Source organism: Carassius carassius, chromosome 5 (genome assembly GCF_963082965.1).
Source record: "Carassius carassius chromosome 5, fCarCar2.1, whole genome shotgun sequence".
In the NCBI taxonomy this organism is placed as follows: Eukaryota; Metazoa; Chordata; class Actinopteri; order Cypriniformes; family Cyprinidae; genus Carassius; species Carassius carassius.
Window position 1 is genome coordinate 5,306,191 of NC_081759.1, and position 60,948 is coordinate 5,367,138.

General features: G+C 37.2%; 1 protein-coding gene across 1 annotated transcript; it reads right to left on the bottom strand.

Moving 5' to 3' along the window:
* Positions 1–29,894: 29,894 nt before the first annotated feature.
* On the bottom strand, positions 29,895–60,660 carry LOC132140676 (proline dehydrogenase 1, mitochondrial-like). Its single transcript, XM_059549554.1, has 14 exons — positions 60,269–60,660; positions 59,476–59,684; positions 45,517–45,551; positions 45,283–45,429; positions 44,444–44,508; positions 44,221–44,337; positions 42,535–42,608; positions 42,150–42,231; positions 40,905–40,997; positions 39,514–39,660; positions 34,590–34,765; positions 32,524–32,622; positions 31,443–31,531; positions 29,895–30,298 (listed from the first exon to the last, which is right to left on the bottom strand). Exons 1-14 carry the CDS (start codon positions 60,554–60,556, stop codon positions 30,108–30,110), a joined length of 1,812 nt encoding a protein of 603 aa, XP_059405537.1. The 5' UTR covers positions 60,557–60,660; the 3' UTR covers positions 29,895–30,107.
* Between the last annotated feature and the right edge of the window lie 288 nt (positions 60,661–60,948).

The window sequence follows — 60,948 nt, forward strand, 5'->3', positions numbered from 1 at the left end:
TAAATTAAACCTACAAGTAATCCAAAGTAGAACTTCTGTTGTTTCAACTAAAAGTTGTCATAGGTTTAATGCTGCTGATGTTGAAGTCGTGTGACACTGGGTTATTTCATTCAAGCCTATAGTATGTTTAGCTTGTACTTCTGATTATTTTATTTTGACTCCTGAACTTGTGTTCATATGTCAACAAAAGAGAATAATTTTTTGGTCACAATGTTCAATTTTCAGCAATAATCCAAAAGCCATTGGAAAAAATCCTATTAAGCTTTTGACTAGGGAACCAGGATGGCTTACAGAAATACAGCATAAATGCAGCACTCTATTTACCATTGCTCCTCTTCAGAGTGTCATGACGGCTGCCACCCATCATGCTCTCCAGTAAGTGCTCTGTGAATATGTGAGGATCATTAGTTCCAAAGACAATTCAGCAACAGGTGTGCTCGAGTAAAAAGAGTGACCTTGAATTTACATTTGAAAGATTCTGGCAATACTATTGAAAACAACTTAAGAAGGTTTTAAGCCGGACTCTTGAGATTCTCATTTCCTTGTGATGACACAGTGCTGCGTTTAGGAGTCATCCAACTCCTTTTTCAGTTAAAGAAACCCAGGTGTGTGAAATTTAAATGACCTAGATATCAGTGATATCACACATGCATTAAACAGGAAATAAAATATAATAAAATATAATTCAATATTATAACATTTTTTTAAATTATTGTTATAAAATACAGATATGAAAATTAATATTAAGTAGACTTTTTATCATTTAGGTGTATTTATTGTACATTTATTGTAATTATTTTTTTATTTATTTATATTTTTCAATTTATTTATTATTTTAAATATATAATTATGAGACCGAATGTTAGTATTTCATTCTTGATAAACTTAAAATGTTTGTTTAATGAGTTTTCCTACAGTAGCTTTAATAACAGAGCAATGGCTGAGCTTTATGACTGCATTTAACACTACAATTTATGGAAAAATCAAGAAAATGAAGTCATATTGGTTCCCTCTCATTTCTGTGATCAACAAAGCAACTGCCAAAAGTGGAACAAGATCAACTCATCAAGGAGCCAACAACAGGTTCATTTGACAACTAGATCAGGGAACAAGCTAGAGAAAAAAAAAATATTCCCCAAATATATGGCATTTGTTCTACTAAACAAAAAAAAGTATATAATGTATGCAACATACCTGTTAATGCAGTGTTTAATTAAGCTAAACTACTTGATATTTACTGACAATGAGTGCATGTCATCGTGACTTCAGCCACAAAAGAGTCTTTCTTAAGCATTTTCACGACTTTCTCTGCCAACACTGGAAATGTAAGTCTTGTTCAGTCATGTAAAGAATGTTTTAGATATGAACTACAGATTGTCACATGCTCATTCCGACACATGAAGCGCAACAGAACATGCTAATATTATTATGTCAGTGTTTTCTCAGTAGTATTAGAGATATGACAGAAGATGCACCAAAACATGATTAGAAAATATCAAAGGATCTTGTTACACCATCTTAACATGAAGGAACACAAATAGATTTATTTTGGGGCCAAAGCATATCAGAAAACAATTTAAAATTAAGTGTTGTCACAGCATTTCCTTTGCCAGACAAATTGAACGGGGAATTGGGCCAACACATTGGGATATCCCATTTGCACAGGCGGATTATTAGAGCCGTGTGCGAAGGCAAACATCACTAGTACTTTTGCTCATAATTAAATAGTGTTGTCACCGTACCAAATTACAGTATTATTTAACACTCCTTTTAATTATATAAAAAGTTTAGTACTATTGCAAATGATTATTATATTTTTAAAAGTTTCATATTAAAGCAAATTATTAATTATGAGTTGAATTGCATGTAGACATCAAGATAATTAAACGTTACTTGATTTATTCAAGGCAAGTAAACACCGAAAAAAAATATAAAAACTTATTACAAGCAACATAACAAAGAGTTCTTTAAGTTTTATGTATTATGGATGCCACCACTCAAAGGTTTGGGGTTTTTGTAAGAAGTTTCTTATGCTCAAAAGGCTATTTAAAACATTAAAAGGGTAAATATTGTGAATTATTATTAAGTTAAAATAATTGTTGTCTTTTTTTATATACTTTAAAGTATAATTTATTCCTGTGATGCAAAGGTGAATTTTCAGCATCATTACACCAGTCTTCAGTGTCACACGATCCTTCAGAAATCATTCTAATATGCCGATTTGCTACCCAAGACAATTTTAATCACTTTAATGCATCCTTGCCAAAACCTGATGTGTGTGTGTGTGTGTGTGTGTGTGTGTGTGTGTGTGTGTGTATATGTATATATATATAGTATACAGTACAGACCAAAAGTTTGGACACTCATTCAAAGAGTTTTCTTTATTTTCATGACTATGAAAATTGTAGATTCACACTGAAGGCATCAAAACTATGAGTTAACACATGCGGAATTATATACATAACAAAAAAGTGTGAAACAACTGAAAATTTTCTAGGTCATTTTCTAGGTTCTTCAAAGTAGCCACCTTTTGCTTTGATTACTGCTTTGCACACTCTTGGCATTCTTTTGATGAGCTTCAAGAGGTAGTCACCTGAAATGGTCTTCCAACAGTCTTGAAGGAGTTCCCCGAGAGATGCTTAGCACTTGTTGGCCCTTTTGCCCTCTGTCTGCGGTCCAGCTCACCCCTAAACCATCTCGATTGGGTTCAGGTCCGGTGACTGTGGAGGCCAGGTCATCTGGCGCAGCACCCCATCACTCTCCTTCTTGCTCAAATAGCCCTTGATACCTTCAGTGTGACTCTACAATTTTCATAGTCATGAAAATAAAGAAAACTCTTTGAATGAGAAAGTGTGTCCAAACTTTTGGTCTGTACTGTATATATATATATATATATATATATATATATATATATATATATATATATATATTGCATTGACAGTACATCATTGTGGTCTGGGCTGTTTGTCAATGATGTCAGACCTATTTGTTTACAGCATTGTTTACACAAACTTCCAAGTAATAGAAGCATAAGGAGAAAAGTACAGCTAATTCGGCTTTTGTCGAAATACAGCAGAAGGAAGTCAACCTGGGAGGAAATTGGACTGATGAAAAGTGCATGACATTTTTTCTTTATGATTCATTTCCATGTGCAGCATCTGTTCCTTCCATCTACTATTCCCACTTGTGTGTGTGTGTGTGTGTGTGTGTGTGTGTGTGTGTGTGTGTGTGTGTGTGTGTGTGTGTGTGTGCGTGCATGTTTAACACCACCTGGTTTTAGCACATGTAAATAAATTCACACGCTTATTCTTTCCAACTTTTATTCACATCACTTTTACACCTCCAACTGCTGGTGTGTCCTAACAGAGATAATTTTAGCACTGCAACCAATGACAGGAAGAGAGGAAGAAGAAGAAAAAGACCTGCCAAGCTATGTTTACATAACTTTGTTAAGAATTCGAACGTTTCCGGTTGCCAAATCCTTCTCAACTTTACTGCTGTGCATGCTAACAGATGGAATTATGTGCTCTATTATGCCAGCTCTCTCTCTTTCGTCTTATATTTGTGCGCGAGAGGAAGTTTCTTTCAGAAATCTTTTGAAAAAGGAGCCCACACATGCAATTGCATGACTGAATAACTCTCCTCTGTTTTTAAAGTTTTACTGCCAGCAATCCGATGCGTCTCTCCTCCCCCAGTCAACAGCATCTGTGTTCTTACCCCATCAATAACTTTGCCAATGCTGTGAAATATGATTACAAACACAGAGACTTTGTTGACACTCTCAGCAATTTTTTGCAGTTCCTGCAGCTTTCCTCTAATTTTGTCTGTTCGCTCATCGCTCCTCCTGTTCTGAGAGGAAGGAGAGAGAGAGATGTCCTGAAATAAAAAGTTCCTCCCACCCTCAGGCTTCAGGCCCTTGATAGTGTCTCCGTGTACTTTGCTAAACACTTGTGTTTAACAGTTAAAAGCAACCAAAAGGTCTAGGTTTGTGGAACACATTTTAAGAGCTGCCAAACCGACCACACGGAAGTGCCCACTTAAAACACAGAGCCGTCCAAAAACGCCCAAATATAAACTGCACATAAGAATGTGCAATTCATAATGTACGATTGAGAGAGGAACAGTCTTATACCACTTACATCTTGGAGTGAATCAATCTTAAAGTTTCCCATAAATAAAACAAAATATTTTTTTAATGAAAAAATAACATCTAATAAAATAATTAAATAAAACAAAGATTATTGGATCACCTATTGCAAGAAAATAATATTTCAGACGTTCTACTTCTAAATTTCACATTTAATGTAATGTGTTACTTTTGTTTTTGCTTTTAAGTTTGTTTTTGCCACTAGAAAAAAATTTAATTAAATTTCTACAATTTTTTTTTTAAAATACACACACACACACACACACACACACACACACACATATATATATATATATATATATATATATATATATATATATATATGTGTGTGTGTGTGTGTGTGTTTTGTAGAAATTGGTTAACATAGTAACTTGCTGTTTCTTTGTATTTAGTTGTGAAATTTAATAGCAATTTCTGAGTGAAAATGATGATGATGAAATTATAAAAATAGCAATATAGTTTGTATTTATTTATTTATTTGGCAACAGTAAATAAGAAAGTTAAATTACAACAATTTAAAGGTGTGTATACACTGGGGAGAATACTGCAAATATAATCACTTCCAAAGGGTTAGAAAATGATGCTGCAAGATACGCTGATGTAAACTTCTGGAAAACAAAATAGCTACATTCCCTACTTGATTTCAAACTGATTCCAGTCTGTCTTGCACTTTCTTACACTTTCCCAGTTATCTATCTTTATTTATTTATGTATTTATTTGTCTGTAAGCACCCCAACCAGTTTCATTTTAAAGTAAGACTAGCAATGTGAAACATGTTTATGTTTGTTATTTTTTATTTTTATTTTTTTTTACTCCTGAGAACATTTCTGCATTTGTATTAACAAATACTGCAACAGTTAAAACTACCCAATGTCCACTAATGACATATTATTAACGTGACATTTTAATAACTTGCATTTCATAACCCTATATGTCAAAATAGTCCATCTTTTTATTAAAGACGATTTCTTGACTTCTGGGTGAGTTTTCTTGCAGTACTCCCGACGACAGATAAACAAACTTAGTTTGTACAGGATTACAGACAGGAGGGACAACCATATTTACAGTAACAGCATTCTGAACATTACCTGATATTAAATAAACGTGATGTTTAAAGCTAAAATGTATAATATCAGACAAATCCTTAATTTTCTATTAATAGTAAGCAGGAAAATGGTACTTCTGTACAAAAAATTAAATACATAAATAAATAAAAATTAAAATAAGCTAAAATATATGTAATAAAACACATTAATCAAATTATTGAAATATTTTTTTAAGTTGCTATTGATGCTGAAGGGCCAGATCGCTACAGTTAGATCTCCTGAGTGACAGTTATTAGCTGCTGCTGTACTTTTCCATTTGTCCGTCACATATTCTCAGTATCGATCAGCTGCCCACTGTCAGACGCTGGAGGCGTTTTTGTCAATTCATCAATGACATGTACTGATCGAAGAGACAGGGCGTCCATCGCTATTCTGCCGTCTCTGAGCAGCAGTCCAACTGGGCTTTTTCTCGTGCTGTGTTCAGCAGGAGAGGTCACACAGGGCTTGTGGGATATGTTAAAACATGAACCATCTTCAATGTTAACACACTCCAGCAGGTCAGCAGCGTCTGCTCTAATGAACTAAAACAGCATGATTTCATGTTCATTAGAGCTAGTTTGGTTTTAGTCTAGAGATGGTGGAAATATGAACACGCTGTTCACCAGCAAAATCTAGCAAGTCTGTTTGCTTCAACTACTTTTGTCTTGCTGATGAAGCTGATATTGAAAAAGCCTTGCTGATTAAGTTGCACAACCAACCTTTGACTTTTCAGCAGAGTGGATGCTCTGCCGTTGTTCATCAAACCACCAAAAATATCACTCCTCTAATATTTGCAACTTGTTTCAGAGGATTCTGGGAAGCCTCGGATAAGACATCTGTAATTCCATAAGCCTTAGTTTGTTTTATCCATCTTTGGAAGTCTTTGCCAGCTGTGGCTTTCATGCCTATTATAGTAACGTACAGAAATGTTACTAAAATTAACTGAAATAAAATGAAACTAAAATAAATAAATTCAGCCAACATTTTTTCTTGATGCACTAACAATTAAAACAATAAAAAAAGTAAATTAAAATAAAATAAATAAATCAATAATAATAATTATATTATTATATATATATATATATATATATATATATATATATATATATATATATATATATATATATATATGTATAATATATATATGTATTATAACAAAAAGGCAACAAAATTGCTAAGACTTTATATAAACGTCATAAAATGGCATATATATATATATATATATATTTTTTTTTTTTTTTTTTTTTTTTTTTTTTCTTAATGAATTAAAAACATTAATAGAACTATAACAGTATATCAATGATATTAAAATAACACTGGTTACACTATTGGACCATGGACATTTTTTGGTTGTAGATGTATTTGTATTAAAGTAAATTAGTATTGCATGTTATTGCATGTGACTTCTGTTGCACATGAACGTGCTTGCTGTCTGTCTTGTTTGCATACTAAATTTGACCATGCATGCATAAAATGATCACAGAGGCTTGCATAATAGAGGTTATGTAATTCATAAAGTACAGTAATGTAAAACAGTGACATATTTCAATATACTTCAATACTCTGGGTCACTAAAACACGTCATAACATACATATATCCAAAACTTTTTGCAGAGTCATCTAAACATTTGCAAAGCAACATTTTATTGGAAACTTTTTGGTGCAACACAAGCAATTTATTTTAACAAACACCCAGAATTTATGAATCCAAGAAACAGTTGAATGTGCCAGCGAACTCATACAGCGCAAACAACCATCTGTAGCTGTTGTTTCATATAGGAGAAAAATGAATTGCAGTCTTCTTTAATTAAGCATCAGTCTGCAAATTTTGCAGTCTGCTGTTGTGGCTTGTTACTGTCTAGAAAAGTAGGACCAAATCATATATACAAGTTCGTAAACAACAAATTTTTCTAGCTGTGCAAACTCAATTTGATGCCTTTGAACTTTGAAGTGTATGGATTTGTATCAAAATGTAATCTTTAATTTAACGTTAATCTTTAACAACTCTATAATAAACATTGCTGCAAAGTCTTCCTTAGAAGAGATAAGCATAAACTACATCTTATTTTAAACTACTACTATTATACATATCTTCACAACACAACAACTGTTGAAATCTTTATATTTAGCAACCTAAATATCTCAAAGTTCACCTAATAGTTGAATCCGCAGCCTTAATTTAATAGTGCACTAGAAAGATTCATCCTTTTCCAGAGTCTGCGCCTTTTCTCTTCAAAAGTTATGAGCGATAAAAATATATTTGTGCACAATTAAACAATTAAAGTTTTAATTATTATTATTATTATTATTATTATTATTATTACAACTACTACTACTAGAATACTTGTAATCCCCTCACAAAAATTGCTCATCATTGCAGGCATTATTGTTTTTGCAGTTGTCAGTAGTTTGTTGTTTTCGTTCCATCTTCACCATTTCTTTTCCAACTGTGAAAACAACAACCCAGGTCAGTTTTGCCACCTTGTGGACAATGTAATTAGAGCAAAAAAAAATAATGCATGTACATTATGAACGAACTGTGTTGATGACAAAATTTTTTGCAATATTTTTGAGTTTATTACGTGTAAAAAAAACACATAGCAAGTACAACAGAATGGGTTCTGTTCTCAACATCTGCACTGAAAGCAAGATAGAGATGCAGTGAGACAAAAAGATACAGACAGAAAGACTCAAATCAATAACTGATATAAAAAATTATATATATATATATATGTGTGTGTGTGTGTGTGTGTGTGTGTGTATTTGAAATGTTGCTTTAAAATAAAAATATGTATAAAAATAATAAAAATACTGAACAAAATTAAATGACAAAAGCATATTAAATTAGTCACACTTAAAGTACAATTAAAATAAAAATAAAAAATATATAAAAGTCAAAATACTAATACTTTAATAGCAAATTAATAATAAATAGTAATGTACCACAAATTGTTGCTTGACTATGCTATATCAGAAACTGTACCATATTCAGTGCATGGTAGTGTACATTCAAAGTTGTATTTGTCAAATAAATTCATAACTCATAGCTACAGTAGTTGTGGGCTGTGAAATTGACTATAAATGTGCCACTGCTGCTAGATTTAGCAGTAAACTTTAGCTGGCATCCCTTTGACTTCTCTGGGGCATTTATGATTCAGCAGCATGGACTGGATCTGCTCAGATCGTGTGTCAGATGACCCATAGCAGAGAACAACAAGTCCCTGGATATGCCAAAGATTGTGAAGTTCATGGGACAGAATCTAAAATATATTCAAGAGGTTTGTTTGTGGCATACGCATATACAGTATGTGACCCTGGACCACAAAACCAGTCATAAGGTTCTTTATTTTTACTGAGATTTATACACCAGAATAAATAAAGCTGAACAATTAAGCTTTCCATTGATGTATGGTTTGTTAGGATAGGGCATTATTTGGCTGAGATACAACTATTTGAAAATCTGGAATCTGAGGGTGCAAAAAAAAAATCTAAATATTGAGAAAAATCACCTTTAAAGTTGTCCAAATGAAGTTCAAAGCAATGCATATTACTAATCAAAAATTAAGTTGTGATATATTTATGGTAGGAAATTCACTAACTATATTAATAGAACATAAAAGAAAAACCGATAATTCTGACCCTTACAATGTTTTTTTGGCCATTGCTACAAATATACTCAAGAGACTTAAGACTGGTTTTGTGGTCCAAGTTCACAAATGAACATTATAATGTATAACAGTGATTTAGGATTCAGACAGAATACTTTCACAAATTCCAGCAGAGCCACCCTATTATAACTTTTGATATGAATTTAATTAAAGAAGTTAGACTGTCAAATTGTTACATAACCTTTAAATTAAATTGACTTAAAGGAATACTCTAGATTTAAGAAATAGTTCATCCAAAAAAAATTAAATTTTTATTTAATGTATGGTGAATTTGTTTCTTCATTGTAACAGATTGGGAGAAAGTTTGCACTAAATCACTTGTTCACCAATGGATGCCCTGTAGTGAATGGGTGCCATCAGAATGAGGGTCCCAACAGCTAATAAAAACATCCCAATAATCCACAAGTACTCCACATGGCTAAATCTTTAACATCTTACATCTTCTGACGTGAAACACTACATGTTTGTAATAAACAAATCCATTTAAATGGATGTCATGCCTCATAGACTCCCATTATAAGTGCATTACTGCAAATATCTTTTTTGTTTGTTTTCACAAACTGATGGATAAGCTGAAATTATCTTCTGTGGCAGATAAAGCTTCACTTGTAATAAACCTGGAATAGCCTTTTAACTTCGATTCAGGCAGAGAAATGTAATGTGTAGCTACAAGTCACCATTTTCACTTGTAAACAACTGAAATTATCTTATCTGTGTTAAACATCTGTGCATCTGAATAGTCAAAGGGAGAAGAGAGAGACAGGCTGACAGATGAGAAGAGAGTTAAGGTGAGGTACATATGCATCACATCATCCTCACATTGATACACACTTTATTTATGAAAGACTTTTACACTGAGCCTAAACTTGAACGTTCCCGTTATAATCACACTTTTGCAGTGAAGACGGTTTTGTTGATTATAACCAAAGTTTTCTAGTCTGGACACGTATTTTGCTCGCAGTGCAGACAGGATGTTACTCTGTGCACATAGAGCTATTCAGACGTGACGTCAGTTTGTAGGCCAACACAGAAGGCTAGTTCAACACGCTTTCCCTCAGGAAATTCTAATGGGTTTTTAGAGTAGTGGTTTTGAATTTGTGAGTAAAATAAAGTTTATGGTTAACATGACTTTGAAAGACTTTCCCGTTTTATTCTAGAACATCAATTACACACAGTCCTCAAGATGTGGTTCTCGAAACCACGGTGTACTTTAAAACAGAAGTTCCTAACAAGTAGCTTGTGCCATATGCATATACTTGATCCATTTATCCATTTGTTACATCTTGTTACATTATATACTTATATATACTGATTAATTGACCTCTCCTGCTAAATCATGAAAGAACTGTGATTAACCACATTATTTATAAAGCTGAGTTAAATTTCTCTAACCACACCCAGGCCTGATTACTGCCAGACCTGTTAAATCAAGAAATGACTTAAATAGAACCTGAGAAGACTTAAAAGGAGACTGGGCAAAAGTGGAATGCATGGAAGGGTGCCAAGGCAAAGGCCATTGCTGACCAAAAAGAACACAAAGGCTCATCTTGATTATCAAGACTTTTGGGCAAATATTCTGTGGAGTGATGTGACAGAAGTTGAACTTTTTGGAAGGTGTGTGTCCCGTTACATCTGGCGTATTTCATAAAAAGAACATCATACCAACAGTCAAACATGGTGGTGGTAGTGTGATGGCCTGGGGCTGCTTTACAGCTTCAGGACCTGGATGACTTGCCATAATTAATGGAACCATGAATTCTGCACTCTATCAGAAAATCCTGAAGGAAAATGTCCGGCCATCAGTTAGATACCTCAAGCTCAGGCACACTTGGGTTATGCAGCAGGACAACGATCCCAAACACAACAGCAAGTCCACCTCTGAATAGCTCAAGAAAAACAAAATTAAGGTTTTGGAGTGGCCAAGACAAAGTTCGGATTCAAATCCGATTGAGATGCTGTGGCATGACCATCCAATGTGACTGAATTAAAACAATTCTGTAAAGAAGAGTGGGCCAAAATTCCTCCACAGTGATGTGAAAGACTCATTACCAATTATCGCAAACACTTGATTGCAGATGTTGCAGCAAAGGGTGGCAACAACCAGTTATTTTGTCGGGGAAGTCGTGGCCTGGTGGTTAGAGAATCGGACTCCCAATCGAAGGGTTGTGGGTTCGAGTCCCAGGCTGGCAGGAATTGTGGGTGGGGGGAGTGCATGTACAGTTCTCTCACCACCCTCAATACCGCGACTGAGGTGCCCTTGAGCAAGGCACCGAACCCCCAACTGCTCCCCGGGCGCCGCAGCATAAAAAATGGCTGCCCACTGCTCTGGGTGTGTGTTCACAGTGTGTGTGTGTGTTCACTGCTCTGTGTGTGTGCACTTCGGATGGGTTAAATGCAGAGCACAAATTCTGAGTATGGGTCACCATACTTGGCCGAATGTCACTTCACTTATTAGAATTAGGGGCAATTACTTTTTCACACAGGCCCAGGCAGGTTTGGACAGCTTTTTTCCCTTAAAGGAAGATAGAATGCCGTTTCATGCATTTAGAGTTGTTTACACTGTTAAAGAGTTCTTTCTCATGCTAAGCATGGAAAAAGTAAAAAAAAAAAATATATATATATATATAGTGGCTCTTGATGACATAGATGAGGGTGGAACTCCTTATATGGGCATTTCTCCCGGAAAAAAGCACCCACGCATGCATCGACCAGAGCGAGAGTGTGCTTACCAACGAGCTTCATCGAGCAGCAGTGCTGCACGGGACTCACTCAGTTTCCAAAGAAGTGTGTTTTTGGTTGTAAGGGAAATATAATTTTGTTCAGCTTCCTAAAGAACCCAGCATATGAAGGATGCAGGACTATTCTATAGGTTCTCAAGATGAGATTGGGTGAAACTGTGTGTGTTATTCTCCCTTTAATAAATGAAATCATCATATCAAAACTGCATTTTGTTTTTACTCGGGTTGTCTTTGTGTAATATTAAAATTAGTTTGATAATCTGAATCATAAATAAAACATTTAAAATAGAGGAAGGGGGCAAAAACTTTTTTCACACAACTGTGTATATATATTAGAGGTGGGCATAGATTATTTTTTTTAATCTAGATTAATCTCACTGTGATCTTGAAATTAATCTAGATTAAAATGTCTCATTTGAATTCTGCCGACGGCATTCAGAATATGTGAGTTACCTAAATAAAATTGACAAACAGTAAGTCTTTAGAAGGGATTTATCAAGCTTGATGGGGCATTAGAAAAGGGGCTCATCTCCTGTTTCCAAAATGCATCACAAAGTGCTTGAAAAAGCTATAAATTAATTCCACATTGCACAAGGTGCAAACAACCTTACGCCTGTTTCACACATACTCCGTCTGCAGTGCGTATGCGTCGCATATTTTTTTACGTACCCATGTTAACCGATTCCAGTTGCGTTCCAGGAGCGTTGCGTCTGCAGCAGTGCAGCGATCGTTTACATACCGAGTAGCGAACTGCAAACGCGTCCTGTGTGAAAGCACATCGAGTCCGGGCTGCACCACATACGTATATGCACATGGACTGCATACGCACTGCAGATGGAGTATGTGTGAAACAGGCATGAGCAGGGCCGTAGCTGGGGTCAGCGGGGACCCGGTGAAGGTTGTACCAGTGGGCCCTGTTTGAAATTGTTTAATTTGTATGTTCGTTTATTTTTATTTATTTGTGCTATTTACACAATGTTTAAGTTTTTTTTCAAGTTTGTAGGTGTCAAGGTACAGAAACCAAATAATTAAATGTAAAATAGCACTGGATAGTCTTCAATGTAAAAATGAAATATACAATCAAACCTACATTTATTCAGACACCTTCAACATTTCTCACATTATTACAGTTTTGCTATATATATATCAAAAAATATATCTGGTGTCTGAATCATTTTTGGTTTGACTGTTAAAACTAAGTAATTCAGTCAAGAGCAGTGAGTGATTTTCATTTTCATTTTCTTGGATTAACATTACAGCAGCCAGTAGCTAAATTAGGCGCGGTCACTTTAAGAGACGATGAACGCATCCAAAATAACACACATCCCATTTTTTACCTCAACTGTTTACGTTCACTTAAGAAATAACTGAAAGTTTTTTCGAGCATAATTTCCAAGGTGGATATTTTGACATATTTTGTATGTATTTGTCGGCACAAGAGCAAAAATAAGCAAATTCGATGTTCAAGTGTTTTGAGACGCCTTTCTCTACGTGAGCCCTGAACACCAGAACACCGCGAGTACTGAATTGGGCTCTTTCACATCTTTTTGTTTGTTCAAACTGCGATTTGTATTTGTTCGTTCAGGTGCAGTAGGGACTTTGAGGAGAACTTCGCAGAAGAGAGCTCAGTTCTGTGTCGCTGTCTGTGATACGCGGCTCTCTCTCTCTCCGCACCGAACACAGCGCGCGAGTAACCAGCTATTCTGTTCAGCTTTTCCGCGTCTTGTGTTTGGATGCTTTAATGTTTAAATCGATAAGCGGTAAGGCTTAAAAACACGTGAAAAAGATAAGCTTTCGTGACGATGCGCAGCAGTGGCCCGTCAACTGTCCTGAGCATCTTTTTAGGCTGGCCTCAGCCAGTCGGTTATATAAAATATCAAGGTGAAAGTCATCATAGCTTGCTTAGTATAGACCCAGCTCCCAACCCAACTTTGAGAATAGATTAACGGCGATTTTTTTTTTTTTTATCGCCCGATAAGAGTCTCACGTTAAAGCAGCACGTTAATGCCGATAACAGCCCACCACTAATATATATATATATATATATATATATATATATATATAAATTTCATTTTATTTTTTCCACAGGCAACAACCAGCAATGTAAAAAAATAAAATAAATAAAAATAAATAAACTACAACCAACAATGAAGTTATTGTGATCAGGCTTTAAAAGGCATATTTACAGGCTTTAAAAGGCAGCTTTATTACATTATGTCACTCAAATAAAGATGGGTATTAGTAATCCTTTCATATATTCTATATTTATCTATTTATCCAGTGTTTCTGTCTAAGCACAGTCTTTATTTACTAATAAAGACAATTAGTTCAATTCATTCTGTATGAGCCAATGAAGGATTAAGCCTACATCTGTTCCATTAAACAGCATAAAATGCACTCCATAATATTATCTTTATAACGTTTTCTCAGAAAGCATGATCAGTTAAATGAGAAAACACTCAGCACATGCACAAATGAGAGATGGAGCTGCAGCACAATGACAGGTCACCAAGAGCTTTTGTACTCCATATGTTCTGACAAAAATATAAACAGAGATTCCACGGTCATGGAAAACCTGGATATAGAAATCCTGGAAGACCTGGAAATGTATTAATAAAATCTTGAAAAAAGAGAACATGGAATTTTTTAGCTAGCCTACTGTAGCAGTGAGATTACAATTTAATAGAACTGTTTTCTATTTTAATATATTATAAAATGCTATTTATTCATGTGACGCAAAGCTGAATTTTCAGCATCATTACTCCAGTCTTCAGTGTGATCTTCAGAAATAAGTCTAATATGCAAATTATTTTTTGGACTTGCTCTTATCAATAAATAAGTTCACAGATTGGTCTGCATAGAATTATTTTATTATCATTATTATTTATTTATTTTATTTTTCTGTATTTAGACAAATTCACAAATGTGAAAGTTTGGTTGGTTGTGCGCTCCCCTCCTATCCAATAATAGGATTACTGAAATAAACCCTAGCATTCGTCTGGTCATGTGATCTCAACATGCCGGTTCCCACGTGTCGACGGGCCCCGTCAGATAATATAGTCATGTTCAAAAGCACTATTTATTTATGAATACAACTTTGTAATGAGAGGAAACCCGACTTAAGCCTATGTACTATATATACATCTGATCGGACAGATTTTGGATTTGTTGGGGATCAAGGCTGTAAGTAAAGCGCGTGGGTTAATACAAAGCGCTATCCCGCTGACGTGTCGCAGCTCCAGGTGTTTCTCCGATTCATGTTCGACGCATCAAATGCTCTGTTTGTTTTTGCAGGCATCATGTTTCAGATTGTTTTGCTGGGTTTACGGCGCGTGAAATGCAGGAGTGCCACCTAATGGCAGCCAAAAGTAGAGCGCACTGCTTCTGTCACCTCTTTATTGTGTGTGTGTGTGTGTGTGGGCTCGGCTATATGAATCACTCTCTCAGCCGGTGAGGGGGTGATGTGTGTACTGACATAGAAAGCAGATGTTCGCTGCTTTTGAAAGACACACAAAGTGCTCAGAGAGAGAGAGAGAAAGATGGGTGAAGAGAGAGGGTGACGAATCAATGAAGATGTTGTAAAAACAGTAGAACCTTTTTATGATGAATTTCCGTTAAGCCGCAGGTGAAAATGAGAAAGTATGCCACTGATAAACAGTCTCTTTACATCTGCACAGACTCATCACAACCCCGAATGGATGAAAAGAAAAACAGAAACAAAACGAGAGGGGCAAATAGGAAGATATCATAGGAAATTCAGTGCAATTTCCATGACCTCATTCAAGTTAAAACAGGACAGAGATAAAATAAATACTCGCACCACTATATACACTTTTAGGCAATATACAGCTTAATTATAAAACAGAAACGTCTTGTCCTGGGTGCAGTTTTTCATCTTTGCTCATGGGGATTCATACAGCATGTGAATTCAGAATGATCATATTTATAGGCTGAGTGCACATAAACGCCCCTATAAAGTCATAATTACCAGTGAGAAACTCTTTACATTCCTTAAAGGCATGAAATGGAAGTTCCAATCATCTTTCTTGGGATTATTTTGAATAAACTTACTGTGCACTTTAGTTTGTACACATTTTGTGTGCTGTTAATGAAAATCAGTGACCGATAAAATATTACCCGTTTATGTTGACAAAGAGGTGTGCAATGATATCACACCATTCTTTTTGATAGAATAACAATGCTAAAATATAAAGAAAACCACCAATTACACACCAAATGTGCATGCTTTGCTCTTCAATATGTTGCATTAAGACTAAAAAAAGCTTAATTTCTATGTCAGGAATAAAGAACAGGGCGAATTATCCAGTGAAACGCATCACATTATAGTAGTTCTGTTATTGTTAGCTAAAACTAACACTATTAAGAATCATGGCGTCACGGTTGGTAAACCGTGATCTCTGGGTTTTTGCACTTTGTGGTGAAGTCTGTGTGTTTCGCGTTGGCACTGATTAGTTGTGGGCATCTCCGTTAATTGTCATCAGCAGCAGCTGTCACTCATTACACACTCACTATATATTGGCTTGTCTCACGTCTTGTGTTTGTGAGAACGTTGTTTAATGTCGCTTCCTCTGTCTGTTGGCTTCTGTGTTGTATGCGTTTGGATGTCCGTGTTTTCCCCGGAACCTCATCCACTCTCCGCACTTTCACTCAGCAACAAAGACTTACCTTCGGCTCTATTCCCCGCAGTTCCTGTGCCATCCTCTCCTGCTGCCTTCTCACCGTCATCACCCGGATTCCTCACCGCCATCTTGGATTGTCGTCTTCCCAGCATCGTCTTTGTACTCCTGTTTGTTTATTTACTTTTATTAAATTGTTAAACTCGCAATTGTTTCCAGTCCTTCATTCACCCAGCCGTCACAGAACGTTCTCTGTCCAACGCACTGTCCAAGCGCTGGTGGCACAGGTGTCCGAGCTCACCCAGCAGATCCATCAGCTCCCCTCTCCCACTGCGCCCATCGCACCGCCTGCGCCGCTCGTCCCCCGGGAGACCCCCCAGGATCACTTCCGGCCAGAGCCGCGACTTCCGGCGCCAGAAAACTATTCCGGTGAGCCAGCTTTTTGCAGAAACTTTTCTGAATAAATGTTCTATGCACTTCGCCACAGATGAATCCAAAGTGGCATTTACGCTCACGCTACTGTGAGCGTAAATGGGTAGAGCTCGGCTGTCCCAGAGGGAGAGGGAATGGCGGAGGTCCCAAGGACTATGTTTATACTGTGGAGGCTCGGAACACAACATCTCCTCATGCCCGGTAAAAGAGTCAGCCCGGTAGTAAACTTGAGGCTACTATCGGGTGGGATCTCCGCTGGGAAGTCCTCATCAACATCATCGACCCTCCTTCCGGTGAAACTGCAGTGGAAGAATCACTCTCACGACTGTCACGCCCTTCTGGACTCCGGAGCCGAAGGTAACTTCATCGATTTATTCCTCGCACATCACCTGAACATTCCTGTCCTGCCTGTGTCTCTCCCCATCCAGGTCACCGCACTCAACGGCCAGGAACTGCCTCACGTCACACATCACACAGAACCCATCACACTACTCACTTCTGGAAATATCAAGAAACTATATCCTTTTTTCTCATGGACTCCCCTGTTGCTCCCATTGTGTTAGGTCACCCCTGGTTAACTAAACATAATCCATGAGTGGAGTGGGGTTCCAACACAGTCACATTGTGGAGTGAAAGTTGTCATGAGTCTTGTCTGCTTTCTGCTTGTCCTGTTGTCCTTGTTTCTGTCTTTCAGAAGGAGAACATGGTATTGCCAAACGTGCCCGCAGAGTATCTGGACCTGAAGGAAGTGTTCAGTAAGTCCCGTGCTGCTTCTCTTCCTCCGCATCGTCCCTACGACTGTGCCATAGATTTAGTGCCAGGTAAGTCTCCACCTAAGGGCAAGTTATACTCTCTTTCTATTCCTGAGAGGGAGGCCATGGAGAAGTACATTTCTGATTCCTTAGCATCTGGGTTCATCCGTCCTTCCTCTTCTCCAGCGGGGGCGGGATTCTTTTTTGTGGGTAAGAACGATGGTTCTCTGCGACCTTGCATTGATTACCCAGAGCTGAATAACATCACGATAAAGAACACCTATCCATTACCACTCATGTCTTCAGCTTTCGAGAGGTTGCAGGGAGCATCTGTATTCACAAAATTGGATTTACGTAATGCTTATCATTTGGTCCGCATCAAGAAGGGGGATGAATGGAAAACGGCCTTTAATACCCCAAGGGGGCACTTTGAATACTTGGTCATGCCGTTCGGGCTCTCCAACTCGCCCGGGGTTTTCCAAGCACTCGTTAATGACGTGTTGAGAGATATGGTAGATCAGTTTATATATGTTTACCTGGATGACATACTGATTTTTTCTTCATCTCTCCAGGAACACGTTCAACACGTCAGACGAGTGCTCCAGAGGTTACTTGAGAATGGCCTTTGTCAAGGCGGAGAAATGCATATTCCATGCACAGTCTGTCCCCTTCCTAGGGTATATCGTCTCGTCCGAGGGAATACGTATGGACCCTGACAAGATTAAGGCTGTGATAGATTGGCCATCTCCAGATTCCCGTAAGGCCCTACAGCGGTTTCTGTGGTTCGCCAATTTCTATCAGCGTTTCATTCGCAATTTCAGCCAACTAGCCTCACCTCTGACAGCCTTGACCTCTCCCAGTACTCCGTTCAGGTGGTCGGACGCAGCTGAGGCTGCTTTCACTAACCTCAAGAGTCGCTTCGTTTCGGCTCCCATCCTTGTGACCCCTGATCCCCCCGGCAGTTTGTGGTGGAGGTCGACGCGTCAGAAGTGGGGGTAGGAGCAGTGTTGTCCCAACGTGCGGTTTCGGAGGATAAGGTACATCCGTGCGCATTTTTTTTTTTTCATCGATTATCTCCTGCTGAACGTAATTATGACATTGGTAACAGAGAGTTGTTGGCCGTCAAATTAGTGTTAGAGGAGTGGTGTCACTGGCTGGAAGGCTCAGGGGTACCTTTCATTGTTTGGACCGATCATAAGAATTTAGAGTACATTAGAACTGCCAAAAGACTCAATTCCAGGCAGGCTCGGTGGGCACTTTTTTTCGGTCGTTTTGAGTTTACTTTATCGTACCGCCCGGGTTCCAAAAATGTCAAACCCGATTCTTTATCACGTCTTTTTGATCCCTCCGCCCGCCCGGTGACTCCCGAGTGTATTTTACCTGAGAAAGTAGTGGTCTCAGCACTCATATGGGAGGTCGAGTCGAAGGTCAAGACGGCCTTACAAGGGGTAATGCCTCCGTCCAGTTGTCAACCGAAACCGTTTATTTGTGCCGGAGGAGTTAAGGTCCGAGGTCGTCCAGTGGGGTCATTGTTCTAATGCGGCTTGTCACACACATAAGTCGAACTAATGGGTTGGTTAAACAACGATTCTGGTGGCCACATATGGCTTGTGACGTCCGCGATTTTGTTTTGGCTTGCTCAGTTTGCACCAGTGGTAAGTCATCTAACCGGCCTCCTGATGGGCTTCTTCAACCGCTGTCTGTCCTTTTGAGACCCTGGTCCCACATCGCTCTATATTTTGTTACCGCCCTCCTGCCCTCTAATGGCATGGTGGTCATTTTGACTGTAGTGGACCGGTTCTCGAAGGCGGCACATTTCATTCCCTTGCCCAAATTACAGACAGCCAAGGAGACAGCGGTCACTGTCCTAGATCACGTCTTTCGGCTTCATGGCCTCCCGGTAGACGTGGTTTCTGACAGGGGATCTCAATTTATATCCAAATTTTGGAAAGAGTTTTGTAAATTGCTAGGAGCGGCAGTTAGCTTGTCTTCGGGTTATCATCCCCAAAGTAACTGACAATCTGAGCGAGCCAACCAAGATTTAGAGAGGACGTTGCGATGTTTGGTCTCCAAGAATCCTTCTTACTGGAGTCAACAACTCTCTATGGTGGAGCTGAAGTCGCGGTCCCATCTGCTCATGCGTTTGTCCAGAGGTGCCACCACACCTGGACCAGAGCCCGCGAGATTCTGCTCCGGATGAGGGAGCGCACTAAGGCTAAGACCGATCGCCACCGGTCAAAGCCTCCCGTTTATGTCGTGGGTCAAAAGGTGTGGCTTTCTACTAGTAACATTCCTCTGCGTTCCGTTTCTAATAAATTAGCTCCCAAATTTATTGGCCCGTTTACTATCACCAAAATCATTAGTCCGGTGACAGTCCGCCTCAAACTACCTCCAGCGTACAGGAGAATACACCCCGCCTTTCATGTGTCCAAAATTAAACCCGTGTTTTATGCACGTATTAATCCGCCTACTCCAGTTCCCCCGCCGCCGCGTCTCGTAGATGGGGAACCGACTTATTCGGTAAATCGTATTCTGGACTCGAGACTGAGGGGACGAGGATTCCAGTACCTGGTGGACTGGGAAGGTTACGGTCTGGAGGAGAGGAGTTGGGTACCTGCTAGGGACATATTGGATCACTCCCTTATTGATGACTACAGTCAGCAGGTAGGCCCTTCTGGGAACTCCAAGAGGAGTTCTTAGGGGGGGGGGGTACTGTCACGGTTGGTAAACCTTGATCTCTGGGTTTTTGTACTTTGTGGTGAAGTCTGTGTGTTTCGCGTCGGCACTGATTAGTTGTGGGCGTCTCCGTTAATTGTCATCAGCAGCAGCTGTCACTCATTACACACTCACTATATATTGGCTTGTCTCACGTCTTGTGTTTGTGAGAACATTGTTTAATGTCGCTTCCTCTGTCTGTTGGCTTCAGTGTTCTATGCGTTTGGATGTCCGCGTTTTCCCTGGAACCTCATCCACTCTCCGCATTTTCACTCAGCAACAAAGACTTACCTTCGGCTCTATTCCCCGCAGTTCCTGTGCCATCCTCTCCTGCTGCCTTCTCACCGCCATCACCCGGATTCCTCACCACCTCACCGCCATCTTGGATTGTCGTCTTCCCAGCATCGTCTTTGTACTCCTGTTTGTTTATTTACTTTTATTAAATTGTTAAACTCGCTATTGTTTCCAGTCCTTCATTCACCCAGCCGTCACACATGGTAACACTTTACTATAAGATCCATTAGTTAATGTAATAACTAACATTAAAAAACACTAAACAATACATTATTACAGTATTAGTATGGTACTGCAATACAATATGAATAAATGCATCATAATTGTGATTTCCAAACTTGTAACTCAGATCATCCATCCATTAAGACTTAAACACAGCTTTTTGAGCCAATAAATTGAGCCATACGGTAAATGCCATATGACTTATTCCTGAGGTAGAGGACGATAACTGATTGGCTGATGGCACCACAACTTCACTAGTGAACGATGGAAGTGGATGAATTTACTAAATCTTACGGTGTATGGAATGGAATTGCAAAATAATGGTTACCTGAACACTCCTTCTGCCATTGGTTGGATAACCAGGTAGTCCCATGCCAAACTCACACCACTCACTTTAGCTTTGGATGAGCCAAAGTTGTTGTATTGGGCTGGTTGAGATGTAGTCAGAGCAAAGGTTGTATCTTGTGCTTTTTAGTCCTGACTGTATAATATTGTTTACTAGTATTATATTGATTCATTTATAGACATCTGATAGGAGCAGATCCAATTTGCTCACAAATTTAACATGTTGTTTAATGACAAATTGCATCCAAACAAATGGTCTGCACCTCAGGAATCATGAAGCGACACCATTACTGTGCTTATTAATAATGGAGTCAATGGTCAGATCATTCATTTATATTTGACCTCGACTGATTCTCAGCATCTATCCTCTCCAATTAACTCAAGAGAACATCCACACTGCCTTTTATGTTCCAGGGCTTCCATGAAAAACAATGCAGTGCACTCGCATTATACACTCACTCACAGAAACACACATCCACATGTGCTCTTCCTCACGCTTTCTTGTTATCCTTCTTCTTCAGGGAGCTGAATCCATCACGTTCAACGTGAAAGAGGGCACCTATCAAATTATGGAGACGAATGTCCTGTTTGAAATGCATTATACATGCAGAAAGAAAGAAAGACTGTGTGTGAGAGCGAGAAGAAATAAAGACAGAGAAAGGAAAGACATACTGTCCTTCATGAAAACATACACCTTTGTTTCAGTATTACAGGAATCCCTCCATGTGCCTGCTGGTGAAATCATATTAAGAGAAAACTTCAAGGCCCCTGTCAAAGCACAAAAAGGTAATTAATTCTGCAGTTAAAGCTCAAATGCAGTTTCAAACTCTTCCTTCCGTAGAGAGTATGGAATAGTTCATATATGCTATATAGTACGTGAAAAACAGTATGGCAAAAGAATAGTATGTCTGAATTCATACGGTGTACCGAAAATCGCATCCTTCGTCCCTGGAAAACATTGAAACCTATAGTGAACCTTGGTGAACCTTGGCACTGAAGTTATTTGTAGTATTTATGTAGTTGTTTGTTATGTGTGCTACGAGACCATTTGTTGCAATGCATTTACCAAATATAAAATTAAACAATTTCAAAATTCAACATTCTTGTTCAAAAAACTTTTGATAAATTATGTGGTACATCACAATGTTTTAGACAAGTAAACAATTTCCAAGTTGCATTAATTGTATTTAGTGTAAATATTTACATACTGTAAGTTATACATGCTATCAAATGAAACACTTTTAATGCCATTTTGTTTTTCAAATCAGTAGTTTAACTGACATGCAGTCTGATTGTGATCATGTTTCTATATGCTGAGACATTCTTGAATTAAATTTCACATCATCATCAAACAATCAATATTGTCATATGTGTAAAAGCAGCATTGGACATCTGCACAAAGTATTGATTCAAACCAACATGGAGGCTTTGATCACGATCAATAACATTCCCCCCCAGCCCTCGAGATTTGAATAAACAGATTACAGAACAGAAGTGAAGAAATATTGCCTCAGATATGGTGTGTGCACAAAAAACAAACAATTGTATCTCACTTTCCCTCTTCATACTGTGTGCATCTGTACTCTGTAATCTACATATAAAGTGAGTCCCATATTTATTGCTTTACTTTTTTTTCTGTGAAAACATGATTTTGCTCATTCTGATTTCAGGAGCTTGTGTTTTATTTTTATTGTTTTTGAGTTCATAAATTACAGTGTAATGGACTGTGTTTAAAGGCCTAAAGTGTATTTTCTATTTGTATTCCATGAATAATTCATTGAAAAAAGGTTTTGATTCCACACAACTAATTATATGTAATATTACATAATACGCACTGACGCTGTGGGCTAAGTATGGAAAGCTTAAAATAAACCTTATTTTTTAGACCGTGAGGTAACATCAGTGGCCTTTTGACCCGTGATTTGACAAACACAACCAGTGAAAATGGGAATTAACCTCATCATTTCACTTGACAAATGAAAGAAAAACATTACTTAAGGCTGTGATTCAAGCCTTTATAGATAGTTAAAAAGGAAGATGCAAACATGTTATGATTTAAGAATGTTATACTGCTTCAACATTATATAATGTCTAAAAGGTTTATCAAAATATGATAACATAACATCATCCCTAAATCTCCAAACAGTCTCATCTTATCTATGCTGACACCACATCTTTGTGTTGTCAGCAGTTTTGTTTGAAACTGCCTGACCAGTATTAACCCTTGTGAAAAACAAATATACTTTACCATACTTACCACAGAAATAATATACTTTAAAATAATATACTGAAGTGTAAATTGAATGTAATGTTTTCAGAAACATTACGTCATTTACAATTGTGAAAATGTATTATATATATATATATATATATATATATATATATATATATATATATATATATATATATATTAAATGCAATCAGCATTTATGCAATATGCAATTACATAACTTTTGTTTGAAATTCTATTATATGCTTAAAAGAAATTAACTAGTACTTAGTACTGCTGAATGAACTGAAAAGCATTAACGTTAAAATTAAAATATACTTTAATGTCATTAAACTTTCATGTATTTAAATACATCAATAATTACACATTTGTAATGACAATGTTGCAATTTAAATGCAATTACGAATAGCACAGCAGTTAAAACTATAATAAATTTCTTTATATGTGCTTAGTATGTCAAAATACAGTAAATGTACTTCTTTAAAAAACACAAAAGACTTTAAAGTAAAACATTTATTTTAACAACATTACAAAGTGAATATTTTAAAAGTTCAGTTTAAGGGGTCATATGATGCTTTTTTTAAGTCATCATTTTGTGTATTTGGTGTAACAGAATATAAAAAAACCCTTATATTTTCAAATACTGTATATTATTGCAAGTGCTCTATGGACCGCCTCTCTTAAATGTGTAATTTTTTACAAAGCACCTCCTTCCAACCAGGGGGGCAGGGTTTCATATTTTATTGAAGCACCCCTGGGTGCCGCCATTGGCTAGCGGACCCCCACCTGCTGTTAGCATTCCATTGACTCTGATTCATTTTGGCGTCACTTTGACAGCGAAAAACTTTACTTCTGAGGCGTTTAGAGACTCCATTTGTCCATTCATTATTTCTAAAGAAACACGAAAATGTATAAAAGGTCCCATTACCTTGTATCTTTCGTTGTGGCCCCGTAGAAGCAGTTTTTGTAAAAATAGGCTAACGATTGCGTCATAACCTGCGACTCTCTGTTGCACAGTAGAGAAATTACCGTATGCACAGGAGGAGAAGCTCGCAGGCAATCTTTTACTGTCTATGAGGCTATCGGAGGGATGTGGAGCCATGAAGTCAAAGGAGAAGCCCATAGGAAGTCCATAAAAGACACGGGACAAAATTATTCAACAACGTCTGCAAGATTCGGTGGGTGATTCAGATTACTCTTAGTACAGTGATTAGAAGACTTAAAATTGTCAGACAGGTTGCTCACGTGACATCTATGTCATCAAGCTCAGTTTGAGTCTGCGCAGTATGCTCGACCCCCAGGAAGTGTGAGACTTCACTTGTCTCCGTTGAATCCAATGGGGTCGCTGTGTCCATTTCTTTTACTGTCTATGCTTCCAACAAGCGCAGTCTGCTCTGATAGGCCAACTGACCCAGTGCATTGTGATTGGCCGAACACCGCAAGCACTTGTCAGAAATGTAACGACCCCCTCCATAAATCGTCAGCTTCATCTTTCAAAATAAATATAAAAGACAGTTAATAATGTCCTTAGTTTTATCATCAGTTCAAGCCCGAAAGGGGAACAGAGTGGTGTGACAGACACAGTGATGTGTGTTTACAGTACACAAGCCACGGAAGGTTAAGACAGCTGACTCCACTGTGTGGCCCTGTGACTCTCTCTCTCTCACAGCGCGCGCATACACTCACACACACGCGACACGCAAAACCCTGTATTTGAACATTCAATAGCAAATACTTAAACGAACAAAACATACTTACAGTAGATTATTCAGAAGCGCCAGATTGTCATAGCAAAGTCAGAATAACCTTCTCTCCTATAGGTTTGCGAAACCGTCATCCATAAAAATCTGTAGTTTTCTGTTGTACTGTAGACTAATCTTAAAGCTTCCTAAATGCATGTACTATTGGAAGGCCAAAATAAGTGATTTTGCTTTCGTCTAGATACACACAGCATCTCCCTGACATGACTGCTTCAACACTAACTGTGGTTACTGAAACAACACCTTGTTTCTTTGCGTAAACATTTGGGCGGCATTAAGCAAATATTTCCACATAGTGATGTAGACGTGGGGGCATGTTAGAACGAGCCATTTTAGGGGGGTGTGGCATAGTCTTAACTTTGATAAATAATATCTCTTTGGATTTGAGACTTTAGTCTTTGCAACTTTACAGATCTTCTCTATGCAACAAGAGCTTCTAACACTCCAAGGAGAAAGGAAATTTTTAAATTGCATCATAAGACCCCTTTAAGTGTGTTTGAAACACTGTAATGAAAATGGGCTTTAAGTACACTTGTATGTCAAGACTAATTTGAAATACACTAGATGTAATACAATTAGAAATCTAAAACAGGATGCAGAAGACAAACAAATCCATGTATTCCATATCCCAGATTGCTGTGGTAAAGAATGTCTCTCACACAATCGCTCACTATAAGCCTGTTCACAGAAATTATGCATTCACATTAACATCAAATGATTTGAACTGGAAATTTGGTCATCATCCACCCACACTAATGTCACTCTAAATCAGTAGTATGGCTTTCCCTTAGAACAGAAATGTCCACACAATGAAAATGCAGTTAAATTAAACTAAATTATTGGGACATGCCACATATCATAAAATGTTGTAGCCTGTTGAAGTTACAATATACCTTTGTAACATATTGCATGCATATACAATTGAAAGCATCTAGCTAAATTCATTATATTTGAAACTCATTTCTCCTATTATTATTTTTTTTTTCAGGTGAATACATTTAATACTAGTGGGAAGCGACAAGCTATAAGCTACTCCTAATTCCAATGTAGTTAAACTGTCGAGCTAGCTTTTTGGAGAGTGGTTAATCAAACACGGCTACTAATAAACAGTAAATACACAGACGCTTATTAAGAGGGCAATATATTTTTAAGCATTTAACGAGCACAAAAACAATGAAGATCCCATTATATCCCATCCCTAGAGAAGGTTGGTATTACACAGAAAATTAAATTAAGTCAACTTTTAGACTCCACAGCTTTTGTAATTCTCAATATCACCACAGAACGAATGAATAATTCAAATTAATACTAACAAATTATACAACTACTGTAAGTAAATTCAATCTTACCGAATAGAGTTATACAATATGCCTACTAAAGAGCAAATCTCTGCTTGATTTATTTGTCAAAAAATGTAAACTATATTATCAACTAGCTTTAATCTGCTTATTGTTGACTTCGAGGCATTAAGATATTAAAAACATTAACATCATAATTTTCTGTCAAGCTGCTTTAAAACTATTTGTACTGGGGAAAGTTCTAATTTGACTTTACAAGGTCATGATGCATTGATGTGTGTGTTTTGGTCAAAACATGGGGAAATATTTGTTATTCAGAATGAATACATATTTTAGCTTTGTGTTGTTTATGATTATATTTAGTTGTAAAAAGTATGTTCTAAGTCACCATTAGGGTGATTATTGTTCTTATTGATGACATTTCTTCCTTTCCAACAAGTTTATAGAACCTTTGAGGTATAGACGGTTTCAACGTCAACAACATAAACAAATGTTACTGTGCATGTGCACTTTTGTGGCCCTAACTTAAGTTCCGGTAGACTTCCAAATAGAATCAATAACAACAGCCATCTAGAGTAGATTTTTTTGATATCAAACAAAATATGTTTGCTGCGTAAATCAGGCAGACTTAATGAAAATACAAATTCATTCTTTGCCAGCAGGAGATGCTTTAAAACACATCCCGCAGCACAACCACCTGAGCCCAACTTCAGTTTACTCATTACCTTAACTTTAACTGCGTTTGTAGATGGCACCGTTAGCCAGACCGATATACACAACACAGACCGGAAGTTAACTTAGGGCCAGGCGCATGCGCCCGATGAAACCATCTATAGAACTATTTTTATTTAACCTTTTAAAGGGGCTACTCATAATAATAATAATAATAATTCCTTACATTTATATAGCGCTTTTTCTAAGCACTCAAAGCGCTTAAAAAGCGCTCATGCCACAGTCGTTTTTCATGCTTGGCATAGAAGTAAAAGCTGGAAATACCTTTGAAACAAAGTACTGTTAACGGACATCTAGACGCCGTCCACACTGCTAGGAGCGGTGTTTTTGATGAAAATCTAAACAGACACAATAAAATAACTACAACAACATCAACTTTGGTGAAAAAAAAAAAAAAACACTGAGAGAATGTTCCCTGTTTAATTTCCTGAACATTGTAAGCATTTCATGTGAGAAAAAACATCCCAAGTTCTTCAAACATGAAAATTCAGTAATGCTTTATTTTAAGGACCAACTCTCATTTAACCAGTTAACTAGCTGCTTATTAACATGGATTTTACTAAAATATTGTCTGCTTATAAGTATTTATAAATAACATATTAATGCCCTAATATGCATGATTTTAGATCCATTTATCCTTAAACCCCATAATGTAACAACTACATTCATAATCTGCAAATTATGAGTTTATTGAGGCAAAAGTCATAGTTAATAGTTTGTAAATAGTAAGAATTGGTTCCTAAAAAAGTAATCCTTTAGGTTTGCTCAACAACCTTATACACAAGTTTGAAAAACAAAAAGATCTACATCACTATCAGTTTATGATATAGTTTCCTCATCTTATCTTAAAACTTCCTCAACTTAAAATACAATCATATTTAACTTGAATCCTCAAAAAAAAAAACAGTATTTGTTTTGAGTCTACAGAAATTAGTACATTATGTTTGCAGAAAGCACAGACTGACTTTAATTGCTAACATTCTTTCCACCAACACTAATGTTGCATACTAAATAGTATGGATAATAATGTAAATTAGGATTCAGCCATAGCCTCAACAGAACACTGGGATGTGGGGTGCATTATGGTCTGTCCTCAAGGCAAAAGGCACATAGGGTTGTTAATTCATCATGGATTTAAAACGGGGATATAAATGGATGAGGAATTGTGCCATTTACTTAAGAGCAATTGTCTAGAAATCATTAACTTTGGCTCAATTAAAGCTTTTTATTCATCTTCCCCGCATACTCCACAGAGGGAAAGAAAATATTAACAGAGCGAGAGAGAGGTTAAGCATAAAAGGCTTCATCAGACAGATAATAAAGAGTCAATTTAATTCTCGCTCTGTATAGGCTAAACACCAGAATTATTAGGCTGAAAACCCTACTTTAAATCGTCTCATCACAACTTCTAAAGTTCATTAAACACGTCTTGAGCACAAGAAAGATATCAAGAACAGCGAGGATAAAATAAAGTGAAAATAAAGTTCAATTCTTTCCATAAAACAATGTGTTTTTTTAATACTACTCTCAATGAAATCCATAGTGCGAATAACAAGATTTGGCTTGAGCACAAACAAACCACTCGCTTGGAATACATTACATCTGAAATATAATGAAATATAATCTGTTTACGGGTTTATGGGGTTATGGAAATCTTGACGACGAGTGCCTGCACTCCGACTTACCCACAATTCCTCACACCGAGCATGAAAGGTTGCATACATAAAAGATAGTTCTCCAACACCAGGTGTTGTTATCCTTGAATTCAAGCCATCTTTATCAGAAAGTGATACTGATGAGTTTGTTTATTACTGTTTAAATCATGCTTATATTTTTATTATTGGTGTTCCACTCGAGGAATAAAGGTAGGGTATAAAACAGCAGTGCACACTCAGAAATCTGACATTTTAGGGAGCCCTTTCAGAGTCATAAAGGTGCCGGAGAGATGGATGAGAGAAGAGAAAGAGTGCAAAGCCAGACCATCAGTGGAATAAAGAGAAGGGAGCAGTGGAAATGTGAAGGAAAGTGAATTAGAGAAAGATTATACGGAAAGGGAAGAATATAACCTCTCTTTCTTGACCCTTACAAAAATGCACAAAGGTAACAGCAGTCTGCTCTAAAATGCCATTGTTACAACAGTAATTGGTATTGGAATAAAAACTGTTGTTAACTTGGTATTAGACACCAGCCATAATATTCTGAAAAGTTATTTTGCCAGATAAAGATTATTCGCTGATAATATCATGGGGTCAAAGTGATTTTTTGTTAGGAACTTTACGATTTTTGCATTGTGAAATTGTCGTGACAGTTCAGCACATTTCCCCCAAATTTTCAAATTATTGTTCCAAAAAATTCATTATTGTAATAAAAATACTTTAAACTGCAATTCCTATATCTACTATAAAAAAAAAGAATTGTTGTAAAAACATGCTTGTCATAATGCAAAAATATCCAAAAACGTGTCGTAATAAAAAATAAAAATTGTGCATTTTAAAAATAACATTTATAATATAGTGAAATACGGCATATTTTGAGTTTTTTTTTTACAGTGTGTGACATTGTGAGATCCATCCATTAATATTTAATAAATATGTTTGACCAGCTTTGACTTATTTTTGCATTATTTGCATTATTTCCTATTATACATTCTTGCTTTTTAGGTAAATTATGCTTTGATGGGATTCACCCATTAATACTTGATGAATATCTTTGACCAGCTGTAGGTGCAGTGTTTTCATGGTTGACAAAAATAAAACATTATAATTGTGAGGAAAAATATGCTTAATTGTCATGAAAATAATGCTGCAATGCAGAGACTATACAACAGACTTAATTTTCCATTTTTTTTTTTTTTTTCAATTTGTGACTTTCAGGTTAAGTATGATTTGCATTTTGTGAGTGTCACCCAATTGTGGTATTGGATTCAAATGGATCCCATGTGCATTATATCTTGAACAGCCTGGGTGAGAGTGGAAAAAAATATTTACGAATGGATGGGTAAGCAGGCAAAAAACAAGTGTAAGGAGTCTCTGGTGAGAAGCCGAGTGTGGTTTATACAGCAGGTGTGTAGAAGACCTCTCCACTGGTCAGTCGACGCATCAGCTCTTTCCATAGAAGCTCTCTCTCCATCTGCACTCCTTTCATTATGCCGCGGTTCTCCTGTGCCCGACGGGACAAATACGGAATCACCTCGTTCACCGGACCATAAGGAACATACTTGTACACAGGGAATCCTGCCTGAGCTGGAGATATGAGCAGACAAGAAAAGATACCAATCTTTAAAGTGTTTTACTGCATTTATCTGGTCATGCATCCATTTGATTGACATGCATTTTATAACTGTACTCTTGGTAATACTTTATATCTTAAACTACTGTATAAAAATTCACTATTTTTGTAATACTTAATCTTATCTTACACTAACATATATAGCATAGTGTTCCAAATATAAAACTTAAATACTACAACAAATAAAAACTATATAAAATCTCTACATACTTGTTTGTTTGAATGGATGTTATTTTGTGAATATAAAAATAAAAAGTTGATCACAAAAAATAAAAACTGTACACACACACACACACACACACACACATATATATATATATATATATATATATATATATATATATAGTATATATATGTATGTGTGAGATTTTTTTTCTATTTATTATTATTTTAATGAGTATATGTGCATAGCATGCATGTAAATTTAATGTGTATAAATCAACCATCAAAATAAAAAAATTGCTTGTAATTTCTTGACAACTACTGCAGTTTATAACAGGATTTTTTTCTTATAATAAAACATATTAACTGAATGTAATATATACATATATATATATATAGACCTATATATATATATATATACATATACATATATATATATATATACATATACATATATATATATATATACATATACATATATATATATATATATACATATACATATATATATATATATACATATACATATATATATATATATATATATATATATATATATATACATATACATATACATATACATATATATATATATATATATATATATATATATATATATATATATATATATATATATATATATAAAATGTAACCTACATAAAACCACAGAACCTACATAAACATGATACTAAAAAATATAATAAAAGTACTAATACAAATACAAAGTAGTAGTACAAAGTAGTACAGAGTAGTTTCAAATATTAAGGAAAACTACAATAGTACCTCAGCAGTTCTAAAAAAAAGAGATATTAATATCCAAATAGGTTTATAATTAATAAAAGGTATTTTAAAATTTTACAGTAATTTCAGTAACGTAATCCCTATAGAAGTGATTTTATAAACTGCTAGCATGTGTGTGTGTGTGTGTATGTTCACCTAACGGAAAGCTGATTTGGTCGCACATTCCCAGGAGCTGGCCGAAGTACACCTTCTTATCTGTGGGAGCCAGACCCATTTCATTCATCCTGTTAGAGCATAAACACACAGAGCACCGTCACACAAAGTGAAAAATGAGACAGGCCCCTTTGGCAAGGTCATTTAATACCGGATACATTCTGGTGATTGCCCACTCAAAGTTTTACACCCGTCTTATCAGTTACAGCCATTACACGCACGAACAAGACACATTCTAAGACACTTAAGGTGATATTAAGTGTGAATGATGTAAAAGGAGGGTAACTCCTTATGAATCAAGCCCTGCTGACACTCTTTGACATTGTGACAGAGAATGTTAATGGCATTGGTAATGGCACACCTTTGTCAAATGAGGTTACACCCCTAAGGAGTGATTACAAAAAATTAATGATTGCACATTCCATTATTAATTTACACAAATTAATTAACTCCCAGAGGGAACTAAATTATCCTGATGATGCAAGGAAGAACCTGATATCAAAGAACAACACTCTTTTCTTGCTTAACATCTCTTCACTTTATGACCAAAGATTGATTTTTATATTAAATTTTTACTTTTATGAAATAAAAGTGGTCTAAGAATAAGATACTTCTTATAGTAACATGAAAAAAAATGTCAAAACTGAAATTTTGAATGCAATAGTAAGCTCATAGCAGTCTTAAAGTATTCTGTATTAAAACATCAAAATCCATTATTACAATATTATAACATTTTTAAAATGAAAATAAAAACAAAGCATGTACTTAAGAACGTTAATGTACTTACAAGTTAGTGCACACTGGAGATAATCGTGTCAGTGAAGAGAATGCTTTACATGAAATTTGATATATATATTTATATATATATATTTTTTTTTCTAAAAATATTTAAATATATATAATATATAAAAATATATATAAATATAACTTCAACCACTATCATTTCCACAAAGAAATAAAAATGATGAATGGATATTTAAGTTGTGTTGGAAAGTACATTTGTTTATGATGGTTCATATACTGTATATAATAGAAAGACAGAAGGAGAATTAATCAGTCTTACCTCCAGAGTGTATGTTTAACTGTGTCTATATTGTGTGATGCCACCATGACATTTGCTCTCTTATTCTGTTCGATCTCCTCCAGCACGTAATCCAGACACCTGAAAGACACCAGCTGCTCATAAATCATCCTGCTTTTGGTCCACACTTTCAGCCGACATGACTGTTGACCGCCAAACACAAAAGCTTTTGAAAAGATCTGATTTATTTTGAAAGCTGTCAGAATGTGCCTTAATCGTAAGAGGCTTACCTATGGTGAGATAAGCCAAGACTCTAGATAAATCTCTCCTGCCTGTGAAACATTCTGTCAGCACAGAGAGTGTCTGAATAAAACACGGTTCAGGAGAAGTAGGATGTTCTGATAAGGACCTATATGTGACAAGTATCTTAGGACTGCTGATCTGGACACAGAACCTACTTGTCATCCTGCTCCTTAAAGAGAGGCAAAGTGAACCTGACCCCACACTTCCCTTTCCTGAATTAAAACATTCTTATTAAATGAAGAATTTTTTCCATTATTCTCTGTTCCAGAACAGCATGTTTCCCACCTAGATGGTTTCAGTAAACTCAGAATAAAAAAAATAAAAATATAAGACCAAACAAGCTTTAAAATAGTTAAATGGTGAAAAGAAGAAAATGATAATATATATATATATATAAAGATGAATGACATAATAAACAGACATAATTTAACATTTGAATTTGTATTCTTCAATCATTTTCATTTTTGAAGAATAATAATATATATATATATATATATATATATATATATATATATATATATATATATATATATATATATATATATATATATATATAATATATATATATGGGTAAATCACAAATGACTGTAACAGTCATGTAAACTCATAGGTCAAAATGATTTCTGGTAAGAGTCAGGAGCCAAAGACTGATGGGTAATGATGTCATTATAAGGAAAAACTGGCCTCATGAATATTAAATCAGCTCACGATGACTGTGCTTTTCTAGAATGCCCAGTCATGTTACTTGATCAATTATGTAACTGGACACTGAATAAAGAAATATTATAAATTGTTTAAAATTAGACCCAACAAGCATTCAAATATTTAAACAACTAAAAAAAAAAAGGTGAAAGTTATAATTAATTTACATAATTTAACATTTTAACCTCTATTCTTCAGCAACTATCAAGAACCAGGCCTCCTGTAGTATTGTGTGTTAAAAAAATTAATAAAAAAATTTGATTTCTAAAATAAGATAAAATATAAATTTCTCTACTAAATCTAGTGTCTAAAAATACTTTTAAAAATCATAATCCAGTAGTCAAAATAACTGCAAAAGTTACATAAAGGCATTGGTTGAGTTCTGGTAAGAGTTTAAGAGTCAGAAGCCAAAGTCTGCTGGGTAATGATGTCATTATTTGGATAAGACTGAGCTAATGAACATTAAATCAGCTCATGGTGACTGTGCTTTTTTAGACTTTCCAGTTATGTTATGTTCATATTAGTTATTATTCATGAGCCAAAGTTGTTCTATGCTATCTTGCCATTGAAACATTAAGCCAGCACTGCTTGCTTATACATATTCTAATATTAATCCAGAGATACAGTACTATATGTAGATATCAAACAAATGTAATATTATAAAACAATTACACATAACACATATAAAATAAACTAATAAAAAATCCTAAAGGTATAGCAAAATAAAGGCTATATCTGAAACTTGGTTTTAATGTGAGCCAAGAAACGAATAGGACATGTTTTAATATCAGACCATGGGGATGTGGGCTGAAATTGGGAGTCCATGGCCACACTGCATTAGAATCTATTGGAATCAGCTGTGAGGGTTAGTGGAGTCTCGTGTGTGTTTTTTGTGAGTAGCTCTATTTGTTTTAAGTGGGTGAGTGACCATTAATGGAACTGCTGCCCAAGAAGAGCTATCAGATTAGTCACTTATGAGGCTCCATTTCAGTTCAGATGCTGCTTAGAAAGTAGCGCCTTTGTAGACAACAAGGTCGCTCACTAGGTTTTGGAACAGACTTCAAGCGTGAAATGTGTAAGAAAGAATTTGGAACATTTCTTGCCTCTGGTACATTCTGTTAGTGGATTCAAAGTCGGGGTTGATGGGGTCTTCGTATCCAATCTCCGCAGCTCGGCTTCTCTCCTGGTACATGTATGCCCCCCTTACCAACTTGGCACCAAAACACCAGCCCTCCCTTCTTGATAGCTCCATGTCCATGGAAACATTATCAAATGCCTCCTGAACACAGAGAATTCATTACATATAGATAACCTGATTTTGTATGAATTTGATATATCATGTAAACAAATATTTGCAATGCAGACCTCCCTCAGAAACCAAACGTCAAAACTTGGTTATTCATAAATTGTCAAGGTATTGAAATTAATGCTGTAGGGACTTGTTTAATATGTAAAGAGCATAGACAACATTAAAGGAATTGTTCATTGTAAAATGAACATTTGCTGAAAATTTACTCAACCTTAGGCCATCCGAGAATGTAGATGTATTGGTTCCTCTTCAGGAACTCGAGCTGCGTCGAGGACGTTTGGGGAGCGCGTCCAGCGTGACGTCTCTGAATAATGTGTATAATCAGTCCGAAGGAAGGGCGAGACATCATAGGCGGGTGACGTCAGAGACCAGGAAGCATAAAGCATGAGCGGCAAAGCCGGAAGTCAGCCTTGTGTCTTCAGCAAGCTGTGTGTGTCAGTCACTATCTGTTTGTGAGTCTTATTTAGTGTCGTTTGTCCACTGATAAACTCCATTGTCAAAGCTTCAATCAAGAGAAGTTTTGGGCGAGAGCTGGCAGCGTTCAGGCTGTGTGTTTTCCCTGCCAAAAAAAAAAAAAAAAAAGGTAGGGACACACGCAGCTCGTGTGTTGTCTGCTTGAGAGTGAAGTGCGCAGTGTCAGCTCTCGAGGGAGTTGACGGCTGCGATGCAAGCCTTTGCTTCACTCTCAGAAGGCTCTCTTTGAGGAGAGAGCTTTCACTGGCATTTCTCGCGGTGCCAGCCCCGCTTTTGTCTAGGAAAAAACGGAGTGGTGGTTGTGCTCGCGGGATTCGCTTTCGGATCTGCTGGAAGGAATGTAAGACAGGTTTTTTCAAGTCCCTATCTTCTTTCTTAGCCACCAGATCCGGCGCCCGCTCTCGGGGGTTCGGAAGCCCGCGTTTGCGGTACTTTCTCCCCGATGAGAGGGCGCGACGCACTGCCTGTCTTTCTCAGAGGAGATTGATATGGAAAGGCGTCGATGAGCTCGCCAGTTGTTCAAGCACCAGTCACACAAGCACCAGTTACACACGCATATTATGCCTCATATTATAATAAGCAGCATTAATGAGGAGTGGAGCTCGCGCAGTCGGCTCTCGGGGGGCTGATTGTGCTTTTCTCGCTGTTAAGCGCTCCGCTCTCGCCGGGCACGCTCCGAGGAGTGTGTCCGTGCATGCGATCTTGCAGTTGCGGTCGCGCTGGGGCTGATGCACGGCGGCGACCACGATGGCAGGAATCGCACATGATCTGGTGAACGGGTTGGAGACAGCTCGTCCTATCTCCACCCGTGTTTACTAGATCTAGAGCTCGTTCTCGATGCTTGGAAAACCAGCGAGTCTTGGAAACCAGCGCTGCGGTTTTTCGCCCTCTGAGACAGCTCGCTGCTGCTGCTGCTGCTGCATGCTCTCTCGTCGGGCACGCTATGAGGAGTGTATCCGTGCATGCGATCTTGCGGTTGCGGTCGCGCTGGGGCTGATGCACGGCGACCGCGATAGTGGGAATCGCACATGATCTGGCGAACGGGTTGGAGACGGCTCATCCTATCTCCACCCGTGTTCACTAGATCTAGAGCTCGGTCTCGAGGCTTGAAAACCCGTGCTGTGGTTTCTTCGTCCTCGGAGGCAGAGCTCGCTGCAGCATTCGTCTTTCTCTGAGGAGATTGATGCTCTCTGTGTGACTGAGTAGCATATATATATATATATATATATATATATATAAAAAATAGAACATGCATGCTGCCGAGGCAACACGTGTATTACATTGTTTCATCTTTATGTACACCAGACAGTGTTGACTCGTCTGGTTGTTGACTACTATATATTTATATTTATCTGACTATGTGAAGTTAGATGTGCAGGGGCTCAAGGGATGTAATTTCTTATGTGAGAACACGTGTGTACCGCTCTTCCTCTGAGGAGGTTGAGGCGGTCAGGGGCTGCTGGGCAGAGCAGTCCCAACCATGTTCCAGCCCCTCGTGCCGGGGGTGTCACTTTTGTACTCCGCAGACGCTAGAGTCAGAGTGGCGCTCCCAGGCCGAAGGCTTCTAGTGGAAAGCAGTTCTACGGACCGTTGTTTTCGCTGGATAGCCTTCATCATAACGTCCTGACGCGTAAGGCCTAGGACATTTTGAGGGCCAGCTCCCTCTGGAGAAGAGTGGTGTACACCGCATTACACGGTGCCCGTCTCTCCTCGGTGCCCTCAGGAGATCGATCTGCCAACCCTGTCGGTGTTCCAGGGCGCAGCGGTCTCCTGAGGTTCCCGTCAGGAGAGATCTCCTCTCGCAGGCGGAGGGTGCGCCCCCGCATAGAGCTTAGAGGCTGTAGGTGCTGTCTCTGAGGAGGCACAGCTCTTAGCTTCCGGTCTCTCAACCAAGGTTGTAAGACCGTTCTACAATCCAGAGCTCCCTCATTGAGGAAACTGTATGCCTTGAAGTGGAAGCTTTTCACTTCTTGCTGCGGAGACCGCCAGCTCGACCCAGTTAACTGCCCGTATGGTACAGTGCTGGAGTTCCTGCAGGCTCTCCGCAGGGTTGACCCACTCCACCATGAAGGTCCATGTGGCGGCCATGGTGGCCTACCGCGCCCCTTTCGGTGGCCAGTCAGTGGGCAGAAACCCTCTGGTTACATGTTTCCTCCATGGTGCGCTGAGGCTAAGGCCTCCGGCCAGTAGAAGCTTATGCTAAGCGGTGATCAGAATGTTATCCTAAGCCTCGAGTCCTCTGATCTCCCCTCTCCTGGGGGTCAAGACTCACTCCTTCTGAAGTTTGGCCATTGGACGGGTTGTCCCCGAATTCTGTCAGGCTCCTTTTCTTGTTTTAGCTGTGCTCTTCCACACTAGGCAGAGATTTGAAAGTCTGGCGGTGTGGGCATTCTCGTTCCCCAAACGTCCTCGACGCAGCTCGAGTTCCTGAAGAGGAACGTCTAAGGTTACGTATGTAACCCTGGTTCCTCCAAGGAACGAGATGCTGCGTCGCAGTGCCACACTTCCGGCATCTCTGGCTGGCGCTTGCTTCATCCTTTGAGGCTGACTTCCGGCTTTGCCGCTCATGCTTTATGCTTCCTGGTCTCTGACGTCACCCGCCTATGACGTCTCGCCCTTCCTTTGGACTGATTATACACATTATTCAGAGACGTCACACTGGACGCGTTCCCCAAATGTCCTCGACGCAGCGTCTCGTTCCTTCGAGGAACCAGGGTTACATACGTAACCTTAGACGTTTCTACATCAGAACAGATTTGGAGAAATTTAGCATTACATCACTCGCTCAGCAGTGGATCCTCTGCAGTGAATGGGTGCCGTCAGAATGAGAGACCAAACAGCTTTTAAAAACATTACAATAATCCACAAGTAATCCACATGACCATCAAAAAACATTGTGAAGTGTCTTTGTCTTTGGGATGGCACAATTAAGCGACATTCACTTGCAGAACGCAAGCTTCTAGAGGGCACATAAATCTGAAGTAATACATTTAGGTAAATGGGTGTAGAGCCAGTGGTGGTTTTGTAAGCAAACATCAATGCCTTGAATTTTATGCGAGCAGCTATTAGCCAGTGCAAATTGATAAACAGACGTGTGACGTGTATTCTTTTTGGCTCATTAAAATTGAATCTTGCTGCCGCGTTCTGGATTAATTGTAAAGGTTTGAAAGAACTGGTTGGAAGACCTGCCAAGAGAGCATTGCAATAGTCCAGCCTGGACAGAACAAGAGCTTGAACAAGGAGTTTTGCAGCATGTTCCGAAAGAAAGGGTTTGATCTTCTTGATGTTAAATAAAGCAAATCTGCAGGATCGGACAGTTTTAGCAATGTGGTTTAAATATACAGTATCAAACACTATATACAAGTGTATAACACTGTTCTAAACAAATATGTCTGTGGATTTTGATGTGAGAACAAAGGGAATGTACTTCACTGGAGGAAGAATTATTATGGATTTTATGATATTATGGAGTCATATTTTAATGGTTTAAAGTTCAAATGTCTTAATGTTGGATTTATGTCTTGCAAACATGCAGCTTTTCACTTCACAAGACATTAACTGATGGACTGGAGTGGGGTGGATTACTTTTTAATATGGATTATTGTGATACCTTCATCAGCTGTTTGGACTTTCATTCTGACGGCACCCATTCACTGCAGAGGATCCACTGGTGAGCAAGTGATGTAATGCTAAATTTCCTTAAATCTCTTCCAATGAAAAACAAACGTAACTAAATATTGTATGGTCTAAGAGTGAGTAAACATTAATCAGATATACATTTTTGGGTGTTATCTACTGTATTTTCTGGTAAATAAGTAGCAACCGGTAACAAATGCATTGTTTTCAGAAAAATAGAGATAAGTTGCGTCTGTGTATAAGCATTATTACATACAGTAATTAAAAACAGCATATTTATTCATAAATGCTAAAAAAATAATAATATTACCATTTTTGGTGCAAGAAACCATGATCAACATTATAAGCAGACCCTAAAGTTTATGGAGACTCAAAGTTGTCATAAGTGTGTTTAATGGTCACCATAATCATTTATTACATTTAAAGATCAACTGGAATATAAAGACAGATTCCAAGCACCACAGTGCTACATATCAGGTTTGATGCTGCATTGTCTAAATGTTATCCTGCTATTACTGCATAGCATGTTTTCTGCTCATCTAACTCTAGATAAATCCCAGAATAACATCATGGTGTCAGACGTGTGTGTGTGCATGTGTGAGGCTCACTTTGAGGTAGCACTGATAGGTGTTGAAAACGACAGCTTTGTCTTTGTTGAAGATTCTCTTCATTTCCACAGTAAGTCTGCTTATGGCAGGTTGGAAATACGTCTGTTCGGCGTCCACCATCAGTCTGACGCCATTTTCCACTGCATGCTGTTCAGCAGATGAGAAGCAGGCGGCAAGTTAAAAACACATTAATCAGCTGTCTAAAAAAAAGCTATCACCACAGACAGCGGTATTTTAATTGATGTGGCAACCGTTATTCCTGATATTTGTCAACAAATAATTATGCTATAACCTCCGCTATAATAATGACAATGATATAGTGATGCTAAAACGTATTTGGACATTTAGAAAATGCTTGAATTCTAACAAAATAATAAACCAAGTGGCATTGATTTTAAATTGCACATGCAAAACACTTCAAATACAAATAAAAGTTTGAAGTTGGAAAGTTTTCTTAATGTTTTTTTTATTTTTAAGTCTCTTATGCTTACCAAGGCTGCATTTACTTGTAAAAATAAAAATTTGAGTAAAAACAATAATAGTGTGAATTATTATTATAAGTGTTTTCTATTCTAATATACTTTAAAATAGAATTTATTCCTGTGATGTGCAGCTGAATTTTCAGCATCATTACTCCAGTCTTCAGTGTCACATGATACTGCAGAAATAATTCTAATATGCTGATTTACTACTCAGGAAACATTTCTTATTATTACACATGTTAAAAAAAAGTTATACAGCTTACCGGTAATATTTTTTGTGGAATCCATGGTACATTTTTTTCAGTATATCTTGAAGAATGGAAATTTCCTAAGAAATTTTTTTTTTTTAAATATAACTCTTTTGTAGTACTATAAATGTCTTTACTGTCACTTTAAAAAAATTGGATGCATCTTTGCTGATTTTCTTTCTTTTTTTTTTTGACCAAAAACAACAAATTCAACAACAAATTATATTGGCATAAGTCGCGTCACACCGCAACTCATAGTAAAATGAGTGAGATCCACTAGGCAGTTTCAACATTAAAAATAAAAAAATAACAGAAAAAATATTATTCTCCAATATTTGGAGAAAAACTGTTACATGCCATCTCTAAAATTTGTTTGATTTGGTACTTTTCAGGCTGAAAAACAGGAAGTCTTGAGTGTACGGTGAAGTCACACAGCTTGTACCAGCGGCCTTTCACAGTGCGACATAAACCCGATACATGTTCCTCACATCAAGTTGACAGGGCGGAACAGCTCTCTAACCTCCACACTCTGTTGAAGGCTTTCTCAGAATCGATCTCTGTTACATTCTTCATCCATGACTGTCTGTTAGACCATGACCTTCTGCCACTCCGCATGAATACCACAGGAGAAACAGAAGAGGAACACAGCCAATGTACGCACCTTAGCCAAGACGTCCAGTCGCTGAAGCATCCTTTTCATCTGCCTTTCCTCTTCCTCTGTGAACTTGGACAGAAGAGGCTCCAACTCTGCAGTCTGTTAAAATAACAAATACAAAATGGAACGAAATTCAGTATTTGAACAGAGATTCAGAATATGGGTGCATTTTCATTTGAGAGGTCAATCTTACTAATGTTAATTTTCTTTTAAGTACAGTTTTACTTATTTATTATTATGTTTTTGGATTATTGGACAAAGATCTTTCAGGTAGATGGTACAGTTTTGTATAACATTACAGTCTCCTATTCCACTATATTATGCAATAAGAAAGGCATTCATAGGTTGACTTTCTCCAGCAAATGCATGAGTTTGAAGAAAAACTACCTGTCTGACCGAACAACAGAAGAAAGAGGTGTTTTAGAAACCTGATTGGAAACAATATATTTTATAGCTGCATGTTAATTTTTATTGATCAGACTTAGGGTTGGTACTGAGCTTTTGTTTTGTAACAATTAGTGATATAAACAAGTGTTATTTCAGTATTACTTGTAATAGTGTTTATTCATGTTTTGAATTGTATTTGACTTTTATATTTTCAGTTTTCTGATATGTTGTTTACGTTCAGATCAAACCATAAATAATCTATCTGCGTACATACCTTGTTTACGTATGTGATACTCTCCAAAATGGCGCTATAGGGTGACGCGGAGGAGACGAACTGTTGAATAAAGTCATTATTTTTGTTTTCTTTGCGCATTAAAAGTATTCGTAAAATTACCTTTGAACCACTGATGTCATATGGATTATTGTAACAATATCCTTGCTACGTTTCTGAGCCTTGATCGTGTAAGGGTCTTTGCTGTCTATGGAGGGTCAAAGAGCTCTCGAATTTCATCAAAAATATCTTAATTTGTGTTCTGAAGATGAACGAAGCCCTTTCAGGTTTGGAACGACATGATGTTGAGTTTTTAATTACAGAATTTTCATTTTTGGGTAAACTATCCCTTGAAGTCACACCTTTAAGTTATCCAAAAAAAAAATGAAAATTTTCTGTACTTTTGATGTAGGCCTCTTGCTTCTCTTGCAGGCAAAATTCCAGACATATCTTCATAATCAAGTGACCTGGGAAAAACTCAAAACTGCGAAGGGGCATTTGCAGTGTTTATAGAACCAACTAGACCATGGGAAATCGATAACCCTCTTAATTTATGCTGTGGTTAAGGTATCCATTGCTTGCTGTCTGCCTACCTGCAGGTTCGGGACAACCAGTAGATCAGATATCTTCGTTCTTTCGTCAATCAGATGGTTCCAGTCCAGCATGTCCACCATGCTTTGGGGAACAAATAAAATACAGCATTCACGTTTCAGCAGCTTGTTAGAAATTATGGTTCTTAAACATCAAAGGATTTGCATGCATCATTACGGAACTGGTCGATTCTGAGTGCACTTTTATGAGTTTAGTTACTCAGGGGTTTAGTTGACTCGAGGGGGTCAAGCAGAGTAATGGAGCACCCGTTGAATAGTCCTTGAGTAGCTCTCCTTAGTTTATAAGATAACTTAATTGTCTGCCATTGATTGGACAGATTTACAAGTCTGAGTGTCAGAACAGCTACGGGAAACTGGTGTTTCTCACCCTGATGAGTGCAGTTGTCCATCAGAGAAGCAGCTCTGAATGTTGCCTTGAGCTCCCAGTCTAGCTAGACATGTCTGCAAGGAAAACACACACATTTCCATTCAGCAGACCAAACACTCCAAAAAAGACTGCATAATTAAAGGCAGAGTTCACCCAAAATTAACCCATTGGGTTTTTGTGTTCCAAGAAGCACAAAGTGATACATTCTCAGGGTCAATTCATGTACTATCACTATTGTTCACCCAAAAAATACAATTAGTTGATTTCTATTTGATCTGTGCATATTTATTTCTTGATTCAGACAACACAACTTTTTTCCCAGGAGAAAGTAATAATATAGATAGAGGACTTGGAACCAATGGCTTGAAATTGAAATAATGGATAATGGATATGTTTATTATAAACAAGCTTTTTGCCTTACAAGACATTAATTGGTGGACTGGAGTGGTGTGGATTACTTGGATTATTGTGATGTATTATCAGCTTTTGGACTCTCATTCTGATGGCACCTATTCACTGCAAAGGATCCACTGGTGAGCAAGCAATGTAATGCAAAATTTCTCCAAATCTTTTCCGATGAAGAAACAAACCCATCTACATCTTGGACAGCCTGAGGATGAGTAAATTTTCTGCAGATTTTCATTTTTGGGTGAACTATTTCTTTAAGCAAAACCTACATGGGTTCATCTAATGAAAATAATCACGTATAAATGTTCTATGTAATTGTCTGCTAAAAGTCTACTTAAAGGGTTACTCCACCCTAAAATGGAAATTTTGACATTAATCACTTACCGCCATCTTGTGCCAAACCCATAAAAGCTCTGTTCATCTTCAGAACACAATTTAAGATATTTTGGATAAAAACCTGGAGGCTTGAGACTGTCGCATAGACTGCCAAGTAAATAACAGTGTGAAAGTCCAGAAAAGGTATGAAAGTCGTTGTCAGAATACTCCATCTGCCATCAGATGTGCAATATGGGTTATATGAAGCGACGGGAACACTTTTTATAGGCGAAGAAAACAAAAATAAAGACTATTCAATAATTCCTTTGTCAACGGTCTCCTCTGTTTCACTTCATATTACCGTACTGCATATGCACTTCTGGTGTCCTCCGCGCCACAAGGATGCGCTGTTTTATTTTAAATCAAAGCTAAATACACGTAGAAAGAGGAGACTGTTGACAAAGTAATTATTGAATAAAGTCGTTATTTTTGTTTTCTTAGCTTACAAAAAGTATTCTCATCGCTTCAAATAACCCAGATTGCACATCTGATGGCAGATGGAGAATTCTGACGACGACTTTCATACCTTTTATAGACTTTGACACTGTTATTTACTTGGTAGTCTATGGGACAGTCTCAAGCCTCCAGGTTTTCATCAGAAATATCTTAAATTGTGTTCTGAAGAAGAAACTGAGCTTTTACGGGTTTGGAATGACATGGGGGTGATTAATGACAAAATTTTCATTTTGGAGTGGAGTAACCCTTTAGTCATTTGTAGTCAGGGTAATTACATTTTGCCATTAAAATGAATGCAGCTCATATTGTACAGTCAAGCAGTATAGAGTCCTGTTGCTTGCTGTAGTTAAGATTTGTTACAGCCCCCTTACAGTCTATTTCAGTATTAAACATGCTTTAGTGTTGGTTGATTTGTGCTTTTGGCCAAAGTTTGAACTCAATTCGTACCTGCAATTGCTCTAGATCCAGTTTCTGCTCCAGCACCTCCACGCCATCTTTCCCCTGCTTGGCAGCCAGGAAACTGAAAAAGCGTCTCCATTTCACCAGCACCTCAGAGAACTGGAGCTACAGGCGCCAGAGGGAAGGATGAGGAGCCTGTTTAGTTCACCAAGGTGACAGATTTTAACCCGTGTTTTCTGATGAATGAACCCTGCCTGAACCGCAGTCTTACCAGGAATTGTGGTCGCCCCAAGGCAGTCATCTTAATAGCTGAGAAACCGTCTTCAGAACTTCCACCTGAGCAGGCAGGTGATTTTCTTTTAGAGTTATTTTAGAGGTACTGTAACTGCAGCAATGGAAGTGAAAGCAATTTTCCAGGAACGCTGAATGAATTCTATGCAGTTATACTTAATGTTGCTGGTGCATTACAATGGGTGTTTCTCCAATAGTGCTGGCATAATGGAAAACTTGAGCTGCATGCACATTCACAAATATAAATGCTTTCAAAAGTTGGTCAGCTTCCATGCTTTGTTGGCACTCTTACACATACACTAAAAATACATAGAAATAATCTGCATAGCACACAACGAGGATTAATGGAATAACAGGATAAAACTTTGCACCATTTTCCACAAATAGAGTGCATTTTGGTGTTCCATATTTTTTTTCAAAGGAGCTTTAAAGGTTTGATTGAAGCCAGAACACAATGATACAGAAAAATCAACTTATTGCAAGACTTAAGAGTAGAAGTGTTTATTTAAAAAATTGGCCTTGGAGTCAAAATGGTTAAGAAACACTATTTTAAACAATTCAGACAGACATCCAAGTAAACTCATGTAAGATGAAATAAAAAATAAACAGATCATATAATATTTAACATTATACGAAGGTCAAATTAATAAAATTTACTTTAAGTTTTAAGCCCTGCTTTGTATCTTATTTGTGGAAAGTGCCCTAGTTACTTTCTATGTTTTGGTCATTGCATTTGTAGCTCCTGGCTTTTGTTTTGCTTGTAAACTGACTCCAATTCCAAAGCTAATTACTAATCGGCTTTAATAGATGGTCTGTTACCCGAGGCTTTGATGCATTTCAGAAAAGTCTCCATGTGTTGGTCGCATTTCGCCTCATCGGCATAGAAATAAGTATGAGCGCTTGTCACGCCTTCACGATGATCGCCAAACTTCCGATGGGCTGTGAACTTCTCCCCGTGGTCAGCTCCTGAAAACAATGTCCAAAGGGGAAAGTATGACCTTTTACTTCAATATTACAAAATAAATGAACTGTTACAATGATGCACATACTCACCAGGGCTTGCATTCTCTGATGTAGACATGCAAGATCTATCAATAAAGAGAGAGACATTGACATTTTTAATAAAACTGGGGACTAATGAAACCAACTACTTGTTCTTTAGGTCTTTTTTAGAGACCTTTAGCCAACAAAATGACGAAACAGCGGTTTCTGTTCAGAGGAATCAATAATAACTGTAGAGGCTGCTATGAAGTCACTTTACTGTGGTGCACTTCTGTTATTTGTTTCCATTCTATATTTCAGGGTCAGCACTTAAGAGTCACACAGTGACTCTCGCCTGATGTCTCTGCTTATATCCGCATGCATTTAAACTCTCTGCTGTGCAACACTGATGCTCAGGCCAAGAATTCAAACCAACTTAAAGGTTACACAGACACACGGGGAGTGATTTGTTTAGATTGAGCTCCTGTGATCACCATATCTTTCGAATGGCACTCACACCAACGCCTCCGATCTTCCCCATCCACCCCCAGAGCCGTGAATACGCTGCATGGGGCGGCTCAGTGGAGACAATGTTTTGACGTCTGTAATGTTCCAACAGGAAGGAATGTTGAGATATTGATGGGGACATTAGCGACGGACTCGAGCCCTTGCAGACTTAAAGTGCTCAGTTAATGCCTCAGCCTGCAGCTAAACGAAACCGTTATCGAGCAACATATGAAAATGATAGATCTTACTCCGAAAATCTCTCTATTTATCTACATATAGCAACTGAATATAAATGCAAAAGAAAAGAGATATATTTTCAATTAAAAACTTTCAATTTTACCACAAAGTTACAGAAAAAAAATAGATAATGCATAAAGAAAAAATATATATAATATTTAGACAATTTTTGCATTTAAACCCCTTTTCATTGTTTGGTAGGGAAATTCTGGTGTAATATTTCTTATTATTAACATTAAAGACCATTAATTCTGCAAGTGATCCAGAAAAGGCAACACAAACCATCTTTTCAACCACACATAATTATTTCTGTGTTACAGACATTTAGATAACAGAAGTACTGGGATACAAGTTTATAGTATGGGTATAAACACTTATTCTCTCTACAGTAGCGATCAAAACGAAAATATCTTAACATGTGTATGTATTGTAACGCAATATCCTCTTCCGCCACGAGGTGGCGACAACTGCCCGTTTAAAAAAGTATTTGTCATTGAATTGTTCATTTAAAAGATCCTAACTGAGAAACAGGTCTTTATGAATTTGAGACACTGACTCCTTCATTCAATTCTTTTTTTAATATATATTGCTCAAAAAAGACTTAAGCAATGAACATTTTGTCAGAACCTCTAGTAAATTATGTTCTTTTGTTTAGTTTTCTAATCTTTTTTCTTTCTTTAGAATCGTGAGAGAATCATATTCTCCAATTTATAGGCCTATATAAAAAACATGATTCTCAATTTATCCAGACTCTTGCAGCTCTAGTTTACATTTTATTACTGTGCATAATTCATTTAAATAGAAGTTTAACTTCATAAAGTACAAATTGATTTCAAAATACACGTACATTTTTTGCATTTTGTGTTATTCAGTTGAATAAAAGACTATTTTTCCCCTATATATATATATAGATAGATAGATAGATAGATAGATAGATAGATAGTAGTGTTGTCACATGATTAATCACAATTAATCACACCCAAAATAAACATTTTTGTTTACATAATATATTTATGTGTACTGTGTTTATTAATTATATAAACATTTTTCTTTAATATACTGACATGCATGTATTTGTATATATTAGGGCTGGTAATTTAACACATTAATTATGGAGAAAATGACACGTTTAAATTCTTGACGCATTAAACGCACTTGCCCCGCCCCAGACCTATGTGGATCATCTGCAATTTCATACAGTCCATTGATGACTAATATGAGGCAGAGCAACAACTTGATGGAGCCTAGAGAATATCCCTAAAATTCAAGATATGGGGCAAAATACCAGTTTGAAATTTTGTCTCATACTTACATCACATAGTTAAGAAATATCACACGAGCTGTAGGCTAAGTGCAATATCACACGAGTGCAAAGGTGATACTCATCTTATACAACAGTTCATTAAGAAGTTAATATAATGAGAAAATCTGAAATGTTCATCTCCAAGAAACCCACAGCAGCATTTAATTTCTTAATCCACGTTTTGAACGAATTTGGTGAACCATTTGGAGCGTTGAACCTTTGGCCATAGTCGCGTTGGCTTTGAAGTGGCACTGCACAGACCGATCAGTGTATGACATCATAGTACCGCGAGAGTGATTCTAAAGCACAAGGAGTCATCTGCTCTCTAAAGCTCTCACGGTACTTTAATGACACACTGATCGGTCTGATGGTGATTACCCGATTCAAGACGAACAAGCCTAATGATTCAATGAACCACTCATAAAGAAACATTTACTTCACTCCTGAATGAATCACCCATTTGAACAAATAAAACAAATGAATAAATGACTCGATGATTTAATCATTAAGAGATTTACCAAAACCTACTGGTTTAGTTTATTATTTAGAGTATCATTTCATTAAATAAATAATTTAATATTTTCATAGTAATAACAATACAATTGAGAAAATAAATCAAAGTTATAGTTCACCCAACCAAAAATGACAATTCTGTCATCATTTACTCACATGGCCCAAAAGAGCATATGTAATACATTTTATGAAACAATTTTTTTCTTTCTGAACCTACTTATCTCTACTAATCTCTGTTTGATGCTTTGCACAACAATGACTTTAAATTATCTTTTCAGAGTAATTTCTCCAAATTTGATGAGCAATTAATTAGATTAATCACCACATCATGTAATTAATTAGATTTAAAAATTGTATCCCTCACCAGCCCTAGTGTGTGTGTGTGTCTGTGTGTGTGTGTGTGTGTGTGTGTGTGTGTGTGTGTGTGTGTGTGTGTGTGTGTATGTGTATGTATATATATATAAAACCGGTAGTCAAATAAACGCCGAGCCTCTTATAGTGGCCGGGGTCGTGGTCAACACGGACAAATAAAGGCCGGTTTTAAATAAAGGCCGGGGGGCAGGGGCGGATCTACCCCCTGCTGCCACCCCAGTTGGCAGCAACGAATTAAAAGTTATGGCCAATTTGAAAATTTACGAGCGCGAATCTCCAATGTCCGACTGCAGTGAATGCAGCAGCACTAGAGGACGACAGAGCAGCAAGAGACTATAGACAGTATGCAAGAGACTGATTTGTTTGGAAAACTTTCTCAGTGTGTGCGAAGCGAGGGAACCATGAGACACAGGAGGAAAGAGGTAAAAATTTATTATCTATCTATCAATAAATGAAGCTTTAATGAAAGCACAGACTTTGAGATGATACATAACTAACGTTACAGTGGTGTAGTCTACTACGTGATACATTACCCACTTTTAAAAAGCGTGAGGATAAGTAACAACTTTGTTTTGTGTCAGAACTTTCACACTTTCATTCATAAATTCACCCCGTCTGTGTTTGCAAAAGCGGATTGAATCGCCGAATTCAGTCACAAATGAAACTTGCTGTACAAAGCAGAACGTAACGGAATTCGGCCATTATTAATGAATAAATCAAAAGTAGAGCTGTACATTTAATCAAATCTCGATATGGACTAGTAATCTGTGAATATTAAAGGTGTTCAGTACCGTCGCTCCCTACACGCAGAGTACAGTCTGCGTAGGGCACCTACTCCCAGGGGGGGGGGGCACCATCTACTGTCTATGGGCACCATCCCAGTTGCTCAAAAAAAAAAAAAAAAACCTTCTGCCATTCTCCCATCCGCGCTGGCGACCGCTCGCACCTCATGTTTTCGGCTGAATGTTCATAATTGATGGATGAACATCTATGCCCGGGTAAAGGACATCAGCAAACCGGCACAGAGAAAAGAAAACTAAAGTAAAAAAAAAAAAAAAAACAGGCATAAAGTTGGCTTGACGTTGGACGTTCGAGTTTCAAATTTAGGGATCGTCTCTAAAGTTACATGCGATATTGGTATACATTGGTATATTTGAGGAGAATGACTTACAGTCATAAAAACAACTGTAATTGTTAATTTAGGTGTCAGCTATAATGCACAATTGAATTGAATGTTTGATATTTATTAAAATAAACTGTAAATCATATGTAAATTATGCTACTTTTTCACATGGGCTCAAACGCAAATTTGAAGCTCAATAGCATTTGAGAAAGACTTGCAGTCCTAAAACAATTGTAATGTGTTCATTTAGGTGTCAGCTACAATGCAAATTTTATACATTTTTAATATATATTAAAATAAATTATAAATCATTTAGGTAAAAACAAGGTCCGTTTATCACTTTCAGGCACATTCCTGTGAAGTTTTTTTTTTCAGGTTCCCTTACAAAAATTACCCATGGTTTTAACAATAACACCACAAATCATCCTTAATACTTTTTTTGATGTTGTTGTTGCTATAAAAACAGGCCTAAGCCATCAATAGCTTTTAAAATGACTTAAAATGCATTATATAAACAACAATGAGGCAATAATTATTGGTTAATAATAACACTGTTAAAATACATAAGGTAGGCAAATACAAAATAATCAATTTATGTACATGTTATTACAAATGCCTGCAAAGGGAGCCAAATGCCATGTAACTGCTGCTGTTACACTTACAGGAGAATCAAATCCTTGTTTAGGCTACTGACCAAACATTTAATTCAAATATTCACTTAATCTTTCATTTTTGGCCACCTTGTTGCTATAGATGACACAGCCTTTATAATTTCTTCAACACAAAAAGGTGCATATCACAACCCTATGATAACCATGGTTTTATCATAGTAAAACAGCTTAGTTTCCTTTTGTATGATTTCTTTATGCTTGAGACTATAAAATAAATCAGTCATAATAAATTTATAGCCATAGGTAAATGTCGAGAGCTACAATTGTAATTTGTAAATAATACAATTTATTCATTTAGTTTTTTATTTGATTAAATTTCTTTTTTCACCCCTATAGTAGGTGTTTTTTTCATCATCATATTTGAGGAACGGGTGCACAACAATACAATCCTGCTTAGGGCACCCAAGCCCTGAAGGCGTTGTTATACACATCTCTGGGAATGTGTGCTCTACCACACACACACTGAAGCACGCGTGGTGTTTTCAGCTCTTCACTATATTGACGCATGATGTAGGCTACACATGTGCACGCAAGCGCGCTATGAGAGGATACCACCATTTCATTTGATAAAACCATCGTCATTCATTCGTATCGTATACACAGACTGACAGAAACGGCAATGTCTTTATAACAACCTGTCAAAATAAAATTTTGGTATAACTTTGAAGAAATTCAAACAGAAATATAGTACTATTGCACAGTAGAGTATGCTATACGTTAAGTAGGCCTATTAGCTAATAATAATAGTTTATTAAAAAAAAACACAGAAACTCTGTCTACAACTCACCAAAGTAAAAGTTTGGTCTAACTCAAAGAAATTATGTAAGAAATTGCACAGTAAAATATACTTAAATATATATATATATATATACTAAAATGTTATTTTAAAGGAAAATCACACAAGTTTTCATAGATAGAGTTTTAATTTAAACTTGCCAGAACAATAACACTAAATCTTTCAAAAACAATTTCTAAAAGTCCATTTTTATTTGTGCCTATAATGTTTATTTATTTATTATTATTGTCAGCTAAAAAAAACTATGCTTCAGGGACCATATTCATATAACATCTAAGGCTAAGTGTAGCTCTTGACTGGTTGAGTTAGATGGTGATTAACACTAAACAGTAGAAAATCAGTTGAGTCTCCCCAGCTGTAAATGTCATTTGCTATTAAAGTCTTGTGTTTCTTATAATAAATTGACATATTGATAACACTGAACCTTATATAATGCTTTTAATTACGTCATTATGTCGATGCGTACTGTATGCATTTGTGAGTGTGGTGGTGCTTATTGGGTATGGTCACTTATTCCTTATATGAACTGTTTCAAATGCAAGACATTGATTGCATGAGATTTAAGTTTGTAAATGATAGCCTGTGCCCTTTTGTAATGTGCACATATACTATTTATCATCAAACTGTGATAACTGTGGCTAAATTCAGTATATATACGTCTGCCATATGTTGCCACCCCTCAAAAATTCCTGCCCCCTTCTCGCCACCCCATCAATATTTTTCTAGATCCGCCCCTGTCGGTGGGGGAATTTGTGCAGCAGAGCCAGATAACGAACGTACACGCCCACTGCCGGAGTGTTTCTCGTTCTCGAGTAAAGAACCGGTTGCATCAGTTTTCGGATCACCAGTACACTGAACCGAGAATCGTTTCTGTCGGACGCGTCCGATTCAAGAACCGAGGAGCTGATGATACTGCGCATGCGTGAATTAGCATGAAGCAGACTGACACAGAACGCGTCTGAACCGAACTGATTCTTTTGGTGATTGATTCTGAACTGATTCTGTGCTAATGTTATGATCTCTGTCCACTGGAACGCTATCGCTTTTAATTTAAAACGGGTTATTTAAAACAATTACTTATCAAACCGATGGAATTAGAAATAAAGGCCTGCCTCTAATAAAAGCCTGCTTCAAATAAAAGCCTGTTACTTTCTGCAGTTCAGGTAAATAAAGGCCCGGCTTTTATTTGAGGAATTACGGTATATATATAGAAATATATACGGTATATATATACAGAAAACGGGATACAGGTTTAACTCATTCGAAATACTTCTGCTTAATGTTACACTGTCAGACATGCAAAATAAATCTAATGTATCTCTTGCTCTGGCTACTGTGTATAGACCACCAGGACCGTATACAGAATTCCTAAAAGTATTTGCAGATTTCCTCTCAGACCTTCTGGTTACAGTTGATAAGGCGCTAATCATGGGAGATTTTAATATTCACGTTGATAATACAAATAATGCATTAGGACTTGCGTTTACTGACCTAATAAACTCTTTTGGAGTCAAGCAAAATGTCACCAGGCCCACTCATCGTTTTAATCATACACTAGATTTACTTATATCGCATGGAATTGATCTTACTGCTATAGATATCGTACCTCAATGTGATGATGTTACAGACCATTTCCTTGTATCGTGCATGCTGCATATCACTGATATTAACTATATGTCTCAGCGTTACCGTCTGGGCAGAACTATTGTTCCAGCCACCAAAGACAGATTCGCAAATAACCTGCCTGATCTATCTCAACTGCTATTTGTACCCAAAAATACACATGAATTAGACGAAATGACTGACAACATGGGCACTATTTTCTCTAATACATTAGAAGCTGTTGCCCCCATCAAATTGAAAAAGGTTAGAGAAAAACGTACTGTGCCATGGTATAACAGTAATACTCACTCTCTCAAGAAAGAAACTCGTAGTCTTGAACGTAAATGGAAAAAAACTAACTTGGAAGTTTTTAGAATTGCATGGAAAAACAGTATGTCCAGCTATAGACAGGCTCTAAAAACTGCTAGGGAAGAGCATATCCACAAACTCATTGAAAATAACCAAAACAATCCAAGGTTTTTATTTAGCACAGTGGCTAAATTAACAAAATTACCAGACGCCACCTGATTCAAATATTCCACCAACGTTAAATAGTAATGACTTTATGAATTTCTTCACTGATAAAATAGATAACATTAGAAATACAATAGCGAATGTAGATTCTACAGCATCTAACACTTCAGTTTCATCCATCGCACCCAAAGATAAACTGCAGTGCTTTACAAATATAGGACAGGAAGAGCTAAATAAACTTATCACTGTATCTAAACCAACAACATGTTTATTAGATCCTGTACCCACTAAATTACTGAAAGAGTTGTTACCTGTAGCCGAAGAACGGCTTCTCAATATTATTAACTCGTCGTTATCTTTAGGTCACGTCCCAAAACCATTCAAGCCGGCAGTTATTAAGCCTCTTATTAAGAAACCAAAACTAGATCCTAGTGAACTGGCAAATTATAGGCCTATTTCAAATCTTCAATTTATGTCTAAAATTTTAGAAAAAGTTGTGTCTGCTAAATTGAGCACCTTCCTGCACAAAAATGATCAGTATGAAGAATTTCAGTCAGGTTTCAGGCCCCACCATAGCACAGAAACTGCATTTGTTAAAATTACAAATGACCTGCTTCTTGCTTCAGATCAAGGCTGAATCTCATTTCTAGTTTTACTTGATCTTAGTGCTGCGTTCGACACCATAGATCATGACATACTCATAGATCGATTACAGAACTATACAGGTATTCAAGGGCAGGCTCTAAGATGGTTTAGATCATACCTGTCCGATCGCTACCATTTTGTTTACTTAAATGGGGAATCATCTCATTTACCATCAGTAAAATATGGAGTGCCACAAGGATCCGTCCTAGGTCCCCTTCTATTTTAAAAATACATGTTGCCCTTTGGTAATATTATTAGAAAATAAGGAATTAGCTTCCACTGTTATGCTGATGATACTCAGCTATATATCTCAACGAGACCAGATGAGACCTCTAAATTATCTAAGCTAACAGAGTGTGTTAAAAATGTAAAAGATTGGATGACCAATAATTTTCTCCAATTAAATTCGGATAAGACAGAGATATTAATTATTGGACCAAAAAACACTACACAGAATCTTGTAGATTACAATCTGCAACTAGACGGATGTACTGTTACTTCCTCTACAGTCAAAAATCTGGGTGTTATATTGGACAGCAATTTGTCTTTTGAAAATCATATTTCCCATGTTACAAAAACTGCATTCTTCCATCTTAGAAACATTGCCAAGCTACGAAACATGTTGTCTGTTTTTGATGCCAAAAGCTAGTTCATGCATTCATGACCTTTAGACTGGACCTGGTCCTGCTTCTTCAATAAACAAGCTACAGGTAGTCCAAAATGCAGCAGCTAGAGTCCTTACCAGGTCAAGAAAATATGATCATATTACCCCAATTTTACAGTCTCTGCACTGGCTACTTATTAAGTTCCGTATCAGTTACAAATTATCATTACTTACATATAAGGCCCTAAATGGTTTAGCTCCTGCGTACCTTACTAGCCTTATACCACGCTACAATCCATCACGTTCCCTAAGGTCACAAAACGCTGGACTTTTGGTAGTTCCTAGGATAGCAAAGTCCACTAAAGGAGGTAGAGCTTTTTCACATTTGGCTCCCAAACTCTGGAATAGCCTTCCTGATAATGTTCGGGGTTCAGACACACTCTCTCTGTTTAAATCTAGATTAAAAACACATCTCTTTTGCCAAGCATTTGAATAATGTATCTTAAATTGTGAGTGTAGTTGTATCTGATCAAATGTGCATTCTTCTTCTTTAGCTTGGGTTAAACTAATTAATTTTACTTTGTTGGAACAGCAGCTATGCTAATGATGTCTCTATTTGTTTCTATGTTTTGCCACGGGATTTACATCCCGTGGTAACTAGGATTTACACAAGCTCCAGTCTGGATCCAGAACACCTGAGAAGAGATGATGCTGACCCTCAGAGGACCTCAGATGATGCTAACCCTGAATCAACAACATAACTAACAAATATTGCTACATGTGTGACTGCATCATATAATAATTATTAATTATTAATAATATTAATAATGTTCATCATCTGGCTTGTATTATTTTTTCTACAAATCCTGTCATACGTGCACAAACTGACAGTCACCACTTATAAGCTATTACTAAATATTGTAGAAACATAATTTTCTGTAAAGTTGCTTTGTAACGATTTGTATTGTAAAAAGCGCTATACAAATAAACTTGAGTTGAATATATATATATATATATATATATATATATATATATATATATATACATATACATATACAGATATACATATATATATATATATATATATATATATATATACATACATACATACATACAGTCGTGGCCAAAAGTTTAGAGAATTACATAAATATTGGAAATCGGAAAAGTTGCTGCTTAAGTTTTTATAATAGCAATTTGCATATACTCCAGAATGTTATGAAGAGTGATCAGATGAATTGCATAGTTCTTCTTTGCCATGAAAATTAACTTAATCCCAAAAAAACCTTTCCACTGCATTTCATTGCTGTCATTAAAGGACCTGCTGAGATCATTTCAGTAATCGTCTTGTTAACTCAGGTGAGAATGTTGACGAGCACAAGGCTGGAGATCATTATGTCAGGCTCAGGCTGATTGGGTTAGAATGGCGGACTTGACATGTTAAAAGAAGGGTGATGCTTGAAATCATTGTTCTTCCATTGTTAACCATGGTGACCTGCAAAGAAATGCGTGCAGCCATCATTGCGTTGCATAAAACTGGCTTCACAGGCAAGGATATTGTGGCTACTAAGATTGCACCTAAATCAACAATTTATAGGATCATCAAGAACTTCAAGGAAAGAGGTTCAATTCTTGTAAAAAAAAAGGCTTCAGGGCGTCCAAGAAAGTCCAGCAAGCGCCAGGATAGTCTCCTAAAGAGGATTCAGCTGCGGGATCGAAGTGCCACCAGTGCAGAGCTTGCTCAGGAATGGCAGCAGGCAGGTGTGAGCGCATCTGCACGCACAGTGAGGCCAAGACTTTTGGAAGATGGCCTGGTGTCAAGAAGGACAGCAAAGAAGCCACTTCTCTCCAAAAAAAACATCAGGGACGGATTGATCTTCTGCAGAAAGTATAGTGAATGGACTGCTGAGGACTGGGGCAAAGTCATATTCTCCGATGAAGCCCCTTTACGATTGTTTGGGGCATCTGGAAAAAGGCTTGTCCGGAGAAGAAAAGGTGAGCGCTACCATCAGTCCTGTGTCATGCCAACAGTAAAGCATCCTGACAACATTCATGTGTGGGGTTGCTTCTCATCCAAGGTAGTGGGCTCACTCACAATTCTGCCCAAAAACACAGCCATGAATAAAGAATGGTACCAAAACACCCTCCAACAGTAACTTCTTCCAACAATCCAACAACAGACCAGAATGTTGAAATTTTGGGTCCATGGCCTGGAAACTCCCCAGATCTTAATCCCATTGAGAACTTGTGGTAAATCCTCAAGAGGCGGGTGGACAAACAAAAACCCACTAATTCTGACAAACTCCAAGAAGTGATTATGAAAGAATGGGTAGCTATTAGTCAGGATTTGGCCCAGAAGTTGATTGAGAGCATGCCCAGTCGAATTGCAGAGGTCCTGAAAAAGAAGGGCCAACACTGAGCCTTTGAAACGTATGAAGTGCTTGTAATTATATTTCAGTACATCACAGAAACAACTGAAACAAAGATCTAAAAGCAGTTTAGCAGCAAACCTTTTGAAAACTAATATTTATGTAATTCTCAAAACTTTTGGCCACGACTGTACAGTAAACACTCATATATTATGTAAACAAACTCTTATTTTGGATGCGATTAATTGTGATTAACTGTTTGACAGCACTAGTGTTGATTCGTTTGACAGCACTAGTTTTGAGTCAAGCAGAGACTTTGTGGAATTTTCTTGGACAGACAGCTGAATGTTATATAGCAGACAATTCATAAAATCAATATATGCAAGTTAATTACAGAGGACCGGTGGTTGTTATTATAATGATGGCTGTCTGCACCAAAGCAAGACTTAACAATAACAGCTTTTCATACTAAATGGTACATGGCAGGAACAGTGTCTCAGAACTCACGGAATGATCGGCCTGGGTTCCTGCATATTAGATGGCAGCCTACTCAAATGCCACATCCTCCAGCATTCTCCGTCTATCACACCCTTGATAACGCAGAAAAGCCAAGCTGAGCACTCTATTCTGTATAACAGCATTACAGGATCCAGTGGGGTGGATGTTAATGCAATATTGATAGGGTCAGAGGCTCTAAAACACACATCACGAACATAAATTAGCTTTTATTAGCCAGTGACCAGCCAGGGTCCTCTGTGCTTGTAAAGAGCATTTCCAATAAACGCTCAATTTCAGCTCATTTGGTTTGTGAGGCGAGCGATCGCGGTCATCTAGCGCCCCCCTCAGGCGACGGAGAGAACTGCGCTTCACAGCCACAGACTAACCTGAGGAGGGACGCCTAGAAAATAGCTCAGACCTCTGACAGCTGCGTTTAGAAATGAGAGCAGGGATGTGGAGGAGACTGAACTCTGTATCACTGGCTTTTCCTCATAATCTAAATGGCATATCATCTATATCTCCATCTCTCTCTCTCTCAGTACTCAGGCAATACATTTCATTTATATTTCCAGCAGGAGACCCTCTGGGACAGCACTGACTCTCTGTAATTTCCAAAAGGTCAATGACAAGAACAAATGAAGATTTTTTTTTTTTTTTATAAAATGTCATAACGTTGACACAGCTGTTGAAATGTAGGTGAGGCTAATGTTTGAGGACCTGGGCTGATAATAGAAAGGTCATAGGTTCAGTTCCAGGTCAGGACGAATCACAAAAATGTACCTTCAGAATTATTAAGAACAGACCTGGATTTCTAACTAGCCCAGACTGCAATTAGTACACATGAGATGAAAAAGTCTACTATTTGCTAAATAATGTGTGTAAATGTTTCAGTAATGCTGACAAGCAGGAAACAAATTACATTTGAGAGCATATTTTTAATCTGTTGAATATACATTGGGTGGTTGATCACATCACAAGAAGTCAAAATCTCTGAGTTTTCAAACAAGATTGTTGTAGTTAATTATTGCTACTTATATTTTTGCTAAAACTGAAACTAAAATGAATTATTAAGATTTAACTACTGGCTAATGTGTATTGTTTTTATGCAAAATAAATAAATAAATACAAATTAAATAAAGCTTAAATAGCAAACAATTAAAAAAGAAATGCACAAAACGCAGTAAAATTCATACTGTAATTGGCGATAAATAAAAACAAAAACAGGATGAAATCCAAATGTATTTATTTAACATTAATTTTAAACAATTGAATAATAATAATAATAATATGAAACCTGAAAATCTAAATATATTTGGGATGATCTCCATGTTTTGACCAATAACAAAATATCCAGTAATAATAAAATAACCCACTTATATCACAACACAGCATTAAATACTATAAAACATTTGCTGCTGTGGAAACAGAGAGCAGCTCTATCTAGATGTGTTCCACAAAACAAGTTTCCTAAACAGTGAGCATGTTGATACCATCAACATTAGCCAATCAGAAACAATGGGCCTTGACCAAAACAACCAATAGCATATCAGCTCTTTGTTTACATCTGTGACAGCAGATCAAATAACTACTCAAGTCTATTTCTGTAGGCTCTCCACATGAGCACAAATCACAGCATGGCCATTAACCTCTAGGCCCGCTACAAAAAAGTAGTTAGTGTGATGCAAAGCAGACTAATTCAGGCCGAAAGATTTTGGATTCATACTGCTAAGCTAGTAAGGTCTGAAAGGGAGAAAGTTTTCAAAACACTTAAGGATTCAACTAAACTAATTGCCAAAAAACAGCAGGTTGATATCAGGAGAGCAAAAGTTCTTAATTAGCTGCTTTAAATTAGGCAAATTAAGCACTATAGCTCTATGGAGCAAAATAATTGCGCTCATTTATATTCTGTTCTTATACTTGGTGTGATCTATATCACTGATTTATTTATTTTGCTCTTAATTGGTCAGGTCTGGCTCATGTATTCTGCAAATAAATGCCTCCAGACTAGTTAAATTGAAAAAGTAAATGACTGGTAAAATTTACCAATTGATAGAAAGTGTATTTTGTTAAATACACACACACACACACATATATATACACACACACATATACACTTAAATACTTTGAAATCTATCTATCATAAAATAAAATGTTAATCTGAATGTCTAGAGTAACATTCTCCTATCTAGATGACAGACTTTGCATTTTGTTAAATTGCACACATATCTTACCAGTCACCTTGGTACCTATGATGGATTGAAGCAGTAGTAAACATGGTAGTTTGTGGATGTAAGGAGCAGAACTGCAAGGGAGCACTTACTCCATCTCTTTCCTCTCAGCCTCTTCCTGTGAGAGATCCTCTTCTACACTATAATCCAGCACAGCCCCGACTCCATACGCTTGGTTCTTACGCACTACAGGCCTGATGGACTGATGGTCCTCTCCTGCCACAAACTGACCGTAGAACGTCATCTTCATAAACTGCTCAAACATCTTCTGTCCCAACAACTTTCTGCTGAGGTCCATTATCTGTATGAGACAGCGAGAGTGTTGTCAAGGCATGCAAATGTTACAGTAGCATCTGAAGTCATCTTGAGCGGAGAGGTAAGCACTCAATGCATTCTAATATAGGAATGATTCAACTGTTACACCTAAACACCACTTGGTATTCAATGCAATGCCATGCATATTTAATTGTGGCTTGCTGTGTATACAGTATATGGGACTAGAGACCATGTGAATCAGAACCCAGTTTATTCATGGAACTCTCTTCTAACGAGCTGGTGATTCGAATCAAGTGTGTTGAATGAGAAGGACATGCAAAATATGCAGAGCTGTGGGTTGTGACGACCAGGTTTAAGAAACATGTTTATGTCTGAGGTACATTCTGTCCTTGCCAGTAATCTTGGCTCTAGTAACTACACGCTAACCACATGACTTCCCCTTGGCAATATGCCATTCCTGCCAATCACCTGGGACAATGCCACAGGAGTAATTCCAGACAGGAACATGGAAGTCTTACATATATACAGTAGAGTACTACAACAGGATGCCTCTCCTTTTTGGTTAATATTGTATGAATAAACTATATAAGCATTAAATACATTACATACCTCCTTATTCTTATCAACCAGGATGTCATAGGAGCACAGTTTGAAAACCATCAAGCTTCTAAGCAGCTCAAGAGTGTCTTTGCTCTTGAAGGCTTCTTTAGTCTGTTCAAAGTCAATGGAGATCTTGTTACTATAAGATACATGCTTCCTGCTGTCAGCGTACTCGTCTTCTGTGTTTGTTTTGGTTGAATGTAACGCTTGCACACACCGATGATGGCGAGTGGCGATCATCAAACTACTGTTAAGAGTCGAGCGCCCAAAGGCAGGGAGAGTTTTGCGAAGAGACATCAGTTCAAAACTTCTGAACACACAGTAAATACAAAGATCCCCTGCACCCTGTCCTCATGTAGCCTACTTTATTTGCAACCTATGGGGTCCCGCCTATATTCAAATCTGGGCTGAAGGATTGGGCCAAATCCAGCGACGTTTCTGTTTACCAACGTATACACGCATGTGCTGCCATAAAAGGGATGCTGTTGCATAAACGTTCCGTGACGTAAACATTACAATTTTATAATTCCGAGATGTACATAAATGTACAAATTAGTTTAGTTAAACTTTTAGGTCACAGTGTGGGTTTAGATAATGCAGAAAAAACTATTCACCGAGGATTTTATGTAAATATCATGTTGTTGCTCTCTTGTCGTTTAGTTTGAGAATGTTTAGTTTTGCTCTTGCAG

Coding starts and splice junctions, on each gene's coding strand:
- LOC132140676 (XM_059549554.1), bottom strand. CDS start 60,556: ATGTCTCTTCGCAAAACTCTCCCTGCCTTTGGGCGCTCGACTCTTAAC. Junction 44,509..45,282: donor GAAATGCATCAAAGCCTCGG/GTAACAGACCAT, acceptor CTGCCTGCTCAG/GTGGAAGTTCTGAAGACGGT. Junction 40,998..42,149: donor TGGTTGTCCCGAACCTGCAG/GTAGGCAGACAG, acceptor TTATTTTAACAG/ACTGCAGAGTTGGAGCCTCT.